The sequence below is a fragment of the Parasteatoda tepidariorum genome, chromosome 4, assembly GCF_043381705.1.
Source record: "Parasteatoda tepidariorum isolate YZ-2023 chromosome 4, CAS_Ptep_4.0, whole genome shotgun sequence".
Lineage (NCBI taxonomy): Eukaryota > Metazoa > Arthropoda > Arachnida > Araneae > Theridiidae > Parasteatoda > Parasteatoda tepidariorum.
In genome coordinates this window covers 97,838,162-97,910,250 of record NC_092207.1, presented here as the reverse complement: position 1 = coordinate 97,910,250, position 72,089 = coordinate 97,838,162, and the positions used below count along the sequence as shown (strand labels likewise).

Sequence of the window (72,089 nt, the reverse complement as noted above, 5' to 3'; positions counted from 1 at the left end):
ACAATTGACCCCACTCTCCCCTACTGATAATATGACCAGTATTTTGAGAGTTAGCGATTTTTCGAACGAGTTTTTTAAAAAAAGTAATTTTTTTTACTGTAATCTATTACCTAAAAATGCTTATAAAATTTTTAAATTACTGCACAAATGATAAAGCGATTTGCATCCATTAAATTTTTCAAATCTACAACGTGGATTAATTAAAGAAAAAATATCTAACGCAAGCTGTGAAATTTAGTTTCATAAATCATGAGAATGAAAAATTTCCTACGAGGTTACGGGTCGCTATTTAAATTAAAGAGCTCTTCCTTTGTTAAATTTATAAAGTTGGATAAATTAAAGGCGTTGTCAAACTAACCCTTTCATATGAAACTCGGTAAAAAAATAATGTTGAAGAATACATTATGTGTTTTTATTTCCTGCAAAGCAGTCGTATCTCCTACAAAAACAGAGAAGGGCGTAGAACCTTCAGTCTCATATTAGCAACTTCAACCATTTTCTTTTTAATATTGTTCAGCAGTAAAAGTACATTCTCATTTAAACGAAGGGAAATTGTCCAGTAAAAAGTAATAATGTAGCCTCGTTTACAACGTTAGAGGTTCTTATGTTGCTAACGTCGTAAACGAAGCAACATTATTACTCTTTACTGTACAATTTCCCTTCGTGTAAAGGGAGGTTCATTAGAGATTTTTATAGTTATAGTTAGAGATTCTTATGTCGTCCCCCAGTGAACTGATCGTAATATTAAAGAACGTACCAAAAAATCTTTTTTTCTTAATGAGAGCTATTAGTTAGAAAATATCATCAATGTAATCTTTAAAATATTTGAAAGAAAGAAAATCGTCTGCAGTCCCATTTTTATCAATGGCAAATTCTAAGCCAATGAAAAAATTCTATTTTCCAAATCGAACGAACTAATTGAAAATTTTGAACGAATATTAAGACCGGAGGTTAAATTTCTCCCTTGCAGCCGATGTCCAAATTTCAGGTTGATATAGCAAACGGTTCTTAAGTAATAAGAGACACACAGATGGACTAACCCTTCATTTTTTATTAAAGATGAAATTATACATGTTTACAATCATTTTTTGCAAACCCCATAATTTCAGAAAGGCAAAAACTTTAATCAAACGAGAGTTGTGTCTAGGCGTTGTAAAGAGGCTATATTCTACACCTACCTGATAAGACTACTTTACACCACTGATTGGCGAAATTCGGCGTGGTGATCAGAACGCGTGCACCAGGTGATCAGAAAAGTTGTGATTTTTTTGCCCTTCATTCTCGCGAACCCTTACATTTCTTAACATTCTTAAATTATCACCCCCAAAAATTTTCAATGTTCATTAGAACATGAAATGGTATTTATTAGATTTTTGTTTTTTATTTTTACTTTTCAAATTAAAATTCAAGCATTTTCTTTTTTAGAATTTTTAATAAATTATTTTAATATTTTTTTTATTCATTCTGAATATAACATCAAATTAGTTGTGAATTTTTAAAATGATCCGTTGAAAAATTATTTTACACTCCATTTAGAAGTTCGCCGCAAATAAGTATTTGCCCTTACGTATAGTACCCTTTTCTAATTATAATATAACGATGAATTATAATTGTTATGTTGAACGTGTCGATGTCATCGTTATCTATATCATTAGAAAAAACGTTTAGATCAAGCACTGTATTAAAAAAAACCTTTTCAAATAAATTATGTTGATTAAAATTTTAATTGCCGAGACACATTGTCTATAACTCCATGTTTTATGGATAGATCAAAAGTTGCTTGAAGATACACCCTCACAATCAAATTTATCAATTTTCTAAAACGTCAATAGCTAAATAATTTTCAACAAATAACGAAAATCGTATCATGCCATCAATAGACAGTTCATTTTAATTAGACAGTAACAACTCAATGTTAATTTGAAACAACTATAAATTTCTAAATTTGTGAATATTTCTTTCTTCTTACTTCCATATAACTCTTTCACTTGTTCAAATGGCACTAAATTTTAGTGCATTGAAAACTAATTATGTAATTGCGTGAAAATAATCTAAATCGTCAAGCATTGTAAAGTTCTAAGTGAAATAAAAACACTTCAAACGATGTTTTAAAACGTAGAGAAAACAAAACTTTAAAAAAAAGAAGAAAAAAAAAAAAGATAAAAAATTACTTTCGATATTTAGCAGACGAAAAATTCTCTACTTCTTCATCCATTTATAAATTGAGCATTTATCATTATTTTTCCTATTGAAAAACATTGCAACAATAAAAAAAAAAGAGTAATTTTAAACAAATTACAATTGAACTGATAACCAAGAATTATTTTCCTTCTCAAAAAAAATTTTTTTTTTTTCGTTTTAGTTTATTTAAAAAAAAATTTGTTGTTGCCATTCGATTAAATTGGTGTCCTAGAGGATGCATAATGATTTTTTATGTGTCCCACAGAATAACCTCATAACTTTAATTACGCATCCTTAGAGATGCATTATAATTTTTTACGCGTCCTAAGGGATGCATTTTACGCGTCCCTGGGGATACATCATAACTTTAATTACGCATCCTTAGGGATGCCTCATAATTTTTTTACGCGTCCTAAGGGATGCATTTTACGCATCCCTGGAGATACATCATAACTTTCGCTGGTATTTGAAAAAAGTTAAAAATAATTCAGGCTTTTGTTAATTTTCAAATAAGCACTGTATTAATGAAGCTTCTGTTTGTTTCGGAAATATCAGACGTTAAGTTACTATAAGACTTCTTCTATTATCACTTTATTTCTAGATATATATTATTATATTCTAACTATATATGAAGTCTAATTATGGAAAATCACAAATGTTAAGAAAAAGTATTTTAATATTGATATTTAATCATTCAATAAAAGATATTTTCTTTTGTTCTTTAATTGTATCAGTTCTGTTGGAAAAAGTGGGAAAATTTTATGCTGGTTATTACTTACTATTAGATTACCTAAACTGATAGTCATGAATAGTTATCATTGATATCGGTAAAGGTTCTGTGTAAGTTATTTACTCATTTTTATTTTTAGTTTGACAGCACTAAAAGCTGAAAAAACATTTCCCTTGCTCTTTGAACAAAGAAAGAGTATATTTGAGAGTATAAAAAAAGTATATTTAATACATTATTTTTTCTAAATGAATGAAAAAACTTTGAAATTTTTATATTAAAACAGAGGAGGAAAAATTTAATGTGTATTCAAAATAATTTCCAACTTAAATACGAAGTCATGAACAATATAAAACAATAGTAAAGATACTATGCAAATCTAATTTTAAAATAAATATTTAAATTGCAAGTTTCTCTTTAAATACTGCTAAATTATAAGAAAAAGTGCTTTTCAGATAATTTGAGGCATTTTCTATAAAAAGAAAAAACAGGGAAAACAAATATGGAAACTAAAGCAATCTGTTGATCAGAAACAGTAGATCCAATAGAATTATTTTATTTTATAACCGTCGTTGAACAAGCCGACCCTATTTTCAGTTTACGGCTACCAATGTTCAACTCCGTAGCCTTGTAATTTTGAACCCGATTCAGAAGACAAGGGAACTCCTGGATCAAGTATCGGGATGCAAAGATTATATATTTCAGGATATCGACTACTGATCAAATGAAGATACATTACCCAGCAATAATTAGACACTTTCAGCTTTAGCTAAATTTATTACATAGTGGATTATTTTATAACTTTAGAGGTGCTTTGGTCATGAGAATTCTAATACTTATCAACAAAGTTTAAAGTCTTCTAAGATTTGAAGGGACGGCAATAAATTACGGAAAAAAATGCTTTTGAACACCCAATGTCAAAAAATATGACGGTAAATTTGAAACTTGTATTGATTACTTTAGTTAGATTTAAAAAAAAAAAATTATATGAATTCATAGTATACTTATAATTGTAAAATCTAATTAATAATCATTATAATAATTATTATTCATTTTCATATAATAAAAAATTTGTCTTGCGTTTTTCTTTTGCTATAACCTTAAAAATATTCAATAAAATTAAACAAGTCTTGGAACAATTTTTAATTAATAAAAAAATTATTCTAAAATTTGAAGAAAAAAAAAATTGTTTAATATTGCATGAGATATAATAATTTAAATTAGTTCTTTCATACAGCTCATGCACGGAAACAAATATTTTTATAATAAAAAATTATGAATGTTTTCGCGGAAAACTTAAATTTTTTTTTATATATATAACATTTAAAATAATAAAAATTGTCTAAATCGAAGTTAAAACTTAAAATTCATCGGTCAGAAGAAATTTTCAACGAAATAACGATATTATTAAAAGTGAATCATAAAAAAAATGTTTAAGAACTTGCAAAAATGCTTTTCTTAATAGTTTAATATACATTTGTTTAAAAACTTTTATGGGACCGGAGCACATTGAAAAACTTATGATTTGTTAAGTGGGTGGTGAACTAAGAAAAGGTTGGAAAGCTATGCTCTAAATCTTCAAAATTCCAAGTGAAATAAAATAAATTAACACTTCAACCATTATATTATAAGTTACAAAACATAGAGAAAGGAGGAGGAACAATCTCTAAGATTTTTTCTCTTAAAATAAAAAAAATGTATGCGATATTTACATATATCCGCATTTATAATTATTCTATCTAGTGAAAGACAGGGCAATTTCAAAAGAAAAATTATTTTGAACAATCAAAGACCTGAATTATTTTCTTTTTCTCCTTCTAATGAAAAAGAACTCATTTTCTTTAATTCTTCTTATAGCTGGGTTCTTTTATGCCATTTAAATTTCTTAAAATTGGCGATGTATTATAATCTTTCTAATGCTTCCTAGTGGATGCATCATGACTTTTGCACGCGTCCCAAGAAATTCGTCCTAACTTTCATTTTGCGTCGTCATTCTAAAGCTCACAAGCAGAATCAGTTGCTAGTATATGCAATAGTTTAGAAATCCGGCAATAAATTGCGTACAAAAAAAAAGTGTTTTGAACACACTATGTCAGAAAATGTGATAATAAACACGTATTGCTTACTTTGGCGATTATATGCAATGTTGTTGCTGTCGTCGGCCATTAAGGCAGAGGGGGTGCGTTGTTAGTGGTTTCTAGTGGGTTTTTTCTCTCTTTTTTTTGTGCAGTTAAATTCAGTAAAAATTATATCGGTAATATCAGCATATACTGTTCTTTGTAACAGAATTGCTAGCATATCGCCGTAACACCAATGAAATTTTCACTCGCGGATTCTTATTGAGCTGTAAACACACACTCTCATCATTTTAAAGTAGTTGGTCTTTTTTCAATAAATAAATTAACAGCATTTTAATTTTAGACTATTTTCTTTTATTTTGCGTGATTATTCTAAAACTAAAATGGTAGCTAGCAATAGAAATATTTTACTCTTTGTAGGGGTGTGATTTTCAACGCTAACCACATATCAAACAAAGTACATTTCATTCAAAATTCTTTTAAATAAATTGTTCTACTAGAACCAAAATAAAATAATTTTGACAATTCTTACGTTTTATTTTTAAAAAAACTTCTAGCCTATCAAAGAGTTAAACTTAAATTTTTTTTCATTAAAAAGTAGTTAAAATTTGTCATTGAAAATATTTTTTAAAAAGTATATATGCATTATATCTAAATGTTAATTTTAACTTATTTTGGACAGAAACTACATAATAAGAGTTTCCCCCCCCCCAGGCTTATACATGCGTAGATGATGCAGGCAATTATTTCTTAATTCCATTCAAGAAATAAATCATTCGCTCGAGATTCAATAAGATTCTTATTTTTGTCTGCTTCCCTTCCCGCATGAAATTCACAACTTAAAAGTAAAAGAAAAAAACAACACTTTATACACAAATAATAATTTCACAAAATTTGTTTTACTTGTAAACAGCAGAACGAGCCACTAAATTCGGTAGAATATACAATTTATAATTTGAACGACTAGAATGACGTCGATTATCGTCGTTTATAATCATGAGAGTAGAAGGGTGCAAAACAACAATCAATATTCTGAATAAAATGATAATGGTCTGCTATTTGGAACTACATTATTGTTTTCTTCAAACTGTAATTTATCCCTTTGATGAATGATTCAAAAAAGAAAATGAAGCTTTTTTGTTGGATCAAATTGTTTCTTCATTCTTTTTGAGAAGATAAAAATGGTAATTGCTTCAGACTTGAATAAAGACACGTGCGTCTTCTTATTTTAGGTGGACAAATACTGAATGTGAATATTCAGCGTTAAATATTTTATTTTAATAAATTACTGTTTAATTTGATGGCAATGGACTGTAAATGTAATCAGGATGAGAAAAACATATTTTATTCCCCCGCCTTCAATCTCTGCTGTAATTTATTCTAAATGTAATTCTGTTGTAATTTATTCTGATGTAATTTATTCTAATTAATTTTTTTCAAACAAATTAATTAGTTTCTTTATATACAAGAACAAAATACTATTTTAATATTGAAAGTCGCATTTTGTGGATTCCTTTTTTATATAATGAAATTTAAACTTTAGAAATATCGAAATAATATTTGAATTACATATAGAACATTTGCTGGTTTATTTAGGGGGAGTGACACCATGGAAGCCTGTAAAAAAGGATTGTGATAAACTTAATACACTTTTTTTTATCTTATTGTAATGTTCACTTTATTATGCGATAAATACAAAAATTTTAAAAATTAGCGCTTACATAATGCAATGTTTAGAACTATTTTTTAAATTATCCATAACTTACTGTACTCATAAGTTGAGAAAAAAAAAATCATTCAAATTTGATTCTATTTTGACTTTTTAAACTACATGAATGTATTTTTTGTTGCATATAGGATTCTTTAAAAAAAAATCCCCCCCCCCCCACAAAATGGAGTTGTTTAAAAAAATAATATAAAAAATGAGATACTAAATGAGTAACATTTTCGTAGATTTCTCAAAACCAGTCAACCCATTATCAAAATCAGTATGCGCAAGGAGAAGTGTATTTATTGTGAATATCGTGAAAAAATTTGAAGTAAATTGGATTAAAACTGCACTAGTTAAAAGTTACAGCAAATAAGAAAAACATAGTTTCTAAAAAATTGTGTTTGAAATTTTGTGATCCATGTGTAAAATTTTGCAACTAACTATAGTGCTATAACTATACCAGGTCCATTAGATGTTTTTATCAACTCAAGTCGTAGTTTTACCCATTCTCTTATCCTCATGTGACGCCTTGTACATATTTTACTCTAAAATGCTTTGATAAGAGCACGCAAGTTCTCTTGCTCGTACATACTTCGTGTGCCATGCTCGACACATTATGCTGTAACTTATACATTTTTAGAAATGCAAAAAAAAAAAAAAAAAAAAAAAAGGCTGTAAAGAAAAAGTTGGTCATTTTAATATTTTCAACATACTCTAGGTCAGGGGTGGCGAACCTTTATGCACCAACGTGCCATTTTTTCTAAAAAAATTTTTAATGTTGTCATAGACGTGCCGACAAATAGTTTTGACTTCGTGATTATAGCGTAAGTAATAATACTAAATAATACAACTCAAAACTATTTATTACAAAATAAAATACATTTTGCAATGTTTCAGTTATACGCGTAATTCAACTTAATGTAACATCAGTGTGACTTCTGTTGTTACAGATTGGATGACAAATAACTTATATTAGAGTTATAAGATGTTAGTTTAAGCAAAACTGTTAATTAGTTTGCTAGTTATTTATTGTTAGCTTGTATTTTTATGGTTATTAATTGCTTTTTCGGCCTTAATTGTTCAGTTTTTTGTGAATTTTAATTTAATTGTTATTATGCTTCATATCGGAACTTCGTGATCGGTAGCGTGCCCAAAATATTGTGTCGCGTGCCATCGGTACGCCATCCCTGCTCTAGGTATACTAATCAACGATATACTGTATTCATGCATGTATACTAATCAAAGTCTCCTGATTCTGTCATAAAGGAAATCGAAAAAAGTATTCATAATAGCCAAAATGGAAGAAATTACTACAGAGAAAGGCAGACTGAAAAACATAAGCAGTTTGTCTGGTGAAATACTTCCGCAATCAACAGGTTTTTGTTTTTCAGTCTCAGGTGACTTTTTAGACCTCTTAAAAGTTTTATTTTATCAACGCTTAAATTATAAATTTTAACTCCATACGTGCATTCCCCCTCCCCTCTTCAATTTTGTGAAGGATTCTAAAAATACATGTTGGGGGCAATCATTACTTCGTATTTTTAGAACAATCAAATAAAACTTTTTGAAGTTAGCAAGTTTAAATTGTTCTGTAGTAAGTTTTCCTCCTCCCTGACGCTTTTTTTTTAATAATTCCTCTGAATTTCGGAACACCCTTTATCGACATCCTGATGCATATTTGTAGATTTATCTTCTAAGGTTTCGATTGAAAGGTTAAGAATTAACCCTTTATTGGGCCATTATTTTTTCTTGCAATGTTTTCTAATAGTTTACTAGCATTTATAAAGGGAAATTCATTCGGCTTATTACCTAAAAGTAATTTGATTTTTAATGCCATTTATTTACGATAGGCGGGATTTTCAAAAATTTAAAGAATCGACCCTAAATTCGAACTTCGGTGCTTATAATTAACCACTATAATATTTATGCTCTAAAATGCAAGGTTTAGGGAGCAAATTTGCGAGATTAATTTTTAAAATGTCCTTTATAGCGTGAAAAATTAGAGATAGGTTATGAAACGAAGTTCCTTTTTCTGCTATTGAAAGAGAAAATTAAGAACTTGAATGCAAAAAGGAGGGCACCATTTAAAGGAAGGAAATTCATACAAAATATTTACTGTGAAACCTCCTGTTATGGACACTTCTGCAAAACGGACGCCTCTCAATACGGACATATTTTTAATTCCCCGGGAATCTTCTATGAATAAACCATTACGTACATTCTCTGCAAAGCGGGCCCTCCCGTAACCGGACGGTCATTTTTGCCCTGAAACGTAATTTTCTATCAACCGGACACTTTTCTTTTACTAAATTTGAAAAAAAAAAAAAAAAAACTATTTTTGCTTTAAATTGCAAGTAAAAAATATGCAAGTTTTTAACCATTTTTAAAGCATATAAATTTTTTGTCTTATCCATAACTAAAAACATTAAGCTATTTCAGTACTGAAGTACCAATCTTGCTCCTGTCACCTTTCCAAAGAAAGAACAGAAAATGATACTGCATTGGTGAAATAATTTGGACAGCAGCATTTTTTGATCTTTCCATCTGGACCATTCAGGTTATGAGACCCCTCAAGTTGAAATGACCTCTTAAATGCTCCTCCCCCACTGAACACTTCTATCATTTTGAAGACTGTATTTAACACAGCTGGGGTAAAAAAAAAAGAAAACAGAAGTATAATCTTAGAGGTGTTCATATAAATGAAACATTTATTCAGACACTTGATAGATGATCAATTGTGAATAATCAACTCCATAGGTCTTCATGACTTAAGGTATGCATTACTTTTTCTTTCCTGTGAGTTGTGGGAGGTTTACTTTAAAGAAGATATTAACCATGTTTCCTAAGTGCAGGGGTGATTGTGGACCCAAATCAAAATTTCGGAAAATTTCTTGAGTTAAAAAAAAAGTTTAAATTGAAAATAAGTTAAACAAGTTTATTTTTCCTTTTTCTCAATATTTCTTAGTTTACTTAAAATATATTTACAATTTTACACATACCTATGATGACCTGGAGAAGTAATTAAAATTTACATGTCTTTTTTTCTTGAGTTTATGATTATAACAACTCAAGAAAAAATGGCATAATGTGTCTGTAATGTAGACAACTGGTAGACAAATGTGTAATGTAGACAACTGATAAAAAATTAATATTAATCATGATTATAAGCTTATAAAGTATCTCTCTGGCTCTCCCTTACAAACAAATAAAATAAACTGTGTTTTTAAGTTCCACCTTTGAAAATTTGATTTCCGGAAACTTCTGTGATCAATGATTTTTTGAAACGTCTGGACCTTCGATCTCCGGATCACTGTTAGCGAAAAATCCGGAAATCCGGATTTTTTCCGGAGCACAATCAGCCCTGTAAGTGATTGGTAGTTGATGGGTTGGTGTTAGGGGATGTAAACCTAATAATTGAAACCAACTGAGGACTAAAAGATCCTATTCCCTAACATATGTCTAACTTGAATATCTGTGAACTTGATTGTGATCTAACTTGAAAATTATATTCATTTATCTGTAGCTACATCTAGAATTTTGTATTTATATCAAACTTTCATTTATTATTTTTTATCGAAATAATATTTTTTAAAGTTTAAATAAATATCCTTGTTATTGCAGATTAATTAATTATTTCTATATCTTTGAAAAAAGTATTCTTAAAACAATTTATAGCGTTAAACTTCGTTTTTAGGGTATCCTTCCTGTAAACGGACAACTCTCATAAAAAGACAAATTTTTCGGCCCAAGAATGTCCACTTAACTGAGATTTCACTGTATATACTAAAAATATAGAATTGATTATGTGAATTAATGAAACTATTATTTACATTGTCCTTGTTTAGTCTTTTTACAATGAAAAAGAATTACTTGTTACTTGACTGTCGTTTTTAGAAAAAATGCATGAAATATGTATGATACCATTTTAAGAATCCAAAATCATAGATTCTTAAAATAATAATTTCTTTAATATACTATAGTTTTTTTTAAATATGTTCTTTATTTTAAGGTAATTCATTATTATTTCTTTTTAATGCCTTGTTTCATAGTGTGAATTATTGAAATATAATTTTCAGGGTTGCCACAGTAAAAAATGAACAAAAATAGTTGCTTTTAGTGGTCTCAAGCATGAAAATAGTTGCCTAAAACTATAAAAATAGTTACCTGAACAGGAGTAAAAATTTATCAAAAATAGTAGCCAAATAATTAAAATTATAGCTTAATTGTCAAATACTATGATAAGGACTGGTTGATGTCAGAACTTTTAAATTGTGATACATGGTCCGTTAGACATCGAGATTTAGCATATGTTCATAAATTACCTATGGAAATCAATCAAAAATAAATTAAAAGGAATAAATCTATTACAAAAGAAAATATTAATTCTAAATATATTCTACTATAATATCAATATCACTGCTTAATTTCTTCAATTAAAATAATAAAGAAGTCAAAGTAAAAGCAAACCCAAGATTTATTTCATTTTTCTTACATTAAAAATGATTTAAGATTTATTGGTTTAAAAATAATAATACTGTAACAAAATATTTTACATACGTGCATTAAAATTAATAGAAAAAAAAAACGAAAGTAGAATGCAAACCAAAGAAATGTTCACTTTAGAAAAAAAAAATTTTTTTTTAAAAATTATTTGTTGGAAATAAAACCATGTTTTTGAAACATCATTAGACCCTCTTTTATTCAATTATTTAAAATAATATAAAGTGGTATTAACTAATGGTCAAATTCTGTACTGAATAAATGTAAAAATATTTTTACTTATTTATTATTATTTTCGTTTTTGAAAATAAAATTGAGTAAAGATTTATTTCTTTAAAAATGACACTGACTATCTAACAAATTATAAAACAAACAAGCATTGAAAGAATTTAAATAAAATTTAAGAAAAAAAAATACTTTAAGTACTAATGTTAAATTATCAAAAAGCGTCCTAACATTACTAAACTCTTTATTTAATTTTTAAAAAAAATTTTGTTTTTTAACTAATAGCCAAATTTTTTTAAAACTGTTCTCAGTTTCTCAAAAATAAATTCAAATTAAATAAAGGTAAGCCTTATTTTAATTTTTTTATAAATAAAAACAACTGAACATTTATTGGTTTAAAAATAATCAAATTATTATACTTACCTACATTAAATAAATTTGAAAAAAACTAACTTTTTATAACAAAATTAAGTACAAAATACCCCTAATAAATTGTATCGCTTAAAATGAAAAATAATAATTGAAAAAAACCAATGAAGAAACTTTTTTAATTTATATTTTCTTTTCATTGTTCTATTGAGTTCAGAACGAAAGTTTAAGATAACAGCGATTGTGCAGCAATCGCAAAGTAACAGTAGGTCTACGAAAAATAAGTATAAGTATAAAAATAACTTCGCTAAGAGTAAAAAAGTCTCTCAATAGTCGCCTATTCCTGAAAATAGTTGTTTTTTTTAGCCTTTTCAGGCAAAAAAAGTCGCCTAAGGCCGAAAATAGTAGCAAATAGTCGCATTTTAGTAGCCTGTGGCAACCCTGAATTTCAGAATGTTTTGATTATATATATTTTCAAAACGAAATATGTTAACTATTATTAAATATATGAGTGGCACATAGAGTAGTTAGCATGTGAATATAATGTGAGAGCAGTCAAAATTTTGTAACTAATTGTATGTATGTATGACGCAAATGATTTGAGCTAAATATAAAAAAAAATATATAAATATGCATTCACAATTATTAATTTAATTCTTTATAAATTCATGTCATTTAGAGCTTTTAAATCAAACCAAAGTTTGGGTGTCATGATGCTTATTTGATTGAAAAATGCAGTCGACAAACATTTATTCATGGTAAGTAACTTATAAATTTAATTTTGTATTAATATCACATTTGGTTTTCATGTCTTTACCTCTACCTAGACATTTATTTATATTTTTTGCACGTGAAATTAATTTTTACTTTTAGTACGCTAAAAAAAAAAGAAACAGCACATTCAAAATAAAATAAAAAGATTTTTAAAAAGAAAACTTGCGATAAATGTTTTAAACATTTTGAAGTTCAATTTAACAATTAGTTTACAATCTATTAATACTGATTTTTAAATTCTAGAGGCCTCTAAGCCTAATTGTATTGATTGATTTTTAAAACTATAGCCTTTGAGATTGATTTGTAAAAATATGTGTGATAATTGTTGATCTTAAAATAAAATACTGCATATAATATTGAGAATTTTTCGGCAGCTAAAAATATTGAAGAAAAAAAAATTTGCTAGAAAAATACAAAAATTTTTATTATACAATGTACATAATGTGAAATAGTGAGGTTAAAAAATAACCAAATGAATCAAAAATTAAAATCAAAAAATTCCAAACGTTAATCTAGCTACGTGATCAGTTTTTCTTTTGGTAGATTTTATGAATCCAAGTAATTGTAGTTCAGAGATTGCCTGTAAGAATCGAATACTTTCAAATGTTAAGAAATATAAAAGATATATTGAAATTTAAAAACATAATAGTAAAAATAAAACATGAAATATAATTGTTCTAAATTAAAACTTATAATTTAATAATAAAAATTACCTAGTTCTTCGATGCAATGTCAAATGCTATCAAGACTATTGTTTTAAGCCATTGCTTCAACTTGTATTAAAATTTAAATAGTACTGTTTTTCAAGTTTTTTTCACATTAACATTTTAATCAAATAGTAAAAAATTAATTACACTTCACACTTCAATAACTTTGAAATTAAATAATTTTATTATTAGTTATTGGCTTAATTTAAAAATTAAAAGGATTTTTCTAAATTAAATATTTTTTTTTGTATAGAAAATAAAAAAAAGGGTGTTTATTCTTGAAATGAAATATTAAAAATATAAAAAATAATTACAGGGAGTGGACAAAATAATGGAAACGTTTAAAGAATAATTTTATAACTTCAGAAGTGTTTAGATCATGCAAATTCTCATACTTAACAATCAATGAAGTTTAAAGCTTTTAGATGTTTGAGGGATCAGCAATAAATTGTAAACGAAAAATAGTGTTTTTTAACACGACATGCCAAAAAATTTAGCAACAAGTTTGCAACTTATAACAATTGTTTCGGTTATTATATGTGATAATCACGCAAATTTTTGTAAATTTAGCTAATTTTCACGCAAAATTTTTGAAAATCCCGCCTATCGTAAAGAAATGGCATTAAAAATCAAATTACTTTTAGGTAATAAGCTAAATGAATTTCCCTTTATAAATGCTAGTAAACTATTAGAAAACATGGAGGTATGGACATTTTTACAAAAACAAATTTTACTGCCAGATGATTTTTGATAAAAACTTTAAAAATTCAATAAAAAAAAAATTTCTTGGAGCAATTTAAAATGAATAACGAAATTGTTTCTAAATTTGCTTAAAAATGCAAAAGATATGAGCAATAAAAGTAGTTCTTATCTGTGCATGCGTAGGAAAACTGATTTTTTTTTTTAACTTAATTTTGTAGTAAATCATTTTTAGCAACTAATAAAAAAAGTCTGATTTGAATATCTTAATTTAAAACGTTTCAAGCAATTTTCTAAGTAATTTTCGTACTTTTTAAAAGAAACTCAAAATGATAAGGTGTTTTCCACAAATTTCATTTTGTACTATTAAACAAGACTTATTAAAAATTGGGGATTATCCCCTGTAAGTGACTTTTCTTTCACATTTTTTTTTTCTTATACAATCATACTTTGGTGTATAAACGTTTATCGTAGAGTATTATTTTTTATTCAATTTTGTCTTATGATACAAAATAATCTTTGAAGAAAACCTCTTACAATTTGGGGTATCTTTTAAAAACATTTAAATCTGACTTTTTTCATTATATGCCAAATACGATTCACTACAAAATTATGAAAAAAAGGTTTACACCTGCACAGTATAAAGGAACTACTTTAATTATTTTTATATTGCAGTTTTCAACAAATTTTTTCTCAAATTTTAATGAAAAAATTTTGTAATTTTAAATTGCACACAAAATTTTGTTTTTATTGAATATTTTTAAAGTTATAGCAAAAAGAAAAAACATAAGACAAAAAAATTATAATTTTTTTAAAAATAAAAATGTCCATATTTCCATAAATGCTTAAGCTATGCTTATGGAATTTTGTGCAATTGTAGCATATAATAAGCAAAATAATTGTTACAACTTACAAATTTATTACATTTTTTAGCATAGGGTGTTCAAAAAATATATTCTGTTTGAAATGTGTCCGTCCTTTAAACTTTATTGATAAGTGAAAAATCGCATTATCATTTAAGTATTTCTTGAAATGTGAAAAAAAAAAAATAGCATAGAAATGTTTCCATTATTTTGTTCGCTCCTGTATTTTAAATGCATATTGCTTCTATTTATTTTAAGAAATAGTTTTCTAAATATCAAGGAAGGGTAAATACACGACATTTTTGATTCTTTGAAATTTTTAAGAAACTGCCTTTATGTGAAACTACGCGTCTTTTTTTAATTTTTGAGGAAAAAAAAACATGTCTCAAAAATTTGGCAAGGTAGAAACTGAAGATCATCTGGAATTTTGAGGATAACATCCACAGTAATTCTATATACATATATATATATATTTTTTTGCCTTACACTTTCTTACTATAACTGCAGAAATATTCATTAGAATTAAAAAAATTTCTCAAATTTTTACTTAACAACAAAAATATAATTTTAAAATTTGAAAAAATCATTAAAAATTGTGCAAGATATGTGCCTTTAATGTAATCCTTTTCATACTGTGCATGCGTGCAAAACATTCTCATCAGACTCTTATTTGTTAACCTATGCAAAAAGTTCGATTTGAATACCTTGAAAATATGAAAAGTTCTATCATTTCTGTGCTTCTTTTAAGAGGATAAGGGGATATCCGTAAATTTTATTTTGTATCAGATAAAAAAAATTTCATAGCAAATGACAACAAAATACTATAAAGAAAGAAAACATGCAAAATAAAGCATACTTGCTTTAATTGGGTGTGAATGTCATATTAAATAATTTTTATTTATTAGTACAAAATATAATTATGATGTTTGACTTCGGTGACCTACAGGGGATCGTATCCACTGTGAGACTTGATATGTATGAGAAATCACATAACTTAAACACTTATAAAGATATAAAATGATTATCTAAGTATTTCTTTAGAAATAAGAAAAAATTGGTATGGAAGGGTTTTTTATAATGTTGCCTGTATTTCATTGTGAAAATACTTTTATGAAATGAATGAACACCAGCACAGATCGTTACAATGAGTTCAACTACCTAAAAAAAACAAAAAAAAACATAGATGTGTTGTAGACTTTTGCCTCAAAGGTCATTCAAAAATCCTCGAAAGAAAGCTATTTCCTGACACTCTGACCATCAAAATCTACTTGCACCAACAGTGAATCAGGTAGGTATCTATGTCTTTGAATACTAATGAGCAGTAACTAAACAAAATAAACAGATTAGTGAGATGTACATTTGGATTACATTAACAGATTACCTTAAACAAATTTAAGACAACAATTATCAGTGTCGCGACATTTTTTCTGGAAGTGGACAGATCTAACAGTTTTGAAGTTAAAAGTGTTTTATGCGTAAAATAAGATAAAAAAATGTCATTTTTATACATGAAACCTTCTTACCTCGCAGCTAATTGTTATAATAATGAATGGTTAGCGTAAAAAATTCATAAAATCTAAACATTTGCTTTTATATAGAGCAATGCAGAGGTATTGATAGGAAAGTGCAAAAAAAAGCTCACAACTGTACTAGTTAACAATAACTTTAATAATTTGAACTGTTAGTGTTGAACTGGCAATTGCTCAAAAAAAAAAAAATTGGAATCCATACTTCACTTGCCATGACAGATGTATAAATAAATATGTATGAATTAGAGTTTGCTCAGAATTAGTTCTATCGACTAGGGTGTGGTTTTGTTTGATTAAGTGTAAAAATTACACTTCACCGTGCATATCATTTGTCATGATAGTAATTTCTGACCTTGGTAGAAAGTGTTAACTTTAGATATTTACATTGAGAATAAATAACATTTTCCAGAAAAAATTTACATCTTCCTTGTGATTATTTCTGTATTTAACAACTCAGACACATGCCTCAAAGTTTAGGGATTTATCATAAAAAAGTAACCATAGATTTAGTTTCTGCTATACTTAGGGAAGCTAATTTCTTTTCCTTCAAATTTCCCACATGTTGACATAAAAACAAAAATTATGTAAAATTTCAGTTTCTTGCTACTTTAAGGTCAAATACACCACACATATTTAGATTTTTTTTGTTTTGTTTTTTTGTATTATTTATCAGTATGTATTCATTGAAAGACTTACCCGTGTGGCACATTGTTGACGCAAGTCAAAGGAAATAGCCTTAACTTGAAGATTTTTGAATGACTTTTAGGGCAAATTTTCCATTTTAAGTATTTATGTTTCATTAGTTAGGGTGGAAGTAGTAGAACAGAAAATAGTGGTCAGTGAATATGTTTAAAAAAAAAAAATACTGACTGCATCATGTAAATTGATGTGTTTTTCCCCAAAAAAAGCATTATAACAGTTTTACAGAGAAGAAAAATACTTGAAAATTTTAACAAAATCAAAAAAGTATCCAACCCTGCTTTAACTCTTCAAAAAACTAGCTCTTAAAATTAAAAACATCTTAATATGTAATTACAGTTTACTCATTTTGCACTTTTATAACAATATATTTTGGTTAGCATGTTTTCTAACGATAATATTTAAACAATGTAGCTTTTGTTTACTATTCATATTTTTTTATAAAAAATAAATTTTCTGATTTATTTATTTTTATATTTTATCTTTAAAAAAATACTTCGAAAATGCTAATGATAATTAATTTTTTAATAATGTGATTCGTTGATTGTGTAATGCATTTTGTTGAATAAAGAAAAGCATTCAAAATTAAAGAATAAATTTCATTAAAAATCAGAAGGATACTTCAGTTCATCATCATTCTCCTTTATTTTTGATTTTCCTCTTTTCTTCGGCCCATTGCTTTTCGTAACTTTGAAAGCCTGTAAACATGACAATTATACAAAATCATATGCAATATTTTCTATTTATATACAGGATGATATAATAGACAACTTTCCTCTTGTTTTTAAGTCATTTTATTTATACACATTGGCTTTACTTAAATGGATTTAATAATGTAAAAAACAGAGCTCTTTCTAAGAATAAAAAAGAGCATTTTGAAAGGGCATCACTTAAAAGTGAAAAAATTATCAAATTGCGTAATTTTATGTAATAACTGTTTTCGATCCTTAGTAGTAATTAAATTACCATCTTATACTATTTTATGTATAAATTTCAAAAAGTAATTATCAAAACAAGAGAAAAAGGAAAATCACTTATAAAAATTTAGCCAGTTGAGAATAATTCTAACAATGTAAATATTAGTAATAGTAATCAGATTTAAACCTATAAACATAGATAAATTTACGTGAGTAATAATTTAAACAAGAGGAAAGTTATCTACTCTCATTTAGTTTTTAAAATGCTAGGTTTTTAAGGGAAAGCAGAGTATTTTTACAAAAAGGGCCAATAGGGAGCATTTATAAGGATCAAAGGGCAGACAGGGCAGGCCACCCTTCTAAAAACGCTCAGGGAGAACACTGGTAAAAAATAATAATTAAATATAAATAGAAGAGTAATTTAGTATTATTACTAACCACAATTAATAAAATACTGTGGTGGCTCAAGGGACAGTGTTAGCCTTCTAATGAGGTGAACCAGTTTCGAACCCCAACGATGGCTGGTCGATAGGAATTCTGCTTTCAGCTTGCACTGATCGCAGTGCTGACGTAAAATATTCTCAGTGGTAGACGGAAAATGGGTTAGAGTCCCCTTGCAGTCAGACTAACTTTGGGAGGTTTTTGCGGTTTCCCTCTCCATGGAACACAAATGCGGGCTAGTTTCAATAAAATGTCCTCCACGAAAGCAAATTTCTCCTAATACTTGATTCATTAGTTCCCTTGTCTTCTGGATTGGGTTCAAAATTACAAGGCTACAGAGTTGAACATCAGTAGATGTAAACCCAAAATTGGGCCGGCTGTCCAACGATGATTATAAAAGAAAAATAAAATCATGGTAAATTAGGTGGACAGATAGCAAATGACCTGAAAAATAAATAAGCAAAAAAAAAAAAAAACTTTGTATTTTTGTTTTCTTTTTTTGAGTTACAATTAAACAGCTGTTAAAAAAAATTTAAACGCGACTGCTTTATATCCATCTTAAAATTCACAGAGATTAAAGTGAAGTTTGTTCAGACCCTGATAAAAAAAATAATATAAATAAGTGATTTTTCAGTTTTAACTTGCTTGTTTTAATTATTTAGTTTTGACGTAGAATATTTTAAAGTTTGTTAAAGAGGGAAAGATAATAAAAATGTTTTATTAAAGGTTTAAAATGCACATAAGAGCTATTTTTCTTAATCTACATTTTTTCTGTCTTATATTTTTGTATATATGAAAAAAAAAGAAGAAAAAAAAAAGTTGATTTTTTTTAAAAAAATGAATAATTCATATTAAAAAACTGCCATTGTTTCCTATGAATGCCAAAGGAAGTAGACAAATGTAAGACTACAAAACAGCAGTAATAAAAAAAAATATATATATAGAATCATACCTCTAACCAATCTCTAAGGTTAATTAACTTTCCAGATTCAAGATGCAATTTATACAATAAACTAATGTCAGGTAGTGATGCTTTAGTCTCCTCGGGATCAGAAATCTTACAGCATTCACACTACAAAATATAAAGTAGACTTAATTTGCAAATTAATAAATAAATTAAAATTATATAAATTGAATTTTAAATGCATGCAAAACCCTTAAAAATGCTCATATTTTCCCTACAGCAGTGGACAAGCTATTTACAAAATTATTAATGAATCGACAAAATTGTTTATTATTGCCATTTTCAGAATGACTAAAAATAAATATTTGTAAAAAATAAGAATAAATTTTTAAATGAACAACAGAAGTGCGATTTTGGATTTTTATAAATGAAATTAAATTTGTGTAAAATCATTTCTTTTCATCAAAATGAGAGAACAGTAATAAAATACCTAATTAAAATATTAGTTAAATTGGAATGAATTGAACAAGTGTTTGTAAAGCATCAAAATATTTTGGCTTACTTTGGAATTTTTAAGTCCTCACAGGAATTAAGTGATTATGTAGTGTATAGAGATTTTATTCAGAAAATACAAAACTGATTTTTGAAACTAGAACTGAGTGGTGAAATAATGTGAACTCTGCAAAGGTATAAATTTTGCTTCACATATACAGCTTAAATATCAAAACTGTTGACTCATTTTGAAAGGCTAATCAAACTTTTTAGAAATAAAGCTATTGAAATCAATAGAAAATCTACATTACTTAAAATAGAATTTAAAGCAATTACTGATACTCTTCGATAACTTACAAACCTTTAATACATGCTAAAACAGTGTTGCCACTCAAATCTGGAAAAAAATTCTCTGTGTCTTCCCTGTATATATTATACACAAAATATTAAGAGGAAACACACCAATTACTGTGCTCTTGTGTGAGCTATATTGGGCTAATTATATTTATTAGTTTTAAATGCTGGCAAAACGTAGAGAAAAAAAAGGAACAGCTGGACATACTTAAATAATGCTAGAGTAAATGAAATAGTGTAGTATACTTGAAATGTCCCATAGATTGGGCAGATAAGATAGCTTTAAAAAAATGGTGAGTGGTCACCATTTTTCTAAAGGCAAAAATAAGAAACAAAATTCCCTGTATTTTCCCAGTTCGTGAAGAAAGAATAGAAATTCCCTACATTTTCCCTGTTATTTTAGGTGATTTTTAAATTTCCTGTATTTTCCAGGTTTTCCCTGTTCTTCCTGTGGAGTGGCAAACCCTGTTAAATAAATGAAGAAAAAAAAAGATTTAAAAATGTTACTTTTCAAAGTTTTCTCCTAAAAAAATGTGTTAACACTTTTCTGAGTACACTTCTGACTCACTTTTCAAATGAGAAGTACACTAACCACAGACATAAAATAGGATTTTTTGCTTATGCACAATATTTAATATTAAATTTAAACTTAAAATACCAATGATGTTACAATACAAAACCTTAAAATAATGCTGAGGATTTGCCAGAGCATGACAAGCAGTAACTCGAGGAACGGCCATTAAATGCTGCTTTACAGAAGCCACATTATCAAAGTAAAATATCTCATTCAATGGAAAAGTAGATGGAGGTCTAATATACCTGAAACAAATTTCAAATTTATTAGAAAATTTAATGAAAATTTATTAAATTTCAGAGAATAATCAAATGTTGAGAACAAATTTTGTTTTAAAATTTGTGCTTTGCTACACAGATTTTAAAACAAATAAGAATTATTCTGAATCTATTTAAAGCACTATTAGGACAAATTAGAATGTGGTTGAAACAGGTTTAGAATGATTTCAGACAAAAATGGAGCACCAATTGCATTATAAATATTAAGAGCTTTAATAAATAGCTATTAAAATGTCCCTTTAAGTTAAGGTAATTTTTTTAGGGAAAAAAAACAGCTATTAAGTGTTTCTTTGCACAAGCTTCATAATGACATAAAATACTTTATTAATATTTAATTACACAAACACTGCATCAAAGTTTGAAAGAAAATTGCAACAGTGCAAACTTTAGACTTATAGACTCTGGAAATATTTTTAAACAAAGAAAAGTTAAACACTATAGAAGATAAAAATTGAAGAGTTAAGAAAAACTTTTAGAGTACTTGAAAAATGCGTAGCACTTATAAGAATGAAATTAAAATTAACCAAAAAGTCTTTATCCATCATTAAAGATTTCTTGTCTTATTTTCATTTGTAAAGCATTTTATCAATAAAAAGTTACTGTAAATCTTTAAAAGTGTAGAGCAACAATATTCTAAAAATGAAATTTGAGGTTAACATAAAGATAAAAGTTACAGCACATTCTTATTTATTTCCTAATGTAGATTTATGAGAGTAAGATATTTCATTAATTTCAATACATTTGTTTGTTCATCTACATTCTTAAAAGTCACTTTTGAATGATGGAGAATTTTGTAAGACAAGTTTTTTAAGGAAAAAACAGTCTTGAAAAGTACTTACTTTACAATAAAAACAATGTATGCTTAACAAAAATAAATGGATAAAATTTGCTTTGCAGTGAAGGAGAAAATAGGAAAATACATATCCAAAGCACAAATAAATAAAATTAATAAATGAAAACAATTTCGACACATATTTTTTATAATATAATACATTTAAATTAATGTGTTTTTTAATAATTAGTAAACATTTGCAATGAATCTGCATTTGTGAAAACTATTAATTATTCAAACAAGTTTTAACAAAACTTCAATGACAAGATTTAGAAAACTTCAATGACAAGTTATTACAGTAAATTAAATTTTCATGTCAGGTCTAAGCACCTAAAGACTATACCCCACCTGATAAAAGTAAAACCATAGTAATTATTTTAAATTATTAGTTGTTATTCTAATAAAATTAGGCATAATGAATTTTTAATATGTGTAAAAGAGAATTTCAAGCAAACACTGATTGTTACTCAAAAGAGTTATTTGCATAAATAAAGGAATGTCCTATATTCATCATTATACTAAATAATTATAATTTCTTACTTAAATATTGACAATAAATCCTCTATTATTTCATTTCTCAAAGCTTCATAATTGGAGCGCTTTTGTTTTATGCTTTTCTGGATTAGCTAAAATATAAAAAATGAATTTATGAAAACAGAAAAAATTGTACTGGTAAAAGTCTAATACAGGCAGACCTCGATATAAGGTCACCCTAAGGAACATCGCAAAAGTGACTTTATAAGCGGGGTGACCTTTTAACCGATTCATTAGCAGTTCGTTACTAAGCACAAAAATAGTACACATTATGATTTTTAAAAAATGGTAATACAAACGAAAACGATTGACCATAAATTAAAATTAGTAAAGAATTAAAGAAAGTTGTTTTCTAGATTTTGTAACTTCTCAAAATGTTCCTCAGCTCCCGGTTTGTAAAAAAATTTCGTATGACATTTATTGCATTGAAGGAAGCTTCCACTTGGGTTACAGCTATAGTCTCAGGATCACTGCCATTGTCCTCACTGTTCACAACTTGTGAAACAATTTCAGAAATTGTAGCTTGTTCTTTGGCTGCAGCATTTCCCCAGAACTCAAGAGGGGTAATTGCCTTGTAAGGACGTTAAATAAGTTCTTGTTAGAAAAGAGCCCCCCCCCCCTCAGATANGCTTTTTCCAAAATGCGAGAAATTCGCGAATTTTGAAATTGATTTATAGAATGCGCGAATTTCTCGCGGTAATCATTTTTTAATGCGAGAAAAGAAAAAAATATGCGAGATTCTCGCGTTCTCGCGCTGTAGTGAAAACACTGTTTATATAAATTAGGCTGCAAGGTCAATTTGAGCACTAAATTAAAAATTACAATTGGTGTAAAAATATTTTTTAGAGAAATACTTTCAGTACCTCTTGAAATTGAAATCTACTGGTGATTTTTTCAGTTTGAAGGGAAAGAGGATCTTGAATCTTCTTATCAAAATCACCTGAATATAATAGAAATATACATATGTGTGTATATATAAACATTTTAGAAACAAGGTGAAGAAACAACACTATTAAAATATAACTGACTCCAGATAGTGTAACATTCAAGGTTTAGTTTTAACAGTCTGTCAATTATTCAATTACAGTGGTACCTCGAGATACGAGTGCCCTAACATACGAGTTATTTGAGATACGAGCTATCGAACGAGTGAAGTTTTGTTTTGAGATACGAGCGACATTTGAGATACGAGGAGCGACCATGCAAGTCCTTCTCGTCCTCGACAATGCTCCTGCTCAACCACCGAACCACGAACATGACATCCTCGAAGAGTTCAAGTTTATAAAGTTTCTCTATCTAACACCACTCCTATCCTGCAGCCCATGGATCAGCAGGTGATTTCTAATTTTAAAAAGCTGTTCACTAAGCACCTGTTCCGGCGCTGCTTTGAGGTGACAGAGAACACAAACCTCACCCTTCGAGAGTTCTGGAAGGACCACTTTAGCACCTCCTTGGACAGTTTCTTTTAATCCGGCTAAAAAAGCAAGGACCAGTGAAGAGAAAAGCAGTGACTGAAATTAAACATGCAGTAGCATTTAAGTTGTGTGTAAGTGATCAAAATACAAAATATGTATTTACACTTTGTAAAACCAGTTTTTTTTGCTTTACATTCTCTTTTATTATGTTTTTATACAATATTTGTCATTTATAAATACATTTTTCTTATTCAAAAACACGTAACGGAAACAATTGGGGGATAGCATTGTTGGGGCTGGAACGGATTAATGGCATTTCAATTAATTTCAATGGGGAAAATTGCTTTAAGATACGAGCAAATTGACATACGAGCAAGGTTACGGAACGAATTAAACTCGTATCTCGAGGTATCACTGTATTTGATTTCTACAATAAAAATAATAGATTTAAGCCACTAAAGTTAAAGAAAGAGTATGATAATTATCCACACTCTTAAGGAGCTTTTGAATAGTGAGAATAAATGTATGTACATAATGAAACCTCATGTTAAGGACACTCCTACAAAACGGACGCCTGTTATTACGGACATATTTTTTATTCTCCGTGAATCTTCTATGAATAAACCATTATGTAACCTTTTCCGCAAAATGAACACAACCCTAACTGGACGCAGACAATCATTTATGCCCTGAAATGCTTTTTTCATATTTTGGACAGTGGCATCTTTCGATCTTTTCATCTGGATGACACTATTTGAGATTCCACAAGCTGAAATGCCTTAAATGTTCTCAATTCTTCTTCCTCACAAAAAATTCCTTTCTACTTCTAAACAATTTGGAGACTGTATTTAACACAGCTGGATTAAAAGAAAAGAAAAAAAAAAGAGAATGGAAATTTAGTCATTGAAGTGTTCATACAAATTAAACAATTATTCAGACATTCAACAGATGATCAATTGTGAATATAATAACTCTTTAGGGCCTCACAGGCATGCACTGCTGCTTTCTTTCCTTCTGTGCATCTTAGGAAGTTTATTTTCAGGGAGGTATTAACCATGTTTTCCTTTAAGTGATGGGGAGGTGTTAGGGGGTGTAAACCTAATATTTAAACCGACCAAGGAAGTGGTCCAGGACTAAAAGTGTCTATTCACTATCTAGAATTTATTTACATCTAGAATTTATTTACATCTAGAATTATATATATGTATAAAACTTTTCCATACATTCTTTTTGTATTGAAAAAAAATATTTTTTAAAGTCTAATAAAGATAATAAATAAAAAAACTAATAAATTATTTAGTAACAAATATCATTTATTAAAAAATGATGGATAAATATCATTGTAAATAGTTATTGTAGATTATTACATTATTTCTATATCATTGCAATTATTCTAAGAACAACTTACCGCATTAAACTTAGTTATTAGTGCCCTCTTCCTGTAAACGGAAATTCTCGTTAGCGCGAAATTTTTTCGCTCTCAAGAGAGTCCGTTTAACTGAGGTTTCACTATATATAACCTTTTTAAAGAAAGTAATAAAAAATTTAAAATTTTTTGGAACAAGTACTTAAAAATAAATTAAACAAACAAAGGTTACATATGTGAATGATAACTATTGGATGTTTCTTGGTATTAAAAATAATTTTAAAGCTTTAAAATTATAAATGTTTCATAATTTTACTTAATAGTTCAAATAAAAAAACTGATTTGAAATAAAAAATGCTTTTAGTAAAAAAAAAAAGATTAAAAAAGGGGCAATTTAAAATGTTTGAGATGCATCAGTTTTATATTAAGTTATAATTATATAATCTGTAAATGTGAAATTTTTCAAGCATTATACATTGGGCTATATTGTGCAAACTTTTTCCATATAGTCGTCTTGTTAATGGTAAAACCAGTGAAACTCTCAGTGTGGAGGACAGTCTAGATTCACAGAGACAAAAAAAATCATGGATGGTGTGGGGGGGGGGGGGGAAATCATCAACACTTTAGTAATTGAAACAAGGTTTCCACATTTACATCAAGGCAAAAATTAAGGACTTTTAAGGACACTTTTGAAAAAAGTTAAGAATCTTAAAAATAGTCATTTATCATAATATGTACATGTAACAAGTAACAGTGCCAAACATTTACTTTTCTAAAAAAAAATCAAAAATCATTAAATTGCATGACTCTTCCACGCTATTATTTCCTTCAGGACTCTCCACATGGGGTCTAAATCCAGGAGAAAAGAAGAAGAATAAAGAACAGTATGTTCATCTCTTTACCAGCTCAAACACAAACTTTTTTTGTCTCTCAAAGACTGTACCCTCTATCCAAGGTCTCACATCACTTTTTTTTTAAAATATTTTAGTAAGACTAAAAAATTGTTAAAATTAACTAGTTATACTAGAAATTAAGGACTTTTAAAGACCTTCCAACCAAAATTAAGTACCTTTAAGGGCCCTTATTTTCCAAAATAAAAATTAAGCAGATTTTAAAGACTTTTAAACACTGATAAAGCAAGCAGGACTCATAGCAAATATCGAAGCTCTGTCAAAATCTTATGGAATTCTCTATTTGGGAAAAGAGTTGGGTGAAAAGGCTGAAAGATTAATACTTTCTCCTTAACTACTCTATTTATCTGCTATTCAAGTAAAAAAAATTAAAAGCAATATATTACTGTGTCTTTTATGATTCTAAAATTAATAAAGTGTTGATGATTTCACACCATGACTTTTTTCTCTCTCTGTGATAAAATGGAATCTAGACTGTCCTCCATGTTATACCCACTGAGAGTTTAGCAGGTTTTGCCATTAACAAGACTGTATATGACTGACTATAACAGACTATATATGGCAAGACTGTTTAAATTATAATTTAAATGTTTTAAGTCAACTGAATTTTTAAAAAAAAACCCATTGGTTTTAATTAAATTTTTTTAAAGAAAAATCGCTGATTAAAATTTTACAAAGTATTTCATTATTGCATTATTTAAACTTTTTAAAAATAGATTTTCAAAATTATATTAATAGAAAACATATTGCTGTGTGTTTCGACTCACAAAACTTCATCAGTACAATTTACAAAAGTTTAGATATAACATTTTGAAAATTGTACAGTTATTTTGGATTTTTCAGAATGCTAACTAAGAACTTTAAAATTTAATGTAGTTTATTTTTTAATACTTAATAATGTAGTTTATTGTTAAATTTGATTATTGAATATGAAATTTTTCACAAAAAAGCTAGAAGGTAATAAATTTTGCTAATACCCAGCTTTAAATCACAGTTTTCAAAACTTCATCATTTCATATTCATATTGCAAATATATTTCTAAATCTTAACTCATCATTTTTTCCCCTACTTTTTGATTTTCATTTAAATTACTTTTTTTCTTTTACTTTGTGAAAACATGTGTGATTCTATTTTTAAATATTTGTAAACCAGCTCTTAAGCGATATTAAGTGAATGTTTGTCTTTTCAAAAAGCTTTAAAAAAAATTGTGATACTTATTTCGTGATTTCTTTCTTTTAGCCTCTTTTGTTACTATACCATAACACTATACTGTTACTATAGCAATATTATAGTTTCAAATGTATTATGACTTTTTTTAAATAATATTTCAAGTATAATTACATTTATAAAACTTAATAATAAAATAAAAGTTCTCTAAGTATCCTTACAAAAAAATTAAAAAGAAAAATTACTTTGCTTGCAAGTTAAGTAAAAATAGAAAGAAAAAGAAAAAAAAGAAAGAAAGAATGAGAATTAATGCAAACTTTTAGGAAAAAAAATTACTCACTTGTTGAGAGATTAGACAATTTTTGAATGCAGTTTTCCACAGCTAGTTGAGCATTTTTTATCACATCAAAGCTCAGTTCACAAGAAGCCACTTTTAAGACTTCAAGACCTGCTTGCAGCTTTTGCAATAAATTATTTTGGGATTGCATCCTAAAATATAAGAAATTTTAGATGTAAAAAAAAAAACTGTTAACAAATATGCATTAATGTCAAAAACTGTAATAAAATAGAATATGATGAACTGTTAATAAAAATAGAATAGAAACTGTCAATAAAAATAGAATATAATAAAAACTGTTAATAAAATTAGCCAAAACTGTTAATGAAAATAGAACATTCAATACTTCAGCAGTTTCTCAGCAGCAGCATACGAAGGAGACAAACAAATTTCTCTTTCTAATGACAAAGAATAAAGCTCCCGTAACTAAAAAGAAGATATTAAAGATATCTATTTTGCACATTTTTATTAAAAACTAATCAAAATAATTAAAATTTAAAGACATTAGAATATATGATTATCTAATTTACCTGCTTTCCTAGAGGATATTCAGGAAGATCTTTAACGAAACAATGCAATAATTTCAAAAGCACCATTATTACTTTCTGATCATCAAAAAGTTTTTTAATATAAGTAATAATAAATTCCTGAAATGAAAACAATAATAATGCAAATTAAAAGAAAGAACTCTTTTCTTTTTTTTTCTTTTCAAGAACTCTTTTATTGCCTATAAAAATGATAAAAGAATTATCAATAATGAATGCAAGAAACTACTAACACCACATGAAAATATGCTTTTTGCAATCTAAAATAACCCTCCCGAATTTAATTTTTCTGCATTTTACTCAGACAGCATTAGCACTGAACCGATGGTGTTTTGGTAGCAAACAAAGATTACATGAAAAAGATACCACATTTCTCAATAAAAAAAATGACTCTTTAGTATCCAGCTTATTATTTTTAATCTTAATCAGTTACCACTTCCATAAGAAAAGAATTTTTTTTTTAATTAATAAGTTTTCTGAAATAAATATAAAGTAGAACACTGATTTTTCGTTTTGCGTTGGAAAAAGAGGTAAAAATTGCATGAAATGGATCAACGTAAAATCAGGGTAAAAAATCTAAGGATATTTTACAAAAACAGACATTTACCGGACCAACTATTGAACAAAAATATTTCATCTTTACCTGTTTTTAGATTCGATTTCAATAAGAGTCTGCAACACTATCAATTTTTTATGCATTTACTTCTTGGTTCGCATTCACATATAAAAATTACTTCAGAGTTTCAATGCGCTAAATCGCTTGATCAGCTGTGGGCACATCCTGAGTTACTTCTTCTTAATTGTCTTCACCGTATTTATCGGAAGTGGGCATTAAATCAGATATCAAAGGTATTTGCGAAGTGATGAAATGTCAGTTACAGTAAATAAGAGTGTACCTTCAGCTACATAATCTTCTCATTTTGAAGAGCAAATGTTCTTATTGGATACTCTGAGGTTTGCCTTATTAAACCCATATTAACATGCATCTTTCCCTGTTTGTCAAATTTAAAATTTCCAGAATGTTTACTTTTGCTTAAGAAGCATCTTGCAGGCCCCTGGAATCGAGAAAAAAAGCGATTTATGAACCAGCTTTTTTATTTAACGTCTTTTTATTAAATCAGAAGATTCCTAGATCCAAAGGTTGGAATTTTCTGGTGCAATTAGCTGGAAAAAAAATTCACACAAACATTTTTCAATGTAAGTTAAAAATAAGAATTGGTTAAAAAACAAAATGATTTTTTATTTTTTTTGTCACAATTTTTAATCCAGTTTTTGAAGTAAATCTTTAAATATGGATAGAGAAAAAAGTTAAGTGGCATAATAGAAAGTTCGGGATATTCTAATTATTAGTGAATGAAATTTTCTCGAGCCAGCAGCAAATGACGTAAAAAACAGAATAAATTACAAAATGGATAACAAAATGTGGGGTCCCACTGTTATACTATTTGAAACATAAAATTTATTTTGAAACAGAAATGAAGCATAAAATGAATTGAATTCTTTTCTCAACTGAAACAGTACTGAAGTTTAACTATATAAAGTGTTTTTCAGAAGCAAAAAAATAATACAACATAAAGATCAGTAAATCTTTCAATTTAAAAAAATTTTTTTTTTGAATTTATCATTTTAGTACCATTTCAACTACCACTAGGACAGAATTGTTTTTGTGAACAACTTTTTCATCAAAGTAAACTAGCAACCTTACATGCAAACAAGTAGCTGTAACACAATTTTTTCGTAATATGCTATTTTCCAATTTTCATTTCAGTCTATTCTTTTAATTATATTATTAAATAGATTTTTTGACAAACTCTCTGAGTTCCCTATCTGATTTAGAACTCTGGTGTGATACATTTAAGAGTTTACTACACATTAAGTAGATGACAAAGCATATACTTTTGTTTTAAACTTTTGATCAATACATTTTCGAGCTTTTAATAAGAAAACGTTCTAAATGCCCACTTAGTCCAGAATGGTTGAGAGAGTAGAACACTTGACTTCTATAACAGGATTCATATTCAAAGAATGCTGACTGATACGATTTATGTAGTTAATTTTTTAATTTTATATGTGCATAAAATCCTTACTTTTGTTTAATTTAAAAAAAGAAAAAAAAATGTTCCAAAAACTTAAACATTCGAAAATAATTTTTACAACTACTAATTGCTATGTACAGGGTTCCCACTCTATGATGAGATTGAAATTCAAGGACTTTCCATGACTTTTCAAGGACCTCAACAAAATTTTCAAGGATCTTAATCTAAGACCAATTTTAAAAATTATTCTCTTCTATTTTACTAGAAGCAACAATGCTTGTTGTGGCAATAATTAATTTCAAATATAATACCTAAATGCTTTGCCTATATAGAGAGAAGAGAGTATATGTATTATGGACTAAAATTTATATTTTTTTAAAAACAACCCTACTGGTTTTACATATTAATTCACAAAATCATTTTCAGCACAATCTATAACTAATGGTAATGAGGTGTTAATGGTGAAATCCTTTAATCCTGTGTATTTCCATGTGAAGGCTGCATGAAAGACAGAGCTAAATCTTAGGTATTCCATATTCCATGACTATTCCATAACCCCCTCCTCTCCTCTATTAAACATCGTTTCTGAAATTATTCATCCATAATTTACACAACCTTCTCTAAATGTTATGCAGCAACAATTCTTTCTGAAAATAAAAATTAGAAGGAACATATCCCATTTTCACCATGTTTAAAAGCATTATTCGTTATGTGTAATCCACAACTGCCAATGAATATGACCTGGTGGGAATATTTCTCTTTTAATTCACACTGAAGCTTCTAATAGAATTTCCAATTGACATAGGGTCCATCCATGGATAATTGAAGTATTTTAGAGAGCTTTTAACCATCATCCATGCATTTGTAAAAAGAGGACAAAATATTTTCTGCAGTTCCATGACCCATAAATTGGGAGGTAAGATACTTAGTGCAAACTTTATTATCAATTCCTTACCATAATGTCCATCTGCTTAGATTGTAGAGACTGATTTAACGTCTCATCAAAGAGTACAGTGTAGCAATCAACATTCTTCAGCTCATTTATAAGAATCCCTTTGAAGTATAGTGCCAATCCAAAGGAGCCCAAATAGGCTCACTTTGTGGCACTACAAAAAAATTGTCTCGCTATACAGCTATCAGCAAACATTTTGGAGAACAATTTACTAATCCCTTCACAGGAGTTACATGAATAATTACTAGTGATGCACTTCAGACTCCAGAGAATTTCAGCATCAAGCACATTCCTTTTGACTAGATAAGAAGACAATGTTACCTCGGCCACTAAAGTTTCTGTTTCACATGGGGCACACAATGTTGAAGGAGTATTTACACCAGATGAAATAGATGTTCATGTCTTTGGAAAAAGAGAACTCAGGGCATGAGACTGCTTTTTTGTTTTACCTTTCTTTGATGCGTGATTTCAGAGCAAATTCTTCCATTTTCGCGATATCGATCTCCTTCATGCATAATCGGCACTTGGCTCTGAGCTTCTTTTCGGGCATCGATAAAATCCATTCTTTATAAGCTTGATTATCCATCCATTGGGGATTAAAATAGCACTTCCTAGGCAAAACTACATAACACAAATATGAAGCCGTGCCTTTGTGAATACGCTTTACAATAAAGTTTTGAAATGACGCAAACGTAAGGACAAGTGCGGATGGTAAAACGGCAAATTTATTGAAAACTACAAGGTACATATTGTTACGAAATTCGAGAGTATTCCAGTTTCGATAAGAAAAAAGAATATCTAAGCATATGTGACAGAGGATGAAGTGGAGTCTCGCCCCGAACGCATTGATTGTCTGCCGTGCTCCGCGCGCTTGGCAGACACCAAGACGCTAGACCCGGTTAGAAACGGTGGCGTTAAAAACCACGTGAGAGAGCTCTGGAACAAATCAGAAAAATCCGCGGGTGTTTTATAAAAAGGGCCGCCGGCAGTATTGGACAAATTCAAGGACCTATCAAGTTTTTCAAGGACCTAAGACGTTTTTCAAGCACTTTCAAGGACCTAAATTTAGCAAAAAAAAATTCAAGGACTTTCAAGGACTCTTAAGGACCGTGGGAACCCTGTATGTATTCATTTAATTGCTATGTATTGATATGTTACTATTCATTTTTAAGCAATTATAGTAAAAGGCTAATAATTTCTTAAAAATGCTTTCGTATAAAAATTTACATTAAAATAAAAATTACTATTTCAAATGAAATTTAATTAAATAAAAGATAAAAAAAAAGTAAAAAGTATGGCATATTGTGAAAAGTTTGCTATCACAACAAGTTATTAAGTCACTGTCAGAATGCTAGTATGAAAGATAAAAAAAAAATTGTGTCTTTATAATGGACCATAAATTACTAGCCCTCTGCTATTGCAAATTTTTTTTTGTGAAAACTGCATTTTTCATTCTTTATTTTTACTGTTTAAATGACATAGCTTCTAATATGCAAAGGAAAAAATCCAGTACAATTTACAAACTGGATTTCTAACTATTGTGTAAAAAATAAAATACTTTAAATGCATGAATTTTCAGAAATTTAATAATCAATAAAATACAAAAACTAAAATCCACTAGTACTTATAAATTTAAGTCCACGGGAATACTTTCTAAAACTTGAACATAAATGTATTAAAATCAATCTATAGATTGATTTTATTATTTTACATNGAATTTTCAGAAATTTAATAATCAATAAAATACAAAAACTAAAATCCACTAGTACTTATAAATTTAAGTCCACGGGAATACTTCCTATTCATGATTGACATTAAATAAACTTGAACATATATGTATTAAAATCAATCTATAGATTGATTTTATTATTTTACATTTATTTTTGAATTCATATATATTAATTAATTCATAAAAACAGATATTGGATTTATTTTAGATGGTTAAAACATGTTTGTTAATTAATTTAAAAATAGAGAGTTCAGACTAATTTTTTAATTAATAGTAAAAAATTCTTTTAATCATTTTATATGTAAATATTTCATTAATATTCGTTATTTGCTGCTCAACCAACCCTACATTTATTTATTTACTTTTTTTTAGTATCCACAAATTGCCCTTGACTTTTTTAAAATTAAACATCATTTATTAATATCCAACAAGTTCTTTCAATGAAGCATTTCAAATCTGTTCTAATGTACTTGCATGTAAATTTGAATACTAAACTAACACCAATTGTCATACATACAAGAAATCTGGCTTATTTTATTTATAATTTTTATATTAAAATAAATTTCAACATGAATAGAGACAAACATAGTGTGTACGGAAAAAAGACAGAATTATGATTCAATAGAGTTTGCTAGTAAGAGGCAGATAATTATTGAGGGGCATTCAAAGAAAATCTTAAAAGTACATAATAAAGTTGAAATTTGCTGACCTACGAAAAAATACCAATAATCTAGATTAATTTCTTTTTAGTAAGTTATGCATGAAAGGTGAGGTTAGAGATATGGGGATAATATAACAGAATAGTATATAGCTCAATTTCATTTACAAGGAAGAAAATTTGAAAGAATATAAAGTATGGGTAAATGAATAGAAATGCATGAGTCTCTGATGGAAAAGAAAAGTATATCAGTGAAATGAACTTTGAAATAATATTGCTAGTAATTACAAGTAAAAAAATAGTTATGAATTAATAAAACAATGATACTATTAAACTTGATTTTAGGCAAACAATATTTAACTCGTTTACACAAATGAAAAATACTCCTAGGAAAATCCAAATACTTTTTTTTACAATAGCTAAATTTTAAAAATTTTACATGAATACATTTAACATAACTGCTGAGGTTTCTTGTGATAGTCCACAGCTCATTTCAGTGGCATAAAACATTCTATGGCTCAAATGGAGAGAAAAAAGATCCTTCCCACATGCTCATAATCTCATGTATGAAAATATCAGAAAGGAACAGATTTTTATATGTCCTGCGGCAAGAGAGAGAAAGCGTGAATTTATTATTTTTTTCAAAAGCTAATAGGTAAAAAAAAGGTCGCTGATTTTTTGCAACTGATTGCAAAATATACATCTTTGCCTACATTTTAGCAAAAATAGTCTCCTTTCCCCCAAAACAGTCGTTTTAGTTGCGAATGGCTGCTCTGCAGCTATGAAGTGAAGAATATTACATGAAAGGGAAAAATGGAATACGTTTTTATTTATTTCTGTTATAAGTATAAAAAAGTGTGAAAATGAATTATTTAATCTTATTTTCTGCTTAGGATCTCATTAATTCTTAGAGAGCAAACACATTGGTGATCACCAGTCAAGTTATTGACTTCCTTACAAAATAAAATTTTTTCAGTTACTTTCTGCTATTTTTAGAAATCCAGTTTCATGCATAAAGGAATGCACCTTTTATTGATCACATAATCTTCCATACTCCTTTATTTTATTTTTTTGTCTACTATGCTCCTTTATTGAAAGTTCACTATTGAGATCAACATTCAATGTTATCAATGAGATCAAAAGTTATTGCATTAAATTTTTTTTCCTTGCAAATATATGTTATGATTTGGAAATATTTTGTTATTAACTCATTTAAATTTTAATGTTGATTGAAGTTTAGCACACAGAAGAGAATGTTATGAAATTATTGGCTATTTTAACATCAAATGTAATTGTTTGTAACAACAAGCACCCTGAAACTTTTATCTCTAATTATATATTGCCATTAAAGCAGACTTTTTACTGTATTATCAAGATAATTATAGATATAAAAAAAAGAAGCTGAGATTAATTCAAATGCAATTATGAGTACTTTACCTTTAATCCAGATGGTTTGCTTAAAGTGGAGAGAAGGCTTGGATTATTTTCTATATACCTGGCGAAATGAATGCAAAATAAGCATTAAAGCATTTTATTACAAACACTTATTCGCAGATTAATTATTAAAATAAATACTTTATTAATTTAAGTGTAAAATTTATTTTTTAATACTAAAATAATGAAAAATTTAGTTCAACACCAGATTGTTGAATACAATTCAATGCACATAAAAATTTATTTTAACACTAAAAAGACTTTATTCATGAATTATGTTTAGCAATCTGGTGCTGCACATAATTTTGTATACAAATATCTCGTAAAAGTTTATTATTCTAAAAACAATAAACAGTTTTTCGTGGAGGATAAGCATGGTACTAAGTATAGTTGTTCATCATAAAAGAGAAAGGTTTCTAAACAAATGCATTTATATAAACATTTTATTCCTTCTTTAAAAAAAATATATACATTATCTGAAAATTCTGATGAATGCTTGATATATAACATCTTAAATCACAAAACTAAATTCTTACAACTTAAGAAATAGTTTTAAGTTTTAAATAAAAGAAAAACAAGCTTTATGATAATATAAAACATAAAAGTACACATTATTGCTGTTACCCAAGACTTTTTGAATATCTAAAACGCTTGAACAAACATTAATCAATGATGTCAAAACAAAACTTTCAAAAGAAATTTTAAATAATTAGGTAAATAAAGTATTTTAAATGAACGTACACTCTGAATGAAGGAAGAGATCTGATAGCTTGTAAATCTTCATTATTCAATTCATCTACTCTTTCACTGATTTCAGACTCGTGACAACAAAGGGCTGCAAGTCTATTTTCATGCAAATGCTCAATAATGGAAAACTAGAAATAATTATAATATTTATTCCTTCCTATTATTATTTTTAAAAGTAAATTTCGATCATTAAACACAAAAAAAAAAATTGTTTCAAAATAATGAAAAACTTAAAAACGAATTAAGTCCAATTCAAATTTTTATCGTTGTGGTTAATGAATATCATAATAAATATAAATGTTAAATAAATTATCGTTTAGTAAAATCAAATTATTGAAATTTGTCCAAAAATTAAATCAGAATCATTGAACAGAATGTTTTTAAAAAGTAAAGTTAGTAGTTGTTAAAAAGTAATGTAGGAGTACCTGAACTTCAACCATAGCACAAAAACAAATATGACTAAAACTATTTACTAAAATAAAGAATTTCTTTTTAACACATAAGCGACAAAAATGGTAAATTCGACTATAATATTTTTAAATATTTTCATGTCAGGAAAATGTACCTAAAGTGGGAATGAAAGGTAGTTTATGCTTAATAATGTAACTTTTAACTAAGAAAGACAAAACTTAACATTAATGTTTGTTTTAAACATTATACCTTAGCAAGGTGCTGTATCCGTTTGGTAGAAAAATGTTGCCCTTTTGCTACACTTCGGAAAAAAAACATTTTGTCGTTTTAAATTAAACATTAGAACAAACATTAACATTAAGTTGAACATTGACAAAAGTCTAACATTAACAACAAGTTAAAACATTAGAACAAACAAATATGCTTTTGAAGAAAATTTTTTATTTTACAGCCCATTCCTAGATTGATTGTTAGATATTACTTACTTTTAAAAGGTAAGACAAATTTGATACAGAGAAATCGTGGTAAAGAACTGTATCAATTATTAGTTTAAACACTTTTGGACCAAGCTTGAATGGTTGAACGGGTGATATAACAACCTAAAAATGAAAATTTTAATAATTAAAGTAGAATGATAATGCATATTTTTCAGCATAGCTTAGTATATTGTTAATTTTAAGCTAACATTTTATAGACTAGTTAAATATTTATATAACTGTCTTCATATGATTTTTTGAGTAACTACAATATTAAATTGAATTAAAAGTTTTTTAATGACTAAGTTACATTACAGTATATAAAAACCTAATTCTAATTCAGAATGTTAGATCAAAGTTATTTAGAATACATTTCTTTCTTTCTTTTTGCAAACTGTACACTGACCAGACAGTCACAGATGGGCTTTTCTTTTCCTTAGAATTCCATTTCATATCCCATGTTGAGGATCTTAAGTTTGTCAATCTAATAGTTTTTATTTCTTTATCCAAGCAGCCAACAAAAGTTTTGTTCGCTCTCTTTTCCAGATATCTGATGGTTTAAATACAATATTTTTAGTGGCATGATTAGGATCCAATCTTTAGTGGCGGACAATAAAAAATTTGCAATGTCTGATGATCAGAAAATAATTTTGCCAGATTATCTGAGGTGTTTTTTTTTTTCCTTTTTTAACAGGTAATCCATGGATTCAGTTTTCCTATGGATGAAATTAGAATTTATTTTTGCAATTAAAAAAAAAAAAAAAAACTGTTAGCAGTTGAGACTCAGTTGTTAACCACTAGTGTTATTTCATTAATTGTGTTCATTTCAGAGTGTAAATGTTTGAAGCTACAGAGAGTTTCAAACCTTTACTCTCTTTTTTCAAAATAAGAATTATTAAAACTGATACACGTTTGTTTGGACACACGTTGAAGTGACAATAAAAATGTCATCAGCAAATGCAAATCCCTAAAGAAAAAAGAGCTCAAAACTGCAAAATATCTCACAGAACAAACAAAATCTCTGCTAAATAATTTATGCTTGGATCAGAACTATTTACATCCTCAGTTAATGTTCGAAGCAGGATGTTTTAAACATTGTTAATAATTTTTGTTTCACTATGTAGATGTTTACTCACCATTTGGTTAACTAAGATTCCCTTACTTTAAAAAGATGTATAATAATTAAAGAGAGTTGTCCTTTTTTAAATGATACCTGCAGAACATAGTTGTTTATGTCTGACGATGCCTGCAGAACATCAGATATTCTTGGGTTTTTCTTATTAAAATCTTTTTTTACCTTCTGAAAGGCAATATTGAAAAGAAGACTCTCCCTATCTGAGTCTATTTGGAAAAAAATTAAAGAAACAACAGATTTTGACAGGTTCTGGATTTCGACCTATAGCCAAATTTCACTTAAAATAATGGGGACTAGATTGTACATTACATAACTGGATAATATTTTGCGACCAAGAGTTTTTATTTATTTAAAAAAAAAATAATTAAGCATTAATAAAGGTGTTCAGGAATCTTTATAAAAAATTTTTAAAAACCACAATCAAGACTTAATCTTTTCTTCTTCAGCTAAGTAATTTGCCACAAACAAGCCTCAAATTAAATATATATATATATATTTAAGTGTTAGAGTATTCAACATTTTAATATAATCCTACTCAAGATTTTAACTAACCTAACAAAAAGATTATCTGAAAATGTAACTTAATGCAACAATTCAATTGTTTTCTACGAAAAAAAATTTTTTTTTAATAAATTTATTCGGATTTCTACAACAAAAACAGAATTTTATGATGGTATTTTTAAATCAATTAGTAAAATTAATTAAAATAGTTTAACAATAATAATTCACTGAAACTATAACTAATGGTGACATTACTTAATTATGGTTTCGATATCCAATATTAAAATTACTCTATTTTAATGGATTTAAAATTGTATAGAAAAACCTTACAAATAATTTAATTAAAAAACTATTAATTTTTTATACCTCATCAATAACCCTGGTTAGAAAATCTGTGGCAGAAACTGAATGAAAAGTCTCAACTTCGAGACATGAATATGCTTCTTCGGGTAAAATATTGTGCAAAGATACCATGGCAGATGACATTCCAAATATTAGGATTATTGGAAGCTTAGCTGAATATAATCTAAAGCAGAGGAAACACAACTATAAAAATGTAATCAAAATATTTACTGCAAAAGAAAAATTTACAAACCAAAAATGTATTCATTAGATTATTTTGAAAATTATAAATGGTAGGTATTGTAATGTTTCAGAGCTTTTGGTGTTCATACATGAATTGATTAAACACTCTTTAATAGAATGTAAACAAATCTCTTGATTTCCCCCCCATCAAAATACCATAAGAACCCTTTATGGATGCTTATTATAAATGCTCCAAGGATTTACTGGTTTTTCATTATTAAAGACTTTCTATGATCTTTATTTTTTTGTTTGTACTAATTGAATTCTGCAACAAGAGAAATTTATTTTATTACAAGGAAAATATTATACAAATGAATTACATTTTCCATCAAAAATAGAAAATAAATTTTTTAATCCGATTTTTTTTTAAAAAAATGAATAAATAAATAAATAAAATAGATCAATAATTCATGTGACGAAAAATACACAATTATTTATCAATTTTATAATTATTTTAAAAATGATGATGTGAAAAAATTAACATCTTGAAAAGAGAAATGCATAAAACTATTATTATTTAAAGAAAGCTATCGATGATATAAGAAAATTCTTTGCACTTTAATATAATAAATGAAAAAACTCCTTGTCCAATGAATAAATTCCTCAGATACAATAATTTGATATTTAATAATTTGAAGTTTAAATAAAGCACATAATGTATGTGATACTGTCATATAAATTAAGACTCATTCATGCAAAACATTTACATTAATATAGTCTGTCTTTTTTTCTTCTTACATTCCTTTAAAAACTATAGAGTATGATCATTTCCTAATAATTATTTATCATTATTTTATCGAATTTTAATATTGTGACTGTATAATATTTTTTTAATGTTACTCATTATTAATATTTCTATTATTAATTTTGCTTTGTAGTTTTTATGCCTACCTAGTATAATTTTTACTTATACACCAAGAAGGTTTTTTAAATTTGAAAACTGGTTAAAAATTGCAATGTCACATTTTTAGTAACATAAGAAGACATGTTTTCAAACAATAGGCAAACGCTTATTTTTTTTAAACAAAACCAGAAATTTTTTTTTTTTTAAACTAAATAAATTTTTATACTATTGCAAGAATTAAACAGTGACTGTATAATATTTTTTTAATGTTACTCATTATTAATATTTCTATTATTAATTTTGCTTTGTAGTTTTTATGCCTACCTAGCATAATTTTTACTTATACACCAAGAAGGTTTTTTAAATTTGAAAACTGGTTAAAAATTGCAATGTCACATTTTTAGTAACATAAGAAGACATGTTTTCAAACAATAGGCAAACGCTTATTTTTTTTAAACAAAACCAGAAATTTTTTTTTTTTTAAACTAAATAAATTTTTATACTATTGCAAGAATTAAACAGTGACTGTATAATATTTTTTTAATGTTACTCATTATTAATATTTCTATTATTAATTTTGCTTTGTAGTTTTTATGCCTACCTAGCATAATTTTTACTTATACACCAAGAAGGTTTTTTAAATTTGAAAACTGGTTAAAAATTGCAATGTCACATTTTTAGTAACATAAGAAGACATGTTTTCAAACAATAGGCAAACGCTTATTTTTTTTAAACAAAACCAGAAATTTTTTTTTTTTTAAACTAAATAAATTTTTATACTATTGCAAGAATTAAACAGTGACTGTATAATATTTTTTTAATGTTACTCATTATTAATATTTCTATTATTAATTTTGCTTTGTAGTTTTTATGCCTACCTAGCATAATTTTTACTTATACACCAAGAAGGTTTTTTAAATTTGAAAACTGGTTAAAAATTGCAATGTCACATTTTTAGTAACATAAGAAGACATGTTTTCAAACAATAGGCAAACGCTTATTTTTTTAAAANTTCCGGTTTTCTGAATCGCTACAAAAAGCCGTTTTTTTTTATTGTTAAACCCAACTAAAAAAAAAAAATATTTGAAATAATCTTAAAAAGAAGAAAAAACGATGAAGTAATACACTAATGATTATTTCCAAAATGATGGTAAGGTAAACATCTTTCAAAAAAGGAAAAATCCTAAAATCTTATGATGAAAAAAAATTTTTTTTTTATAAATGGCCGGAAAATTTATCGAATTTCATTCCGGTTTTTTGGTTTCCCGGTTTTCTGATTTCCGGATAACGGGTTCTGTACTGTAATGGTTTTCCTTTTAATTTTTGTAATATTGATTTTAAATATAATTGATTAAATATATGATTGGTAATATTGATTAAAAATATGATTAGGAATTATTAGTTTTTTCTCTTAATAAGGCAAGATCCCGGTCAAGTTTTACTATTAATGATGCCACTATTTTCTGGCTCTTTCTCAATGTCTGTCCTTTTTTCCCCTTTCTACTGCGAAGTTAGGGGGTGTTGTTTTTATGTTTATTTCAATTTAGTTGTGCCTCGCATTCAGTTGTGTTATCTAGTTATTACATTTTTGATTCAAGTAAGCTTTTGTAAGTACTATTCTTGTGTATTTGTCTTGTTTTTATTCTTCTGTATTTGTTATATGTATTTTATATTATGTATTATATTCCTTTTCAGGACTTTGGCAAAACCTTTGAGGGAAATTTTAGACTTTTGTCGTGCTGTCGCGATACAAAATGTTTTGCTTTTATGACTTCCGGAGCAGGTACCCCTGAAGTTGCCAGCTTTGATTGTCATATTTATCCATTTTTCTCATATTTCACTGTTTCTTCATAAACTACAGCTTATTGATTTTAATTCCAAATGCAGGTTTTTAAATTAAATTAAATTAGGTTTTAAGACATGCAATATGTTTTTTTAACAAAATATTTGTAATTTCGAATTAGATTTAATTCAATTTTTGTTTTATTTTATGACAAATATTATTTTTAAGTCTGCAATTTAAGGAATAAAAATTCCAGATAAGCTCATAAATTCAATGAAAATCTTTAGTGTTAATGGAATCAAAAAAAATTTTATTTAATGATGATATACTCCCACTTTTACTTAAGATATAAATTAAAATTGACATGTATCTGATATTTAAAGTATCAGGTTTTTATAACTAATACTTAGTTGCATCAGTATCAGTTTGTACTTAATACCAAAAAAACAAATGATATTTACCCAACTCTCACCAAGTTTCAAAATTAATTTTTACAGCTCTCCAACAGATGATACTGCAGAGAATAACTATAAAACAATGTTTTTAAAACCAACAGTATTCGCAGCAACAACGTAGTACATCCTGAAGAAAAAATTGACTGCCCTCAATGTAAATTGTACTTATTGAATTGTACTTATTTAAAATTGTACTTATCTCTTCCTGTTTTAGTTATCTATTATTGTTTTTTCAAATCCATGATATTTTTGGGATACTTGTTATGTAGAACTGAATAGGAAAATTGATATTCTACCTGCAAATTAAGACTAGTTTTTTCAAAAGTTCAGCATTGAAATTCTCAACATCTTGAATAAGTAAAACAATTGGCATTCTTGACACATCCACATTATGTTGCTTCTTTTTGGGAGTCCTCTTTTTGTTGGACATCTACACAGACAAAATAAATTTAAACACTCTCTGACAAATATAAGCACCCTAAGAAGAATTTTTTAAGAAAAAAAAAACACTGACTTGTATTTATGATTTTTTTTCTAATTGTTTTACCATTATTCATAAATATAACACCTTCTTTGTGAATATGGAAATGTTAGAAAATAACACATTACAATTAAATGTCCATATTAAAGCAATCTAGTTAAAATACTCACTTTTTCAATAAGGTTTTGGTAGCACTGATACAATTTATCAAAAGAACAATCTTGTTTCTTAGGCAGATCATCATCAAAATTGAAATGCTGTAAAAAATATAAATAAAAAATGAATAAATAAACATTATTTTATATTCCAAATTATACATTGGTATTTGTATCGATGCCAATTAGGAATGAAACACTGCAATTTGTACTCAAGCAATTTCTAAATTATATACTGAGATTCCTATTCACATATCACAATTTATGAATGACAGACAATAAATTTTATTTGCCCAATGTATCAAAATTAAAGTCAATTTTAAAAGGAAGGCACAAATGACTTCAGAAATGTTTCTATGCTAGGAGAAATACTGGTAAATAGAATGTGTCAGTCAATCTAAATTCTATGATACTGGTAAAATAAAATAAATAAAACTTCTTATCTTGGAAAAGATGAAAGTGAAAATATTTTTTAACTAGAAATAGAATTCCACAATTATGTCTGATATGACACTGATGGGACATAAGTATAGAGAAATACAATTATAATCATTGCAAGGTAATCAAAACTCAATCAACAATAAAATGGGCAATCAAAAATAAGTCAGCCTTGTGTATGCATGTCAACATGGTAAAAATATATATTTGTGTAAGTTAATAATTGTTAACTTACAATAACATAATCAAGATTATGTAATTACAAGTTAAAACAAAACATTGAAATGAAAAAAAGTAATGTAAAAAGAAAAAAAATGTAACATAAAGAGTCATGCTGTGACAACTTTATGTTTTTTTCATATTGTTTTACCTTTATTTATAAACCAGCTGAATACCAGTTCTTCGTACAGGTTGAAAATAAGGCATCTATTAATTAGTACAGAACACAGCATGAAAATCGGGCACAAGACTTTCATACAAATGCCAACACAAATAATAAAGTTACAATGATTCCAATGTTTTTTTTTTATTCATTATTATTTGTTACTTTATTTTTTACCTTTCTCGGTTACTTTATGCAATTAGATTAAGCAAAAACACATTTTTTAACAGTTCACCCCTTCAAAATAAAGATTAACAGTATTCCGTATCATCTGCATAATGCTCTTTCCTGTACATATCTATCTATATAATAAATCGATCATAAAAATGTACAGCATAAGTGCTAACCTTCATTTTTTAAATCGTAGAAGATTTACAACAAGATTAGACTTAAAATACAGAAGATTATAAGCATTTTCTATTTTCATTCCTCATATAGAATTAATGCTACAGTTCTTGGAATATATAAATAAAATTGAGTTTTAATACAATCAGTTCAAATAAATCCAAAATCAACGAAAAACATTTTTTTTTTGTGCTATTAAAAACTTAACACCTTATATTTTGCATTAGTTAATTCCATTCAGCATCGATAAGCAAAATTTTATTTCAAATTTTCAAAATGCAGAAGATTTGTGTCAGTACGAAGATGAGGCAAAACAGCAGAAAGATTCTGAAAAATGAAGAGTTGGCAGCTATGGTACAGTATTGTTACAACTATAATCGGCACCAAATTTATTCTAAAACATGTTGTACCTATATATGAGTATATTTGGTATTTATCAAAACTTAACCTATTATCATAATGCCAATAGTGCTCATTAACAAAATTAAGCATCATTGATGTCAATAATGGCATGTTGATGGAACCCCATAACGAATATAGTAGAGTTTCTCAATTAATTTTTCTTTTCAGCTCAAAGAATATTTTTTTGTCATTTAGTATTTATTATCAAAACTAATTAAGCATTGACATCAATAATAGTTTGCTGATTTTTTATGTCCCTTAAACGAACTGAGTAACATTTCTCCAATCATTTTCTCTTTTAGTCCACAGCTAATTATTGTACTTTAATTAGTAATTTTCTAAAATTAATTATCCTAGCACCAATAATGTTAGTGTTTTTCATGCTTTTTCCTCATTGAATTAGTCCCATTTTTCCAATAATTTTACGAAACTTTTGTTTTCATATCAATTACCGTTAATTTTAAATTGTTTAATTTTGTAAAATCATGATTTAAAAACATAACTATAAACAAAATAAACACATGGTTGCAGATAAACTTAGAAATAATAATATGGTGATGTAGTTTGCTTTTGCTATCACAATCATGTTGATCATTCCGATAACCTAGCATAACAAATAAAATATAAGTATAACAGGAGGTGTAATAAGCAGCTTTTTAGTTTAGAGTTATAAGCTATAAGTTATCTTTAAAATATTTGAAAAAACTGAATTGTCCATAGCTTATTTTAAAACATTGTCTTCCATTAAGTCAAAGAGAAAATTTCGTTTTTTTTATTGTCTCTGAATTTAAAACATAATTTTTAAAAAAAAATCAAAAATCGGGCTTTGTAATTCGCTTATAATTTTACTTATATAGAGCTCTGTCCAGCTTGTTTCTGTCAAACTGCTTCAGATTATGCAATGATGATAGAATCATGGTGTTAATGAAATGATTTGGACTAGTGCATCAGAAATATAAATATTACGTGCCAAAAGAATTTTTGACAGGAGATTCAATGCAATTGGAATGACATTGGATTTTAAATTACAAGCAAGCTAACTAATAAAATATCCTGAGTGTTTGGTGGTAAAAGTGCCAATTTATTTTAAAGGCAGTCATTTCAATTATGTTATGGTTTGTTTCATGTGCTAAATAATGTATTGAGGTGTATCCCACTGCTTAAATAAAAGATTATATTTTTTACTATATTCTACAGAAAAAATGGATGCAAAAAAGTATTTTAAAATGAAATTAGTGCAAAAAATAAATTAATAAAATAAAGTAAAAATTTGATAAAAAGAAATCTGAAATGAGATGCAATAAACATCTTTTCAAAGTACATACCTGTTCAAACTTATCTAAAAGTTCAAAATATATAGTTTGCATGACTGCTAAGAAATTGTGGCACTTTTTAGATTCTAAAATAACAGTAGTGTATACATCATTTAGATGAAGATAGGTCTCTAAGAAATGGAAAATGTGGGAATGATCAGACATATTTACACCTGAAACACAAAGATTAAAGTTCTTATTTTTTTTCCAATTAAACACACATATGTCAAAGACATTTGATGTGTGCTTGCCACTTTATATTTACCTCTAAAAGTGATATGACAATACACATACATACACATAATGAAATATTCAATAATATCCAATTCGCTGAAGTTTTATGCAATTATAATTACAAAGTACTGTTTATAAAATTCTGCTTATTATTAGGCAATAGTCCTTTTTCAATTTATAAATAAACAAAATAATGATACCAAACGTAAATACTCATTAATTTTAAGTATAAAAACAGTACATAAATTTTAAAACATTTAAAAAACTTAAAATAATTTACAGTCAACAATGAAGCATTTAGGACAGAACCTACATCAGATACTATAAATTTCTAGATTATGAACAAGATTAATACAAGAATATCAGAACAAAAAGCTAAAAATCTGGACAAATATTTTTTACCAGGAAACTCAAGAATATCAGGATAACTACGAGTCATGCATAATTTAAATCGATAAAAAACTATGTATAAACATGTATTAATTATCTACTGGATAACTAATCAAATGCTAAAGAATTAATACTCAAACAACAACAGATAAGATAGTTTTATTTACCCATTACTAGAACAGCAGCAGGAATATCTTTAGGATCTGAACATGGAAACTTCAAACAACTTTGAACAAAGTCATGAATTGCTTCAAATATGTCAGCATAGGCTTTTTTTTCAATAAGCTAAAATTAAAAATTTCTAAAAATTCGTATTAAAATAATTAATTAAATTTAAACTACTTAACTTCCAACCTCAAACTCTACACAGAAAACTGGCTTTTTGTGCAGAGAAACTTTTGTACAAATTTGTTTAAGTAGCTTTAGTAACTAATTTTAATACATTTGAAATGAAATTTAAAATTAAAACCCAACTATTTAAACATTAAATAAAATTAGTAAGAGCAAAAAAGATGGCTTGTAAAGTAATCAACAGCAGGAAAAGCAAAGTTCATACTTAGGATTACATCTTGTAAGTATACATTTCTTTTGTTATAACTGCATGTTAATGAAAGTGATGTGCAACGAAAAACAAATATTATAAAGAAACAAATGGTGAATAATTTTAAAGAAAAATCATTGAAACACCACAAGAATGAAAAATATCTCAGTTAAAACAAGGGAATATTTTCTGGCATTAAAAAAACATCTGGAGTAAAATTTTAAACTATTTTACAAGTCTTGGCAACAGAAAGAATTCGGCTATGCTTTGAAAGCAATTAAAAATGTATTTTAGTAATTTTTTTTTTCCATCAGCAACAATAATTGCAAGTAGGTAAATTGACATCTGTGTTTGTGTTGTCATGGAAACGGTAATAATGGTGGAGTGCCAAGAGTAAAGGTATCGACTTTGCCAAAAATTTCCAACACTGTTTCTCAAAAAAAAAAAAAAAAAAAAAAAAAAAAAAAAAAAAAAAAAAAAAAAAAAAAAAAAAAAAAAAAAAAAAAAAANATAAAATTCTTAACAGAAAAACTGAAGTTTCTGAACCAGTAGATCTTTCGGATAAAAATGATGAAATTGTTGATTTTTAATGAAAATCGGAACTCCACAGACGAAGATGAAGAAGTAAGTAATCAAGTTCAAGATAGAAGCATGCAATTCATTAGATATTGCAATGAATTGCCTAGAACGTCAAAATGATGTTGATCCAGTTCAGTTTTTTTATTTAAAAAGATTAAGGGATACATGGCTGCTAAAAAAACGCATCTTCTTTGAAACGAAATCTTTGCTGGATTTCTTTTTCAATGGAAAATAATGAAAAATGTGGTAAAATCAGTAATTGACAAAAAAAATTATAAAAAACTGAAATATGATAAAAATAATTCAAAATAAAAAAAAAGTTTTAAAAACAGTTAATTAAAAATTGAAGAAAAATTTTTTTTAAACACGCCAAAGTTATTTTAAATAGTACTACCAGTCCTAAGCCTACAAAAGGTGCGAAGGGAAGTTAGTGCATAAATAATAATCATGTACACTAGATTTTAAACAGTTTTCCAATTATCCGAACTTTTCATTATCCAAACCATGTTGGGTCCCGAGCAGTTCGGATAATCGGCGCTCTACTGTACTTTGAAAGCAATTAAAAATGTATTTTAGTAATTTTTTTTTTCCATCAGCAACAATAATTGCAAGTAGGTAAATTGACATCTGTGTTTGCGTTGTCATGGAAACGGTAATAATGGTGGAGTGCGATAAGTAAAGGTGTTGACTTTGCCAAAAATTTCCAACACTGTTTCTTTAAAAAAAATTCTTTAAATTGCCAGAATAACATTTTCTCTGAATTCTGTACATTGGTGTTTTAAGATTAAAGGCCATTAGTTAGATGGATCAACTTTGAAGTGATGTGCAAGTGCGGAGGCTGAGTGTGTGTGTGTGGGGTGGAGATTGGATGTTTTTGAGGGCATTTTGTATTGGACGACAGTAGGTGTTTTGAGGAGTTAAAGTGGATTGAGAAGTTAGTTACACATGATATGAATTAATGGCTATATTGCAGACGTTCTAATTGGAAGATTTAATTAATGCTGTGAATGATAGATCCGTTAAAATGTTAAAGAATTTAATAAAAAAAAATAGAATAAGCTTAATAAAAGTCGGATACATGTTTTTTAGATGCGAAATTTCAATGTATTTACAGCTTATGTATAAAATTTTGCATCTTTTCTAATTATAAAATATTTATTTTTTAAGTTTGTTTAGACTTTATTGGCTTACTTTTTTCAAAACTAGTTTCATTGTTGTTGAGCACTATCAAACAAATCTGAATCAATGCTGAGCACTATAAACTAATCTTGTATCAATGTTTTTCAAACTCTCAACTCTGACTATGATTTGATACTATGTAGGTTGTCAATAATGGATATATTTTTAGCTATTTTGATCAGAATAATAAAAACTCAAATTTTAAATGAAGTGGGATTTCCAAACTTATTTTTAATAGCAATAAAAATGAGAAGAAAAAAAAACTAGGCAACGAAAAAAAAATTCTAAAAAATTTTACTGTAGTAATTACAAGTTCCAGATTTTAGCTGATTTAATCATAAATACAGAAAATATCCTTTTGTTGCTAGGCAACAAGCTAGTCTGGAGATTGCCCTGAACACTGCAAAAACATTTCATGTAAGCGACAAGAACTTGCTGACATACCATGAAAGTTAGGTAGTGCTCAATGCAGTGCCTAATTTTGGATAGACTCTACAATGAAGATACATAAATATCATAATAGATATGATATTACTAGTGAAATCAAGTAATCTACAAAAAAAAGTAATTTCTACTTTATTAAATTATAACATAAAAATAAAGGAAAATTTTAGGAACAAAATGATTAAAAGAATCATTGATTAAAAGAATCACTAACTAAAATAAACACATGTGGAAAATGTTAATGGTAATGAAATTGAAAAAAAAAGAAGAAATTTAATGAATTTATTGTACCTTAATTTTAGATGCCATTTCATCCCATAGAGCAAAGTTATCCTCATTGTGAATAGAACCTGCTTTATTAACTATTAAAGAAAATATTGATGTTATAACACAAACACAACATTTAATTATGACACATGTTAAAATGATGATAAACAAGAATTGATTCTAAAACAATTTTTTTTTTTTAAATTGCCAAAATTCGATGTAAATAAATATTAGATTAACAAGACAAACTCATATACCATTTTTACAAACTGTTTTAACCTCAACTAGATCAATTTAATTTTTGTGTACATAACTTGAATATTTCAGATAAGCTCAAATTTTAAACAGTTCTAGATTTGCAAGGATTCCAATTGAAAAATAAGGACCTTCAGAAAAAAAACTTTTGATAAATTTTTACAATAACAATTAAATCACTTATTACAAGAGAGTAGACATTTCAAGTTTGTTTTTTCTCAGAATAGCATGAAAAACAAAAATTTCAAATGGAACAAATAATGGTTAGTAAAACAATGCAAAAATTAAAGTATTTTTTTATGATTCATAAACTAAGTTATATGCTCTTCTTTTTTTCTTAAGGTTGTAAGGTTTTTTGCCTAAGGTTTCTGTAATAAGGTTGTTGGGTGTATCTTTTAACTCTGCAGAAATTTTTTTGCTTTTCTTTCATAAATGTTTGAAGTATAATTTAGTTAACATAAAATGTTTCTTCTATTCTATTGTAGAAAAAGGAACTATTACCAGAAATCCCTAAAATGTAGAGAAAAACTCAAAAGTTGAATCATTATTAAAAGTGGGGTAAGACCTACATGAAAAAGTTTTTACTTTGAAAAAATATTCTAAATTCAGACATGCAAAAAACTTTCCTACGTTTAGGAGAAACTTCCAAAATGCGCAATATAGACAAAAGGAAAAATAATGAATTAAATTTTAGGGACTAAAGGCTATTAAAAGCCAATGTAATCATTCAATACCTACTTACGTACTTATGATCATTTTTAAATTTTTTGCGAATTATACATTTTTCTACTATTGGATGATTTTCAGTTTCTGTTTACTTGAAATTGAATTATACTTAAAAAACATAAAAACACACATAAAAGTAATAAAATAATGAATAATCACCAAATATTTCGCTTCAGTAAAAGACATCAAATAAAAATTCTTTTTAGACACTTTTTAGTGATAAAAATTTCAATTAATTTAAATTAAACATGGTCATTTTGATAAAATACAACATTATGAGTAAAGCCAAATGCAAATGATGCACAGACATATAAGAAATTTATTTCTGTTTCTTATTTGCTTTATTTTTCAGAAATCTTTTTCTCCCATTTTCAAAGATCTTACGTTTTTTTTATTTTGTAACACAGAAACAGAAATATTTTCTTCGCTTTAATCAACAGAGTTTTTAAAATATATTTTTATTTTATTACAAAAAATTTATGCAAAATAGATGTAAATTATTTGTGATCAGAGCCTGTTTTTGGGAAAAGCACAATAAATACTGGTACTTTTCTAAGGCTAAATAAATACACAAGCAAAATACTTCATTCTAGTGATGGATAATCTAAAGTCATAAAATCTGCACATGATAAATCGGGAGAATGAAATTTATATTAATAGGCAATGTTTATTTAAGAAATTATTTTTTAAAAATCCTTTTAGTTAAAATTATTAACACTACAAGAAAAGAATTTTAGACAAGAGTCAATTAAAAGAATGCAAATATGATATACAATAATATGAGCAAGCATCACAACACTTTTCAAAATAATGATTTATCACAATATTTAAAATTATCAAGAACTACACTTACATTTCTTCTTCTTTAGTTTGGCTGGTTTGTGTGCATAACAAGACTAAAAGATACAAAAAATAAATTTCAGAATTAAATTTAGTTTTGATAATTCAGAAAATATCCTAAGCACCCTGAAAAAAATTTAAAGGCAAGTAAGATTAATAGTCTAACCTAAAATTTTATTACTAACACACGGTACAGATTCTGTAGATTAGAATTGTACAACCTTATTAGCAAGAAAACTGCAGATTTTTTTATGACTTTCAGAGCCACAATGCTAATATATGAATGAATGATGATGAATTTGATAAAATGGATGATTAAATGATGAATTTAATAAAAGTTACAAGAATTTTTCGAAAGTATTTTTGATATAAAAACCATTTGAAGAAATACACATATATTAGATTTAATAACTAGCTAAATTATTGGTTAGTCATCTATTTTATAGAGTAAGAAATAGACTGTATGGTTTACTTAATCTTACAGGTGCAGAAAACAGTCTAATAAACAGTCAATCAATAACAAGTTTATATGCTGAAAAGCTAATTAAAGTTCATTTATGTTTTAAATATTTCATGATAATTTAAAATGTTTTATTTTAAAGAACACTTAACTTAAATAATATTTCGTTAAAGTTAAGCATAAAATCAATAGTTGGGTATTTTGAAATAGGGTGAAACAATATTAATGGAAATATTTCTTAAGCCCTAATTCAAATTTAAACAAATAAAAGAAATGAAGTTAGAAAGGGAAATATTAGAAATTTTTTTAATGTATCAAAATTCGAAATGAGTCAGCCTAATTAATTTAACATGAAATGAATAAAATAGTTTTCATAACTTAATTGTTTTAAAAATTATTGACATTTTCATCATAATATATGTTATGAAAAAACAATAAAAAAAATATGTGACATTCATTAATAAATTTACACATCACAATTAGTGTTTAAATGCATCACAATTACACATATAATCAAATCATTATAAAAATAAAGCAACTCCAATAACTACATTAAAATCTAGCAGGAGATATTAAATACTTGTATTTGATTTTTCTACATGTAAACTGTAATTGATTTTCTACACATAAACTTTCAAAAAGTTTATTTCAAAATTTATATTGACGAAGATATTTGATTTTTACAATGAACAACCTATATGTCAGATGAAATTAATCTTAAATAAACTGTATGGTATTTTTCTTTGGAAAATGATAACCAAAATTAGCTTAATATTTATTTTAAATACTTAAAATCTAGATTCTGTCAACTTGTTACTTGTAAGTGGTTTCTACGCAATAATTTATTATGAAAGAAAGACTTTATTTATAGTTAATTAACAAAAACATTAAGAAGTCGGAAAACAAGATAAGGAAAAGATATAATTTTGTCATCGGCTCACACAATTATATAAGCAAAAAAGTGCTTTCTAATATTGTATTAATATAGCCAAAGCAAAATATGTCACCACAATAGTGTGAGGAGCACCAATAAAATTCAAACAAAAATAGAACAAATTAATCAAAAACTGCAAAATAAAACATTAGGCAAAAAATAGAAAATAAAAATACAGAATAAAACACAAAATGTAATATATAAAGTGAGTAGTGAATTCATATGTACTTCCACTTTTTTATAGAAAGATTTAAAATATTTTTGTAACAAGTTTGTCAGATTACAAAATATGAAATTAGATGTACAAACAGAGAATGATAGGATCATTTCATAGCGTGTTCTTACTAAAGGACAAAAGTGTGGTTAATTTGTTAGTTACCTTGGATTGGTGCAAAACTGGATATGTGCAAGGTAATAATATTATACTGGAAAATTCAAAGTTTATAATTAACAAGGTTTAATAGAAATCCTCTTAATTGCCTCATCATAAATAAAAACGTTGATAAAAACAAGTTTTTTAAACAAGAAAAATTAAATAGAAACCAAAACAAAAATAGCTATTAATTTTTAAACAAAAAATTTAACGCTGAAAATCTCAATTCAATTTTTTCCCATCATTTTTAGAAAAAAATGACGATAAAACAATAATGATCATTAGAAACGTTAATTAAATTTCTAGCGAATCCTGGCAACTACTTTTAACGAGTAATGTTAGTTTAGTATATAGAAACACGGCTCTAATACAATAATTTCTGAAATTTATGCGCATAAATCATTGCAGAACCATCAATGGTAGATGGAAAATGACCCTATGGCTGCAGCTGTATGGTAACAGGAATTACATATTTAGAATCCCGTTTAACAAATATTTTAACTAGCCATTACGAAAAATAGATAATTTCTGACTTAGGTCACGCTTTCACATGCTGATGTAAACTCTGGAAACATTGATGTTAATTCAAAGGAAGGGAGCATATTTTTGATGTACTCCACTTCTTAGAGAAAATAAAGGTGGAAATTATAATATTTCTTAGAGGAAATAAACAATTAAAAAACTGCAAGCATTTGATAATTTCATATTTCTTAAATTAAATATTTCCTGATGAGAAATGCATAAAAAGTTAAATGAACATATACAAAAAAGAAAATGTCTTGGAATAATAAACTGGCTCATATAAACATGAATAAATAACTTTTCATAATCACTATACATTTAATGTAAGCCAATTTCTTATTCAAAATAATTATAAACATAGTAGTAAATTACGTTCGTCTCCTTAAATTAGCGGTGCAGTCACTACACTGAAAAAAAGTAACTTACATTTTAACTAAGTAGTTACAGTAAACTACAGAAATAAAGTAGTTTTTCCGACCACTGGGGTTAGAAGTAAACAATTAGAAGAAATTGGCATTTATACACAATATATATAACTTGCGTCTAAAAGCTCAAACAATGATACTTTTAAAGAGTGAAAAACCTAAATAAAATATATACTTTTGTAAGAGATAAAGTTTCGAATTCTTCCATCATTGTAAATTATGACTGTTTAGCTTTGCGAATATTTATTAGCAAATATATTTAAATAGACTATTAGCACAAGTAAAAACATACATAAATATTAAGCAAAAACTAAAAACATAATTAGAATAATTAATGTTCTTTAACAATTTGATTAATTTTATAAGTCATTATATAGAGGTAATTCATAAAATCCCTCCAAAAAATAGCATTCCAGCAAAGAGTAAATAAACCAGTCATTTCACTTGAATTCAGTAGAACATAAAACGATGAAAATTTGGAATAGTCAACAAAGAGCCATTTCCCTCTCTTTAATTCCCACTGATCCAAAAACTGCGTCAATTTCACAACTGCGCAAAAGGAGGCATTCACGCTGCAGGAAATTATCTCAGACGCGCGTGTGAACTGCAAGAATTATTTGCTGTCATGTTATAAAGGCCATTCGATGATAGAGTGAGTTCGCAGCGATAATTCGGATGCAGCAAGTGGATGAGTGAAATAAATGCATCAGATTTTCTTCGCATCAGGAAACTTCTTTTTTTTTATTTTTAGAAGCTACTCTTAGTTTAGTTGTAGTACTACTTTATTGCGTCGTACTAGAACTGCACAAATGGATGGATGGGTGATCGTGTAAAGCTAAGGGTGGTGGAGCTAGTGGTAAAATTGCTCTTTCAAGACTTCCGGGTTACTGCTTCCGATATATTTTTACGCCGCAGATTGAAAAAACGAGCTATCATATTATTGCATCATATCTTTTGCAGTATTTNTGAGTTCGCAACGATAATTCGGATGCAGCAAGTGGATGAGTGAAATAAATGCATCAGATTTTCTTCGCATCAGGAAACTTCTTTTTTTTTAGAAGCTACTCTTAGTTTAGTTGTAGTATTACTTTATTGCGTCGTACTAGAACTGCGCAAATGGATATTGGTTACTATCTAGGAAAAATTCCTGAAGATTATCCGAAGACGTGCCATCGCAATTTTTATCTTCTAAGAAGGGAATGGTACCCACGCTTTGGCAGCCCGATGAAAAGCGCACGAAGTCGAACACTTTAAGGTGGAACAGTTAAATGAGGACCAATGCCGCACATCTTCGGTTCCTTTGCAGGTTGATCAAAGTGATCTTCATATCCACTCCACACACTGGCATCTGCTGGTGTTACCTCACTTCGGTGAGCATCTGGGAAACGTGCCTTACGATCAGCCCACAAGACACTCTTATTTTAGAAAACCTTACATATGCTGTGCAAATTTCGCAAATGATTTCACACTGATTATGACCCTTGGAGATTATTCTTCCCGCATGTGGGAAATTTGCATGCAAAGGAGTACCTTATTGGTAAAGCACATTGACCGCCCAAAAATTTTCCAATCAGGTTTTCATTCATATATGATTTTTTTCACATGCGTAAAAAAAATTAACCATAAGGGCCATTCTCACTGTATGTGGGAGAGTAGTTTCTATAAAGTTTCATAGCGTAGTTTCACGTGTTGAGACTCAATATAACTGCATATGACTTTTTCGATTGAGAAAAAATTGCTCGCAATGAAAAGGGTCCCTTGGGCAGTGGAATGCTATGAGAATGAACCTTTAAAATTTAATACAGCTGGCATTGAAAGCAAGAACAAAAAGACTTACAGGTTAACAATTTTAATTAATTTTTATAACCAAAACCTCTTTTTAGGTACTTTTTTTATTAACGCCGAACTCGAGCAGCACAATAGGCGATTGGCGATGGACTGAGAAATATCCCTGAGGATGATCCAGAGACAACATACATAAGTCACATCTCGTTTTACAGGGAGAACATATTTACACACCATCCATTCAGCCACAGATCGAAATTTTGACCCGAACCAGTACCCCCAGAGGTATTTTATTTTATTTTACAACCGTCGTTGAGCAGCCGACCCAATTTTATGGGCTTATGACTACGACTGTACAACTCCGTAGCCTTGTAATTTTGATCCCAATCCAGAACACAAGGGAACTCCTGGATCGAGTATTGGGAGACATTTGCCTTCGTGGAGGACTTTTTGATGGAGCTAACCCTCATTTGCGTTATATGGCGAGGAAGACCACGAGAACCTCCCCGGTTAGCCTGACGGCAAGGGGACCCTAGCTCACGACTAAGGATATTTCATGTCAGCACTGTGGTCGGTGCAAGCCGGATGCGGAATTCATATCGACTAGATTCGAACCCGGTTCGCCTCATTGGAAGGAGAACGCTCTATCCCCTGAGACATCGCGGCTCCCCCAGAGGTATTGATTTGTTATGGGAACTTGGATGACTTTGTGACCCCGACAGATTTAGCGTGCACCAGTTACGATTTTGTACACGGGGAGTTTTCGGCTGTGGGGTGAAATTCACGACTTCTCGGACATAGATCTAATGCCCTACCAGTCATACTATCCCTGCCCCTACACCTGAACCTAGAGATAACGCTCTAGTTTAAGATTTTCAAGAATGGTATAGCTATAATGCGGAGAAGTTTCTTCAGATTATTTCTATTTTTGTTTATTAGTTCAATATAATGATATCCAATATAAAACCGCATGAACTGTGTAAATAAGCTGCTAAATAATTGAAGAAAAGCTCTCAAAAAGTTACTCATTCATTTTATTTATTTGTTTGAATGTTTTTATTTTAAGCTAAGTCTCGTGATCTGATACGGAAAATCTTATGAAGGATGCAGTAAAACATTTTCTAATAAAATCGTGGTCTCGTCAATAATAATTGCGAGAAGCAAGTGTACAGTGGAGTTAGTTAGAGCTCCTGGATTTTTTGGTCAATTATCAATTTTCATTTAATAGTAATTTTTTTCTTCTGTAATTTTAAAATACAAACAATATTTAAACATTGAAAAATATTTTTTTTTTGTTGTTAATTTTAAGCTGACAAGGAGCTTTCGAAGTTTTGAAAATCGGTCTAAATTTTAATTAGAACAATGTGATTTTTTTCGAAAATATTGATTTAAAAAAAAAAAAAACTGATGATTTCTTGTCGCTTTAAGTTGGTTAAAAAGTATTCTGTGGGTAATGCTATAAATTTAATTAAACTGCAAAAACCTTACTTTAAAGTGGTTATATTTTAGTGAATTTTGAACCAATTTTAACCAATCTATATTCACCAAACATCTGCATATTATTAAAAAAAAATATGTACTGAAAATCTTTGAATTTTTACCGTTCATCTACTAAAAAGTTACTAACTACAACACTGACCAGAAGCCGTGGTAGGGAGATTGATATTTTTAATCACAAAATCGTATATATTTGATTTAAATCGGATTTTTTAAAATCTTAATCAGATTTCTTGTATTTTTTTTACAATTTACCATTCAAAGCATATGATAAAGGATTTTAATAAGACTTAATATTGTTTGAAAATAATATAATTAAATAGCTATTATTTCCTACTAAGATGGATGAAATAATTATCTATTATTACATACTAATCAATGTGTTAAGAAAAATCATAGTTTCATTTTTCCAGCTCAACTTGCTAATTGTTAAAAATTGGGAGACAATTTTTCAACTAGATTAAATTAGTTTAGATAAGAAAAGATAACTGAAAAAAAAAAAAAAATTATGTCACTCTTTATTGAGCAAGTCTTGATACACACTAACTACATATTTGATATTGTGTAAAAGCACTGCGTTTTAATTAGCAAAAAACTAAATGGGTATAATTGAAACATATTTTTAACCAGAAAATTATTTTAAATGTATTTAATGGAAAATGACAATTTAAACATTTCATATCACTCTTATTCACATTTACTCTATTTTAAAACATAATAATTTATAGCCTTTCGATATTTCTAAGTAAAAATCCTTATTATCAATAAAATCAGATTTTAAAAAAGTCGTCCCCTAAGGAATGTATTTATTAATTTTATTGAAGAAAAATATTTTATGTTTAAATTATATTTTTTTTCAATCAATATTTTTTAACATTTTTTTAAAAATTATTCATTTATTTTTTTCAAAGAAAATCAGTACTGATTTAAATTAGTAAATTTTTTAGTGAAGTAATGAAAGGGAATTGAAATAATTTCAATGCATATGCCATTTAGTATTTCGTAGTAAAAAAATAGCTCCCTTAAAAACATTCACTATCAAGATGAAAAAAAAAAGAGGAATCAAATGATTTAAATCACGATTGTATTCGAAATGCATTATATTCTAGTTGTAAAGCTAATTCTGACTGCAAGATCTCAAATTTAGTCCCGGCATAATTTGGCCTATTATATTTCGATATATTTCTTGGCCAGGTAGAAGCTTATCGTGGAAATAGTGCATGATTTACACAACCACGTGACTATGCACAAATATGTGATTTCAGCGGTCTTCTTCTTGAATTGAATGGCTTGGAATAAGTTTTCATATTGTCTGAGTGAACTTTTTTGGTGGAAAATTGCATTTTTCCAAACAGGCAATATGTTACTATTCCATGCGCTACCATCCAGTAGAAAACCTCGAATCTTACGAAGTAACTATCTGGAAACAAGACTAAAACAGTTTGATTTGAAAATGTCAGTTTTGGTTAAAGTATGGTTTAAACTCAAAGGAAAACAAGTGGTGGGGGGAAGGAAAGGAAAAGATTCTTAAAATAGAGAAAAACAACAACAACAGCTTTGCAAAAAATGAAACATTTATTTCCTTTAAATTAAATTTTCATAAATTAAACATTTCATGTAAACAATGAACATTATATAAATGCAAATTATAAAATCCGATTATCTATACAAGATAGTGACAACACACGATTAAAATTATTTTCAACAAAAACATTTAATATGTAAACACATATGAAAGCATATTGAAAGGTTGCTTCAAAAATTTGCTCAGTTTTCTGTGATGTTTCTGTATGTTTTATTCGAAATTGTTTAAAACGTTTTATTTTTCATGAGGAAATAGGTTTGCGTTACAAGATCATATTTTTATACTTTAAAATTCAACGATAATAATTCTTTAAAAACAAATTAATAATTTGTCACATGATCTTATGACATTTTACTTAGGAAAATTAAAATTTATGTGATTTAATAAGTAACAGTAAAAACTATTAAATAAAATTTAAAAACAAGCTGCTAGATCTTTTAAAATGTTATAATTAGAAATGAACTAAAAAAAAAGTGTCCCGATGCAAATTATTCATGAAAAATGTTTATGATTTAAATCCCTGCATTATTGTAGGTATTATTTGCACTAAGTAGACATCGTAATATTTTCTTTTTCTTTATTTCAGAAGTCCGATTTATGTGTATGGGAGTAACAAAAAAATAAAAACACCAAAATTAAAAAAAAGAAATGGAATTATCAGTATTTTCCTGAAGTATTTTAGTGCCGGTATTTTCCTGGATAATTTTCCTTTCCCCAGGAAAAATAATTTGCTATATACTGGAAGATAGTCCTTTTTTTCTTATTTTTTTAAAAGTATTTTTGACGCAATTTCCCAGTATTTGGGTATTTTGAGCTTTCTGAGAACTGAATTGAATGAAGGCCAATGAAGGCTGAACTTCACCCTAAAGTAAACGATATTACTTAAATTAAGCTGATCAGATGAAGCCGTAAACTCTATCCAAAACTAAACTCGTGGCACGACAGCCCCTGGAAGACCAAGGTCTACTGTGTCCATCTCAGTTTTCTTGACATTTTGTGCAGAAAGAGATGNGCTGAACTTCACCCTAAAGTAAAACGATATTACTTAAATTAAGCTGATCAGATGAAGCCATAAACTCTATCCAAAACTAAACTCGTGGCACGACAGCCCCTGGAAGACCAAGGTCTACTGTGTCCATCTCAGTTTTCTTGACATTTTGTGCAGAAAGAGATGGTCTGGTTGGATGGTTAGCCGATCGCCCCAGTGTTTAGTTCTCAAGCAAGCTTGGTACTTATTTTATCGACCCACTGAAGGGATAAAACAGTGAGTCAACCTTGTCTTGTCTAGATAGAACCTCGACCTTGTAACATGAGCGTGCGAAGTTCTTTTACCCAGTCACGGGGCCTTAAACTAAGTCCAATACAAGAAAATTAGGGAAAGGTAATTTAGCCAGTGTGGAAACGAGGTGCCTCTCATAGCATTCTCCTCAGAAAGCAAACTTTTCTGAGGAGTAGAATTTTAAAGCAACTTAATTAATAATAATTCATTTCAATATTCGCAATTATATAATTACGAGGGTGAGCCAATAATTATCACACATTATTTTAAATTGCACTATTAAAATAATAATAATATTTATAAAAATGCTGATTCAGATAATTAAAAAAATTGTTAAAGTGTTAAAATGAGGAAATAAATTAGTTATTAATCAAAATGAATCTTTTAATAAGTTCTAAACATTAAAATAACTTTTTAATTAATAAATTGAAGATAGCATCCATAAGTGAAAATAAACAAATATTTTCGGGAAGAACGTTTTTAAATTTTTCGTTATAAACATTAGTGCTGGTGTTAATTTTATTTCATTTTGACGCATAATTTTAAGAAGAAAAATAATTTTTGTTTGCTGGTTGGTTTTATTAGACTGAGTAAAATTATAATAACTGTACCCCTCGTATTAAAACTGTTTTTATACAAACTATAAAACATACGAAACAAAGAAATACTTGAGAAATTAAGAGCAAAACATTTTGATTTTTCAGAAGGCTTGTGTTTCAGTTTTATCTTCAAACACATTTCCACAAAACATTTTTCATTTCTGAAAAAAAAAAGTTACAAAAAATAAACTTGAAATTTTTTACATGAAAATATTTTGACCAACAATGCTTGCACCTTATTTTTTCAGCGATATAAGTTATTTTTGAAACATATCTCTAAAACATATATATTTACATCACTATGAACATTGCACAGTTAAAGGACACATAAATATACCATTTCCTTAACAAATCTCGTGTAATTACTAATAAGAAGCATTCATATTTTTGTTTTGTTTATATACAGGCTGCTATCATTTCTGTACTATAGAAATAATGCCACACATATTACAGTACAGTGAAAAGACCAGTTTGTACAATAAAAGAAATAAAAAAAAAAAGTTATGGCAATTAAATAAACATTTGGCAAACAGTTGTCACGCTATTTTGAAAGCGTGACGTCAAAATGGCGTCTTTATTTACAGTACAATAGTTATGGCATACTTATAGATTTTAGAACAGTTTATTTTAAAAGTATCTAGTTCAAAAATGGATAAAGGAAGAATCAACTGTTTTTTTTTTCTGAAAGAATGCATACATATTTTTGTCATTGCAACTTTTTTAAGGATTTAATTACGTAAATCGTAATTGATGTAGCATTTGATACACTTTTTTAATCATATTTCAAATATTCAATTTCAATTTACTAAATACATTGAATAACATTTCAAATTAGAACAAATATTATTATAAAAGGAACAAAATTATTATTTTTTTTTAAATAACAATAATAAAAATATACATATTTTAGCGAAAGTATTAAACATCAGACAAAACTATTCTGCCCTGGAATTATTTTAATATTCATAAGCGTAGAATAAGGTGTTCTCTAGTACGTGAAAAAAAGAACTATGTTGTACTAGAAAGAAAAATGTTGTAAATGACCACCATTGACATCGTCGCAGGGTGGCCGTTTCCAGAATTTTCTGTCAGGGACAGCTGTGCTGTTAAATGATAAGAATACACTTCTTGTTAAAATTACAACAATTTTCCTTTCAGATTTTATTAACCCCATCCAGTATAATTAGTTTTTGTTTCAATTTCTTAATCTTATCTTCTTAAAAACGGATGAATAACAATAAAAAATTCAGTTAAACAAATTAAAAAATCCTCTTTAAAACAATCATCTGGGTTAACATTTAAAAACTATCAGGAAAAAAAGTAACGCCATAATTTTCCTGGCTTCTTCAGTATTAATTTAATTTGATTTCAATACCCACTTCAGTTTCTTAAAAAAAATATTTTATTGTATAATAATTCAGTGAAAAATTTATTGCAAATTTATCGGGATAAATTAAATAAGCAGCACCATCAGTTTTTTCATGGTAAACTTTACTGGAGAGGAAGGGAGGTGACATATTCCAAGAATACATGACATATCTGATCACCACTCTTCGACTTAAATGACAATGAAAATACGTTTTATCGTCATAAATATACTGTCAAAAATGGCAAAAATATTTTATCATTATAAATATACAGAAATTTTTTTTCAAAAAATGTATCATTGTTTAAGGTACATCATATAAAATACGAGTAATTCTATTAACAAATGATATAAAAAAATATATTACTAAGATAGGTAAATTTTTATACCCGTAAAACCATATAATACTGAAAGACTTTTGACGCAAACATAGTTAATTTAGTTTGCGTCAATTATAGAATACTTAATCTTTCAAGAAAGTTATAGTTTAATTTAGTATAAGAAGAAGATGGATTAGCTTTCAGCAAGAAACGAAAATTAATTTTAAATAAAGCAACAAATAAACTAATACCATAAGCACTTACTGTATACGTCTTGAAACAATTTTGTGATAATTGCTTATAATTTTCGAAAATTTTTATTTAAAATAAATCAAGTTACTTTAAAACAAATAAATAAGAAATTCTGAATTTTAATTAATCTGTTTAGGTAATAAGTATTGCGTAGATAATTCACTAAGACTAAAGTTACCTATATTTTGTGTAAATGTATTGTATAAAATTTTTCATTTCTACTCAAAACAAAACACTACGTTTAAGCTTGTATTTTGAAGTTTTGTATTTGGTATTGGATTTTTCAAACTTCCAAATACATTGGATAATTTTCATGAACATCAAAAATACTATAGCTGGAAATATTATCTATATATTATACATATTGTTATCTTGAACATATAAAAATTCATTAGTAAATGTTACTTAAGAAAATATTTTGGGTGTTATTGTAAAAATATTTCAATTTAGCTTTAAAAGTAGTCTTTTTGAAATTCAATACGCGTGATATAAAAGTTATCATAATATAAGTTCTTAATAAGAAATAAATATTGAAAATTTCGAAAAATACATACATGATAGTCCATTTTCAAACTTATTTGTGCTTTGTGAGTTGGTATGTATTTTGAGCTTTTTAGCTAAATTAGTTTAATCAAGAGAAGAAAAAAAATAAAACATTCAAAATACGCAAGATCATGTCAGGAAAAAATAAGTTGCGCTTTTTAAAGAAATAAATCATTACATATTATAAAAAATGAAGTTTAAACAATTAAATCAAAAACATTTTTATGAGCAATGCTGAAAAACGTTTGAACAAATAAAGTTTTATTTTAAAAAAATACTTTCATAGTAGAATTTTATACTCTACGACCCTTATAAAGAATAATTGAGCAAACATTCACATTCAATCAAAAGCATTTCTCAAAACTCATCACAATTCCAGCAAACATAAAAGTGTGTAAAATCAAATAATGTGAAAAGTGAGTCAGGCTTATTGAAGTTTGGCAATCTTGGCATTCATTGTTTTGTGAGTCATTAGAAAAATGCTGAAACACATCTTCTGAGCGAAGCACAATCTTCAGAAAATCAGATTTGAGCAAAAAGGTTTACGATCAAACCTCATAAGGCACAATTATGGTCTATAAAAATCCTTTGGACCTTAAAATTCTAGAAAAATAATCTCATGTTTTTTTTGTTGAGCAAAAGCATGTATTTGATTTTTGAATGGGACGAATTTATTTTCACTTCTGGTCATCTTTCTTCGATGAATTGATGAGACTGTTAACGTCCGCCGCTGTTACAGCAGCTTGGTTGTAGTTAGATAATTGCTTGTCCAAATATTTGATGGATTCGTTTATGTAGTTCTGTGCAGCAGACAATGCTGATACAATGGCATGGGAGCCAAATCCGTGTGAAATTAGGGAGAAATGTGTCAAGTGGCGTTGTATTTGCTGAGGAAGAATGGGTTGGAACTTAGCGTTGCAAAGTGGTGAACGGTCTTGACCCAAGAATTCTGCAAACTCTTTGATGATTTCTCTGCAAATAAATAAAGAAGTTAATACATATGTTATTCAAAATAAAAATAAGTAAATATGTTACAGGCATCTATGAACCATAGCTGCCAATATGAACGTCATATATAACATAACAGACATAACGAAATATATATTTTTTTATTCAGGGGGTGGACAAAATAATGGAAACACTTCTATACTAATATATTTTTTCACATTTCTCCCGAAGTGCTTAACGAATTATTTTATTACTTCAGAAGTGTTTAGATCATGCGATTTCTCATGCATATCAATGAAGCTTAAAGCTTTTTGAGGACTGACAATAAATAACAAACGAAAAGTAATGTTTTCGAACACCAATGCAAAAAAAAATGTAGTAATAAATTTGTAACTTGTGACAGTTATTTTGGTTTATCATGTGCAGTAATTACACAAAATTTCGCAAGCCTAGCTTTATTCATGGAGATAAGATTTTAAAAAAGTTATTTTTTTGTCTTACATTTTTCTTTGTTTAAAAAAATTAAGTAAGATTAAATAAAAATTATCTTAATTTTGCTGCGAATCGCATTTGGCAACTAATGAAAAAAGTCCGATTTGAATATTTTAAAAATTTAAAAAGCTTCAATTAACGTCAAAGTAATTTTCCTACTTTTTGAAAGAAAGTTCAGAATGATAAAAGGTTTTCTACAAATATCATTTTGTATCATAAGACAGAACTTAATAACAAATGATAATACCTTACAATAAACATTCATACACGAAGATAACTTTCATGGGGGATGATTGCCAGAAATGCCGGTGCCATTTTTAATAAATCTTGTTTTATAGTACAAAATGAAATATGTGGAAAACTCCTTATCATTTTGAGGATTCATTTAAAATGTACGAAAACTGCTAATTTCAAAACTAAGAAACTACTAAGTTAGTTGCCAAATACGATTCACTACAAAATTAAGAAAAAATATTTTTAATTTTGTTCCGCTATACTATAAATGAAGATTATTTCATTATTTAGCAGTAATAGTTATTTAAATACTTAAACAAGCAATTCTGTAAAAAATCTATATTGATTGGGAATTTTAAAAATTTTTTTTCAAATTTGAGAAATTTTTTAAAATATACAAAATTCCCCAAACGTTTGAATAAACCCAAGATACCAGGTAAAAGTGGAAGAATAAAGTAGTTTACTGAAAAATGAGTTTTAGCAACTATGTAACCTAAATCGATGAAAAATTTGAAATAATCTTACGCATTTTATCAAATTCTTCAACCAGCATTTTTGAAAGGAAATTAATGTTATGCGCTTCCCTGTTTATAGAGTTTTGGGAAAATGTTTTCATCTTTGCATAATAAATATACGTTTAAATAGTTTTTAAAGGTTAAGGACACAAGTGGTGTGCTATGCAAATTGCTTTCACTCTATTGAGATATTGTTTGATTTATTAACGATAACCCGGAACTGTGATTGAAATCCTGGCATCCATTCTAAATAGAAATATGAAATTTTTTTCTTTCCTTTTTGTCTTTTGCCTTTCTAAGCATTTAAACAACATTCATGGATCAAATCAATATGCTCAAATGATGATCGAATCCGTTTCGTTCTCAAAAACGAAGAATAAGCAGAAAAGGAAGTTGTTTGATTCTTGGGCATCAGAATTAAATCAGCATGCATAAGCAGTGAAGTGAAACGTGCGCGCGTACCTACCACATGCCAGAGGATTTTTCTTCTTCTTCTCTCTATCTTCCATCATTTATTTCAAGCAAAACGGCATGACGCTTCTGGATCAAAGTCATGCGGCACGATTCATTGTTAAAAGTTCAGAATGCTTCTTGAATATTAATCAATTTGTGTTTTTTTTTCTAAAGGGGTGGAGGAAACGATTGGAGTGTTTAGTACAGCTACATGGTTTAACTGGTTGAATATTTATTCATGGGTGATTTTTTGTGTGCACTTAAAAATATCAGTTAATAATGAAGCAAATTTTGTATATTTTTTAAGGATACCTTAATCTTGCGAATTTAAGAGCAGTCACAGAAGAGAAAATGTATGCAGTGTTCGTTTCACCAATGCGAAAAACATGTGCTTGATAAATAAAAATCACACATCCTCGGATTATTTGATTTCATGAATTTTAATTTATTTCATAAGTTGGCAGCTCAGAATTATTTCATTTGATTCAAATAAATAACATTGATTATTCAGAATCATTTGAATTTGATAAATTATTCTCAATCAAGAGTTGAACTGACATAAGACATTAACCATTTACATACACATAGCAGCCACCATCCTGTTCGTATTTTCTTTCAATGTTATATATTTTAATAAAAATCTTAGTCATTAAATCATGGCTAAAAAATATCAGATGAAGTCAGAATCGTGACAGAAAAAACCTCAAACTGGAATGAACTGCCATTGCCAAAACCTCGCCGGAGGAAACCACGGAGAATATATATATATTGTATATATATATTTNTAATTTAATTTTAATTATATAGCAATCAACGGCACAAGTACACTACGACTTAATTTAAATGAATTATTATTTTTCCAAGAAATTAATAATTGCTCATGATGCATACATTTGAATAATAGTTTTTCCTTCAAAATATTTTTAATTTGCTTCCATTATTTAAATATGAAAACAAATATAAAAAGGGAAAAAAAAATCAATCAATTGTTTACTGTGTAGTAAACTTATAAGCTTAAGCTTACTAAGTCTGAATTTCTGAGAAGAGATTCCAATGGGATTAGGGGAGGATGGATAGAGGAAGGAAAGCTACCAAATATTAAAGATGATTTATGATGACGTCATGAGAGGTAGGAGCAGAAGAGGGCTGGGCCATCAGCTCCACCCTGTCATTACAAGTCCTTTATAGATCCGGGAATTTCAGAGTATCAGGACGCGTAGAGAATTTACAAGCCGTTCAATGAGATTGGAGTTTGAGGTCATTATCATTGAAAAGTAGAGGAAGGGGAAGAACAAATAATTAGAAAAAATCTTCTCTATCACTTACAATCGAGAAAAGAAAAATTTAGATTGATTATATGGCAAAAGAGTAAAATGATGAAATCATATCACGCGGGAAATATTAATTAAAATTTAGGTCAAGAAATTAAATGAGAGCTTGGTTTTTGTAAAAGTTATTTCATACAGTATCAAGTATTTCAAAATGAATACCAATATTTTTAGGCATTAATTTTTGTTCAAATCTGCATGTCTGGAAATACTTATTAAAGATCACGATAAGAAATATTCAAGAAGAAAATAATTTCTAGCTAAGTTTTACTTTATTTTATAGCCTTCGTTGAACAGCCGACTCAAATTTTCAGGCTTACGACTACTAATGTTCAACTCCGTAGTTTTGTAATTTTGAACATAATCCGGAAGACAAGGGAGCTGCTGGAGATCAAGTATTGGGAGAAATGTGCCTTCGTGGATGACTTTTTGATGGAAGACCCGCATGTGCTTTACATGGCAAGGAAAACCATCCACGGTTAGACTGACGGCCTTTACCCCTTGATCCGTCTATCACTGAGGATAGCCAGCACTGTGGTCAGTGCAAGAAGGGTGCGGAATCGGTTAGTCATCGAACCCGGTTCACCTCAGACGAACGCTCTATTCCCTGAGCTACCACGGCTCAAATCATTGTGTATACTTGTACCTACCAGGTTATCTAATTTGTTAAGGGTGAAATATTAAATAATTTAATCCGTAAGTAGAAAAATAAAACAGCCCCGCAACAGAGGCTAATACAGCACTTTTTCATGCCCAGCGACATTATAATAGGAATGCTGAGAATGATGGCAAAGGCAATGTTGACAATGATGCAATTTCATTGCTATGGTGACAATAGCATTCACTTCACAGACGTGCTAGTACCCATCTCTATCGAAACTGGGTAGGGCTCAAGTCGCCATCGGGAATCGAACCCCTGTTTCTTAACCTCGCTGTAATATTTTAAAATAAGGCGATGTTTAACAGAAAAATACGTTTGAAAAAAGCTTTTAGTAATTCTAAATCCGATTTTTAATATTCATTAAAATGTCATTTAATGTTTCAAAAAAATGACTTTCATTTTTGCACGTGCGTAAATATTTAAAATGTATAAGAGCACAAAATGATTTTACGTATCTTTAAATGAGTATCATTGCTTCTTAGTTAAAAATGACAAGCTCTGCTCAGGTAAAAACAGCTGGTGTTAGTTTTGTATTGGTAGCTGCAAATCAGATATGAATTGACTATTCCACACCGGTTGTATATAAATAAATGAAAAAGTGAATCGAATATGATATTCATGATCCCGTGAGGGTATATGTGCACACATGTATGTTACTAAAAATAATTTTAAGTATTAAAGTAAACAAAAAAAGCACTAAATTTTAAGATAATAGTTTGAATTAATTTAGTAGCATTATATAATTGAGGCAAAAATTGTTACTTCATAAAAAATTTTGATTGTGCAATTCCGGAAAAGTATTTTAAATCGCTTCATAACTAATCGAATCCTCATGTTTTTGACATTTATTCAGTGTGAATAATATTTCATATCATTATGATGAATGAAATTTTCATTTCAAGAAATTTGCTAGATTTTTTTTATTTGTTTGATATATTTAATATGATTACAGCAGAGTCTTCTCCAGACACATTTCTTTATTAGTAAATCATTCGCAGCCATAGTAAATAATTGACATCTTGGTGATACGAAATTAAATAAACTATAATCATTGTATTCCTAAGGTTTAAAATCAGCGTTATAAAAGAAAAATATTTTGGTTAATAACGAATAGTGACATAACAGAAGTTTTTTCTCCTTCATTTTATAGAATAAAATTAAAGAATTACCTTGAATCTATAAGTTCCTGTTTCCTTTTGTAAATGAGTGCTGGATCTGTGTAATTCCTGGAGAGGTATTCGGCTACTTGTCGGGCAGGGAATTCGGCGTCACAAACATTTCCAAAATCTCTAGCCAAGTGAATAGCCTCACCTGAAATGGACATTTACTTAGTCATTACAATTATGCATATCATGTACTTTATTATTACATTGCCCCTCCCCCCTGTTCTATCATGACTTTTAAGGTATAATAAAAAGCGCAATTCAATACGCTACAGCTAGAATTGTATATAAGAGTGCACATCGTACAACCCGCTGTCTTCTGAATAGTCAACAAGCACTAAATACCATATAAATGAAATTGAAAAAACGTCAAAAGCATAAGAAAATATGAAGCTGTTTTTCGAATGCGTAAAATTTCAAATTCTTGTTTCACTTCAGAAACAGTACATACATATTTTTTCTAATTCTTTAAAATAAATGGATATTTCTTTACGGAATAATTAACTTCCAATGTATTGATACAAGAATCGAATTAAATTGGGCTCCTAAGAGTATTAAAGAAAAAATTTTTTCTGTGATCCTCTTTCGAGAAAAGCAGTGCAATACTATTAAAAAACTGAAAATGATAATGTAAGGGCATGTTATAACAAATATTTTTTTAGTAAACTGATAATCACTTTTTTTACTAACTGTTCCTAAGAGAACGACCACTTCTATTGAGGTGTCTTAAATGGAGATAACTCATTGCATCCTAAATTGCAATAAATTCATAGAAAATGCTGATTAGGGTAATTTTTTTGTGCAAAAAATAGAGTTTTGTTTAATGAAGTTTAAGTAATTAGACAGCACATTTATGCCGAAATGTATGATCAAATAAACACTCTTAAATTTTCGAAACAAAATTTTCAATCTTTATGCAGTTACCAGTTGATAAAATGCATTCTTTATGCATGCAGTTACAAGTTGACAAGTTGATAAAATGTCAATAATGAAGCCGTTGCGCAATTTCAAAATCTTTACTCGTACAAATAAATTTTTTCAAATCAAAAACAATTTTTCTTGATCATTCAATCCATTAAATGAGTTTCCTTAAAATGAAAATAGACCTTTTTTCATTTATCTTTAAAAAGTTTGATAAACAGCCCTGCACATAAAAAAATGAATAAATAATAATAATTTTCATTAAAAAAAATCAAACCATTGCGTAGTTTCCAAGAAAATAGTTAACCATCTCACAAAAGCAAGATGAGATGATGTACCCAAGATGAGAGTTAGGTCAACTCACGAAAGAAAATTATTTTTACGTTCATAATTTAAGAGTTTTTCTTCTGATTGGAAACTAGAAAGTATGCCATATATTTCTAATCAAATGAATGAAATAATTTAAGAAATATATACCTTTTCCGGTCAAAAAATTGCAAAGAAAGTGAAGTATGCAGATTCTAGGTAGTGTGTTGATATTAGATACATGTTAAGCAATAAAATTAAATCAAAATTAACAAAAAAAAAAGAAAGAAAGAAATGATTGCATACAGTAGGTAACAATAAAAATCCATGTTCGTAGTACTTCCACAATATATATATTTTTTTTTAGAAATACTTTAAGAACTTTAAACTTTAAAAGAAACTTTATTTTTCACGATATTTACACCATTTTAAAGATTTCACATTTGCCTGCTTTTCTGCATAATCACAGTTCCTTTCTTCAATTTTTTACAAATACCATGGCTGCTTTTGCTTGCCCATGTCATAGCAGTTTACCGCCATGTCCTTGAGAAGCATCAAACCTCACCTTTCACCTTGTTATTGAAACTGAATGTCTTTCCGGAAAATGTTCCCTCAATTAGGATTCAGACGGTATTCACACTGGGCTCAGTTTACAGTATGGGGTGTGCGTATGATGATTTTCCTTTTAAATTGCTGCAGGAGAGGGACGATTTAACAAACGGCGAATCAATTTCAACGGACGTGGTGAAAATGAGGTTCAGCACTTTTTCTCAAGAACAGGGCTAGTATTTGGAATGACATAGGCAAATTGAAATCTCCACAGCGTCTACCACGGTAGCAAAAATACATTGACTAAAGTGCTGATCACGAAGAAAATTTGACAAATGTTCAACCTTTAAACTATAGTAAGTATTATAGAAAATGAAAGGGTTTTTGCACTTCTAAAAAAAAAAGAAAAAAAAAAAAGCCTACTTTTGGGTTACCACGTAACTGATTACACTACTCCCGACTTTAATCACAAACTTTCCTTTTCGTGTGTTCTGCGAAGTATTTTAAAAATTAAAAGTAGCTAGATTTTTTAAACTTAGGACGCTTTGATATGACAATTGGAATTTTTCAATATCGAAATAATATTCCAAAAATTTAGGAAGTATACTGTTATTACTTTAGAGTTTTGGAAGATTTCAGATTAAATTGCTCTTTGTTCAGGAATTCGGAGAATAACCTTAAAATTCGGCTATCGGGCATGTTAAACAAATGTAAATACAAAATGATTTTTTTTACAAAAATCTTGAATTTAAATTACTTTACTTAAAATAAACTCAAGGTCACAAAGATTCAACTACCTCGGTTTTTCAGTTACAAATAGAGAATATACAAATAATAAAAATGCTGAATCGAGAACGAATAATAATGGCAGCTGGAATAAAGAAATTCCACTTAAACTTGATCCTGATAAGCTCAGTTCTAACTATTTACATTTTTATGACAAAATATCTCATCAAACATTAAGATATTGGATGCATGCATATTAAGATAATATTTGATACATATAAAAAGTAAAGAAAAAAAATAATAATAACAATGCAGCTATTTTACAAATGCAACACCGCCATTAAAATCAGGAATACGCGAACTTAGATTTTCCGTGAATGTTTTCATTCATACTTAATTAAGACATCTACCTTTAAGCGCCAACAAAAACGTGAAAGGCGTGGGAAGTGGTGAAATTAAGACAGAGTTGGTGCCAAATAACTGCCAAGTTATTCTTGACCTTATGGAAAAACAACATTTATTGGATGGAAAAAGAAGACAAGTGAGAAATGTAATAATAAATAAATGTCAAAAATTATATAAAGAATGCGAAGTTATGGAGCTGTAAAGAAGCTTAAATTGCTGTGGAAAACGTCAACATGTGTTTCGAAATCCAAGCACATAACTATGTGTAAAAACTCTTCTGAAGCGAATCGCGTTTTATTTCATTTCTGTATTTTTATCTCACAACTCGATCTTCATCATTTCAAAATTCTTCTTTTTTTACTTTTGCCGCCGCTTTTTATTTCCCACAGTTTTTCTTTACTCTCACAGTGCGCAATCTAGCATCCACGGCAGTGCTCTCTAATCTTGGTCCGGTTTTTTACCCATCTTTCTTTTTATAAATGATGACAGAGTGTTTAGAATACCAAATTTGTTCGCGACTCAAGAAGATGGATTCTTTAAAGAGGGGTTGAGACTGCGTCCTACGGTTTCGACAGAGTATCAATGTGTAACAAAACCGATCT

The 72,089-nt window shown here is 27.9% G+C and overlaps 2 protein-coding genes across 4 annotated transcripts in view; both read right to left on the bottom strand.

The window, feature by feature from the left end:
• Nucleotides 1–12,963: 12,963 nt before the first annotated feature.
• On the bottom strand, nt 12,964–54,086 carry LOC107452014 (origin recognition complex subunit 3). 3 transcript variants are annotated; one of them, XM_043043316.2, is made up of 20 exons: nt 53,736–54,086; nt 50,860–50,902; nt 49,050–49,120; nt 46,183–46,300; nt 45,404–45,564; nt 42,527–42,613; nt 42,172–42,305; nt 38,575–38,734; nt 36,582–36,695; nt 35,680–35,813; nt 34,942–34,999; nt 28,115–28,231; nt 27,931–28,010; nt 27,588–27,736; nt 23,252–23,328; nt 22,395–22,480; nt 20,851–20,989; nt 19,373–19,492; nt 17,684–17,760; nt 12,964–13,161 (listed from the first exon to the last, which is right to left on the bottom strand). In XM_043043316.2, exons 1-20 carry the CDS (start codon nt 53,769–53,771, stop codon nt 13,056–13,058), a joined length of 2,067 nt encoding a protein of 688 aa, XP_042899250.1. In that variant the 5' UTR covers nt 53,772–54,086; the 3' UTR covers nt 12,964–13,055. The 3 variants fall into 3 exon arrangements, with proteins under 3 accessions (XP_042899250.1, XP_042899251.1, XP_042899252.1); XM_043043317.2 differs by having other exon boundaries at nt 53,562–53,991; XM_043043318.1 differs by lacking the exons at nt 46,183–46,300; nt 53,736–54,086 and having other exon boundaries at nt 50,860–50,908.
• A 9,105-nt stretch (nt 54,087–63,191) lies between these two features.
• Nucleotides 63,192–72,089, bottom strand: part of LOC107452006 (transcription factor AP-2-beta) — a gene marked incomplete in the record, with an annotated part of 79,286 nt that continues 70,388 nt past the window's right edge. Inside the window, 2 exon segments of the mRNA XM_043043319.2 lie at nt 63,192–63,758; nt 68,587–68,728. Coding sequence (XP_042899253.1) covers nt 63,464–63,758; nt 68,587–68,728 — 437 coding nt within the window.

Excerpts from the sequence above, each read along its gene's own strand:
- LOC107452014 (XM_043043316.2), bottom strand. The coding sequence starts at position 53,771 with ATGATGGAAGAATTCGAAACTTTATCTCTTACAAAA. Across the intron at positions 42,614-45,403 it reads TTTTAGATAAGTTTGAACAG|CATTTCAATTTTGATGATGA; the intron begins GTATGTACTTTG and ends TATTTTTTACAG. Across the intron at positions 17,761-19,372 it reads ACCTTAGAGATTGGTTAGAG|GCTTTCAAAGTTACGAAAAG; the intron begins GTATGATTCTAT and ends TCATGTTTACAG.